The sequence below is a fragment of the Oncorhynchus kisutch genome, linkage group LG12, assembly GCF_002021735.2.
Source record: "Oncorhynchus kisutch isolate 150728-3 linkage group LG12, Okis_V2, whole genome shotgun sequence".
Lineage (NCBI taxonomy): Eukaryota > Metazoa > Chordata > Actinopteri > Salmoniformes > Salmonidae > Oncorhynchus > Oncorhynchus kisutch.
The window spans coordinates 42259413-42331501 of NC_034185.2; the positions used below are offsets into that span (position 1 = coordinate 42259413).

General features: G+C 42.7%; 2 protein-coding genes across 5 annotated transcripts; one reads left to right on the plus strand and one right to left on the minus strand.

The window, feature by feature from the left end:
• Positions 1–21188: 21188 nt before the first annotated feature.
• On the plus strand, positions 21189–27227 carry LOC109901007 (sestrin-1-like). 2 transcript variants are annotated; one of them, XM_020496970.2, is made up of 9 exons: positions 21189–21436; positions 22312–22377; positions 22529–22729; positions 22837–23019; positions 23331–23570; positions 23727–23978; positions 24165–24355; positions 24553–24697; positions 24833–27227. In XM_020496970.2, exons 1-9 carry the CDS (start codon positions 21335–21337, stop codon positions 24917–24919), a joined length of 1467 nt encoding a protein of 488 aa, XP_020352559.1. In that variant the 5' UTR covers positions 21189–21334; the 3' UTR covers positions 24920–27227. The 2 variants fall into 2 exon arrangements, with proteins under 2 accessions (XP_020352559.1, XP_020352560.1); XM_020496971.2 differs by having other exon boundaries at positions 21209–21436; positions 22640–22729.
• On the minus strand, positions 27109–55649 carry armc2 (armadillo repeat containing 2). Of its 3 annotated transcripts, XM_020496967.2 has the most exons (19): positions 55201–55484; positions 54331–54641; positions 54153–54225; positions 53795–53969; positions 53663–53713; positions 51400–51562; positions 48915–48988; positions 48051–48170; positions 45428–45612; positions 45136–45238; positions 43595–43818; positions 42679–42824; positions 42180–42279; positions 41079–41415; positions 39570–39692; positions 36562–36675; positions 36196–36328; positions 28636–28805; positions 27109–28473 (listed from the first exon to the last, which is right to left on the minus strand). In XM_020496967.2, exons 2-19 carry the CDS (start codon positions 54540–54542, stop codon positions 28346–28348), a joined length of 2631 nt encoding a protein of 876 aa, XP_020352556.1. In that variant the 5' UTR covers positions 54543–54641; positions 55201–55484; the 3' UTR covers positions 27109–28345. The 3 variants fall into 3 exon arrangements, with proteins under 3 accessions (XP_020352556.1, XP_020352557.1, XP_020352558.1); XM_020496968.2 differs by lacking the exon at positions 53663–53713 and having other exon boundaries at positions 55201–55483; XM_020496969.2 differs by lacking the exons at positions 27109–28473; positions 28636–28805 and having other exon boundaries at positions 36202–36328; positions 36590–36675; positions 55201–55649.
• Positions 55650–72089: the final 16440 nt, after the last annotated feature.

Here is a 72089-nt window from a genome sequence, read left to right on the forward strand (position 1 = left end):
ATGGACTGCATGTCTGACTGGCATCACTAGTGAAAGATCACTGCCATTGTTCTGAGTTCGTATTGAGTGACACAAATTGTTTGCATGGCTAATATTTTGTACTTCTGCTTGGCCATCTGTGCGTGTGTGTGTGTGTGTGTGTGTTTCCCTTCTCTTTTATTGCCTGTTGCTGATCTCTGTCAAGTGACTACATGGCCTTTTATTTCTGGTGTCTGGTTTCAATACCGCAACATAATAACATGTTTGGGACAGAGAGTGGAGGAGAGCATAAGAGTAGTGGAAGAGGGGGAGGGAGGTAAGGAAGTCTGGGATGTTTGGGGGGGGTTGAAACTTGAGATATATCTGCTTGAGCTGGGCTCTGCAGACATCAACAGGAACTGATGTGTCCCAAACAGAGTGCTAATTACAAGGGGCCAAGAGGGGTCTCAGACCCCCTGAATGAGACATGAGTCCCTCTAGATGCAACATGAGTCCCCCAAAGTCCAACTTTGGGGGGGGGTCTCTTAATAGTGGTTATTTAATCATTCTCCTATTTGTTAAAAATGTAATTTGTACTATGGTAAATATTAAAATAAAAGCTTTTTCCAAATAAAACTAACACCCCTAACTCTGTGTCATGGTTTAAACCATTTGTTTTCCATGTGGCTACACTTGTTATCCTGGGACAGTCCCATATCTCAGGCCCTTTTCCAGTGTCCCAACTTTTCTTTCTACAAAAAAGGTCAGCAATACGCGTCAATTAATTTCGGCAACAAGAGTATACCCAATGGCAATCGCTGTATGTCATGTAACAGATGTCTCTTTCCGTTCATCAAATAGCGTGGATGCTGGAATAATTTTGAAGTGGACGATCACATAAAGTGATTTGTTTGACAATAAGAGCAAAACATATTGACTGGTTTGGTTCATGCCAAAGTAAAAGTTAATAAAGAAAACAGTTAAATTGCTTGGCTTTACTATTATGCCCATAAAAAAAAAATTATGCACACATAAGAGGTCCTGTGGAAAAAAAATAGAGGCCCTCTGATGTCACTGCGTAATCTGCACTCTGGTCCTAACTACGATTGGTTGTGTGCATGCACATGTGGTGTGTGTGTATGTGTCTCAGGTGTGTGGGTGCAGATAAGTAGTGTTCAGTCATTGATTTTCAATTACTAAACAGGAAGGGGCTAGTTATTGATTCTCTGGGACGATGATGCCACTCCAGATGTACGGTACACAGTGTTTGCGTAACCATGAGGTTCTCTCTCCCTCTTTAACCTCCTCTTCTACCTCTCTTCTTCTTAGTCCCCTCCCTTCTGTCTCACGTCAATGTGGCGGAAAAACCCTTTTGTTCCTCCTGCTCTTCCATTCCTCTTCCTCCTCACTCTCCTCCTCTCTCCCTCCATCCTTGGCATGTTAGTCTAGTGAGCCATATGGAAGATTTTCCCTTGGTTGGTTGGTTTGTTCTCCTCTCCTGCTTTAATGGTCCTGTTATTGATTAACCACATGGCAAACATCTCATCCGCAGCCATCAGAGGACTGCTCAACTAGCCACTCACACACAGACACACACACACACACACACACACCAAGATGGGCATAGTCAGACCTGGGCCGTGAAATCCAGAGAGGGTGAGACATTTCACCAACCAGTCTGTTATTCTATAAATATAATGTCCTAAGAGTCCAGGTATAACTGTTGTTCTTGTGAATTGAGCTAGACCTAGAAGACTCATAGACTCTGTCATCTTTGAGACAACATGCCAGTTGTACTAAACCTTACAACATGTTTGAAGATGTCTGTTTTTGAATTTATGGAAGTAAATGCGCAGGAGACTGCATGTGTGTACATGCGCTGTTTGTTTGTGTGTGTTCTGTTACTTTTACAGACTTATTTGATATTCCGCTGGATGAAGTGAGTCAGAACGTTCAGTGTACACTCTTTATAAATAGCACTGCTTAGTAAAGTCAACCACAACAGGACATTAAAAGACTGATAGAGGGAGGGAGATGAAGCTAGTCATAGTGAGAGATAGAGAGCCAAAAGAGGGGAGGGAGTGAAGGATGAGGAGAGGAAAGAAGGCCTGAAAGATGGTATATAGATGGAGGTCCTCAGCTGTTACAGCCAGTACGACCAAATGGGCATTTCATAAACAATTAAATATTGACGGGGCTGTTCGGGTCGCAGTGTGGCATTCAAACGAGGCTCTGCCGGTGGTTTTGTTCGGCCGGACGGTACCTATTTATGAGGTAATGGGACCTGGGGAAAATGGTAGGGTCACAAGGATTAGGGCATATTGCATCCTCTCTGCTTTATAGTGGAGCTGGATCATCATGACAGCCATGAAACAATGCTCGAATGCACCGTAGAAAGATACAGTTATTGAGCAACAGTTATTGAGCAACAGAGAATACAATTCAAATCAAATTACATTTTATTGGTCACATACATGGTTAGCAGATGTTATTGTGAGTGTAGCGAAATGCTTCTAGTTCTGACAGTGCAGTAATATCTAACAAGTAATCTAACAATTCCACAACAACTACCTAATACACACAAATCTAAGTAAAGGAATGGAATATGAATATATACACATATGAATATATGGATGAGTGATGACCTAGCGGCATAGGCATGATGTGATGCTGAGGAACTTAAAACTTTTCACCTTCTCCACCCCACTATCTACATCCCGTCGATGTGGATGGGGGGGTGCTCCCTCTGCTGTTTCCTGAAGTCCACGATCATCTCCTTTGTTTTACTGACGTTGAGTGAGAGGTTGTTTTCCTGACACCACACTTCCAGAGCCCTCACCTCCTCCCTGTAGGCTGTTTCGTCATTGTTGGTAATCATGCCCACTACTATTGTCGTCTGCAAACTTGATGGTTGAGTTAGAGGCGTGCATGGCCACGCAGTCATGGGTGAACAGGGAGTACAGAAGGGTGCTGAGTACGCACACGTGTGGGGCCCTAGTGTTGAGGATCAGTGAAGTGGAGATGTTGTTTCCTACCTTCACCACCTGGGGGCGGCCCGTCAGGAAGTCCAGGACCCAATTGCACAGGACGGGGTTGAGACCCAGGGCCTTAAGCTTAATGATAAGCTTGGAGGGTACTATGGTGTTGAATGCTGAGCTGTAGTCAATGAACAGCATTCTTACATTGGTATTCCTCTTGTCCAAATGGGATAGGGCAGTGTGAGTGTGATGGCGATTACAACTTCAGTGGACCTATTGGGGCCGTATGCAAATTAGAGTGGGTCTATAGTGGCAGGTAAGGTGGAGCCAACAGCTCTGCCCCCCCCCCCCCCCCCCCCCCCCCGCAGCCCAAGCCTCTCCAGGTTCTCCTTTACCCAAATCCAGATAGCAGATGTTCTGAAAGAGCTGCAAAACCTGGACCCGTACAAATCTGGACCCTCTATTTCTGAAACTATCCGCCGCCATTGTCTCAACCCCTATTACCAGCCTGTTCAACCTCTCTTTCATATCGTCTGAGATCCCCAAGGATTGGAAAGCTGCCGCAGTCATCCCCCTCTTCAAAGGGGGAGACACCCTGGACCCAAACTGTTACAGACCTATATCCATCCTGCCCTGCCTATCTAAGGTCTTCGAAAGCCAAGTCAACAAACAGGTCACTGACCATCTCGAATCCCACCGTACCTTCTCCGCTGTGCAATCTGGTTTCCGAGCCGGTCACGGGTGCACCTCAGCCACGCTCATGGTACTAAACGATATCATAACCGCCATCGATAAAAGACAGTACTGTGCAGCCGTCTTCATCAACCTTGCCAAGGCTTTCGACTCTGTCAATCACCATATTCTTATCGGCAGACTCAGTAGCCTCGGTTTTTCGGATGACTGCCTTGCCTGGTTCACCAATTACTTTGCAGACAGAGTTCAGTGTGTCAAATCGGAGGGCATGCTGTCCGGTCCTCTGGCAGTCTCTATGGGGGTGCCACAGGGTTCAATCCTCGGGCCGACTCTTTTCTCTGTATATATCAATGATGTTGCTCTTGCTGCGGGCGATTCCCTGATCCACCTCTACGCAGACGACACCATTCTATATACTTACGGCCCGTCCTTGGACACTGTGCTATCTAACCTCCAAACGAGCTTCAATGCCATACAACACTCCTTCCGTGGCCTCCAACTGCTCTTAAACGCTAGTAAAACCAAATGCATGCTTTTCAACCGTTCGCTGCCTGCACCCGCACGCCTGACCAGCATCACCACCCTGGATGGTTCCGACCTTGAATATGTGGACATCTATAAGTACCTAGGTGTCTGGCTAGACTGTAAACTCTCCTTCCAGACTCATATCAAACATCTCCAATCAAAAATCAAATCAAGAGTCGGCTTTCTATTCCGCAACAAAGCCTCCTTCACTCACGCCGCCAAACGTACCCTAGTAAAACTGACTATTCTACCGATCCTCGACCTCGGCGATGTCATCTACAAAATTGCTTCCAACACTCTACTCAGCAAACTGGATGCAGTTTATCACAGTGCCATCCGTTTTGTCACTAAAGCACCTTATACCACCCACCACTGCGACTTGTATGCTCTAGTCGGCTGGCCCTCGCTACATATTCGTCGCCAGACCCACTGGCTCCAGGTCATCTACAAGTCCATGCTAGGTAAAGCTCCGCCTTATCTCAGTTCACTGGTCACGATGGCAACACCCATCCGTAGCACGCGCTCCAGCAGGTGTATCTCACTGATCATCCCTAAAGCCAACACCTCATTTGGCCGCCTTTCAGTTCTCTGCTGCCTGTGACTGGAACTAATTGCAAAAATCGCTGAAGTTGGAGACTTTTATCTCCCTCACCAACTTCAAACATCTGCTATCTGAGCAGTTAACCGATCGCTGCAGCTGTACATAGTCTATCGGTAAATAGCCCACCCATTTTTACCTACCTCATCCCCATACTGTTTTTATTTATTTACTTTTCTGCTCTGTTCTCAACTAGCCTAGCTGGTGAAATAAAGGTGAAATAAAAAAATAAGAAATTAAAATATGATCCTTGACAAGTCTCTCAAAGTACTTCATGATGACAGAAGTGAGTGCTACGGGCGATAGTCATTCAGTTCAGTTATCTTTGCCTTCTTGGGTACAGGAACAATGGTGGCCATCTTGAAGCATGTGGGGACAACAGACTGGGATAGGGAGAGATTGAATATGTCCGTAAACACACCAGCCAGCTGGTCTGCGCATGCTCTGAGGACGCAGCAAGGGATGCTGTCTGGGCCGGCAACCTTGCGAGGGTTAACACGTTTGAATGTTTTACTCACGTCGGCCACAGAGTAGTAGAAGGGGGCCCACAGTCCTAGGTAGCGGGTCACGTTGGTGGCACTGTATTATCCTTGTTATATCTCGGACGTTTGCCATTGTCTGCAATACGTTGCATCAGACTGTCTTCGGTTCTGTCTGTCTGTTTGTTCACTGCCCAGTGTGTCAGTCATTCAGAATCAATGGTCAGGATTTGACCTGGACGTACCTCTCATACCTGCACTCTTTTACACTTCCAAAAATGTGCTACAATAAAACCTGTCCAACAATCCAGCCTTGAGTTTTATCACCCCATGTCTGCTACTCTCCTAGTCCCGGTCTCTCATACAGAGTTCATTGACATTAATTTTTTTTTCTTTCCTTTAACCGTATGAGCAATCAGGTGAGACTGATAACACCCTAACTTTGTAATGTACCGGCTGGCTGAGCCGAGGTTCAGGTTCATGAGGTTTTATATTAGTTATGAGGTTTTATGACCTATGATTTAGTGACAACATGGTGAGCTGTTTTTACTTTGGTGTGGCATTCCTTGTTGTTTGTGGAGATGGAGAAGGTTAGGGGAGTGAATTATTGTCTCAGGTGAACGGTTGGATCTGTTATGAATGTTTATTATGGGTTATATTAAACTGATTAGGGATGTGTTGGACGGGGTCCTGGGAGTGAGCTGACTCATTTGTGCCCAATCAAGTCTGGTTCTCACCAACCAAAAAAAAACTGCTGGGACTTTCTGCCAAGGGAGCAGGGGTTTGGATAGTTAGGAGCTGCATGTTGCATCAAGGTTAGAGTTTTGAGATTGTTAACTGATCCCAGATCTTTGTTTATGATTTTTCTTTACAACGTGCACACTCTCCCTTTTTTAAACATCTTTACTCCCTGAACTTTACCCTTTGAACGCTTCCTTGCACCCCTTTGTAGCGAAACAGTGGTATCTTCCACAGAACCCTATGATACACCAAACTCCAGGAGATTATGGGGAATTAGAGCGGGGTTGGAGTTATGTTGGCATAAATCACACACAGGAGTGTTTTGGAGGGGTAACATTGTTGGAAGGGGGGGCTCTATTCATTAATTTATTGCCAGTCTGTTATATATGCTAAAGATAGCTGGGCCTGAGCAGGGTTTGTATTTTCTGTTATTCTACGTGATATTATTGTTTGGGGCCTGTATTGTAACAGCTGCGATCCCTCACTGTTAAAATAACATCCCTGGGAACACGGCCTTCCTAACGTGCACATAGGGTTGGCAGTGGAATACTGCTGGACTCTATACTGTGTATGTGTATAGTGGCTTGCGAAAGTATTCACCCCCTTGGCATTTTTCCTATTTCCTATTTTATTACCTTTACAACCTGAGTGAAGGAAAAGCAACCAATGAGTTCTCAGCATATGTGGGAACTCCTTCAAGACTTTTGGAAAAGCATTCCAGGTGACTACCTCATGAAGCTGGTTGAGAGAATGCCAAGAATGTGAAAAGCTGTCATCAAGGCAAAGGTTGGCTACTTTGAAGAATCTAAAATAGAAAATATATTTTGATTTGTTTAACACTTTTTTGGTTACTACATGATTATTTCATGGTTTTGATGTCTTCACTATTATTATAATAATAATTATTACTATTATATGTAGAAAATGGCAAAAATACAGAAAAATCCTTGAATGAGTAGGTGTGTCCACACGAGGATTGCACATTTTGGGGAATATTCAAAGGTGGAAACTTTCCGTGGGAATTAGGGTAGTATATGGGTATTAATGGAAATATATGCAAATTAATATTAATACAATTTAATTGTGCAGTGGCTTGCAAAAGTATTCACCCCCCTTGGCATGTTTCCTATTTTGTTGCCTTACAACGTGGAATTAAAATGGATTCTTGGGGTGTTTGTATCATTTGATTTACACAACATGCCTATCACTTTGAAAATACTTTTTTATTGTGAAACAAACAAGAAATAAGACAAAAAACTCAAACCTTGAGCGTGCGTAACTATTCAAACGTGTTTGTTATTTAAAAAAAAAAATCTGGCCACTCTTACATAAAGCCCAGCTCTGTGGAATGTACGGCTTAAAGTGGTCCTATGGACAGATACTCCAATCTCCGCTGTGGAGCTTTGCAGCTTCTTCAGGGTTGTCTTTGGTCTCTTTGTTGCCTCTCTGATTAATGCCCTCCTTGCCTGGTCCGATTGTTTTGGTGGGCGGCCCTCTCTTGGCAGGTTTGTTGTGGTTCCATATTCTTTCAATTTTTTATTAATCGATTTAATGGTGCTCCGTGGGATGTTCAAAGTTTCGGATATGTTTTTATAACCCAACCCCTTTATAACCCAACCATTGCTTAGCGGTGCCCCTTGCTTAGTGGTGTTGCAGACTCTGGGGCCTTTCAGAACAGAAGTATAGATAGTGAGATGATGTGACAGATCATGTGACACTTAGATTGCACACATGCAGACTTTATTTAACAAATTATGTGACTTTTGAAGGTAATTGGTTGCACCAGATCTTATTAAGGGGCTTCATAGCAAAGGGGGTGAGTACATATGCACACAGAACTTTTCCGTTATTTAAATTTTTAAATTTATTTAAATTTAAATGTAAATTAAATTTAAGTTCTTCTTTTTTTTCATTTCACTTCACCAATTTGGACTATTTTGTGTATGTCCATTACATGAAATCCAAATAAAAATCAATTTAAATTACAGGTTGTAATGCAACAAAATAGGAAAAACAATTCAAAGCCGATAAATAAACATTTTGCTGGAAAAAATGACGATGCGAAGGAAATCATTTTTTTCTTTGATGAAATACCAGTCAACGTAAATACCTTCATGCTTTTCGGTCTCTACATGAATCTACATAGTTTAGTGGAATTAACTTGGCCTGTGTGTATTTTCATTAGTCATCATGTAGGCATATCTTATTTAGACTATCTATCCAACACAGCTGTCACACGCACACAGCATACAGAGCTTATTTTGAGTGGGATTTCTCCTGCAGCTCCCAGCTGGTCTAAATGCAATTGCATGTTAAAATCGTGTTGGTGCACAATTGAAAAGAGCTACTATTTTTATTTCTCAACCGGTAATTGAAGCACACCTCCCATTCACCATTCAAGTGCAGGCAACAGGCTATCAGCGTGTCACCCACCACTTTACAATGTGAACTGGAGGAAGTGTGCATTTTGAAAACATACTTTATTTTTTTAACATGAATGTTTTACCTTGCTTCAAAGTAGCCTATAGCCAAAATCCGCCCATGGACGTGGAGTCAATTCTTTCATAAAGACTTCATTGGGGGGCGCGTGCGTTTCATGTTTGGGGACGCTTACGATTTATCCTATGATTTCTACCGGTCTGGGTGCAAGTTATGATTTCCCCCTGCGCATTTTAGTGGAACCATTTTATTTCAATAACGTTTTTGTTTCTCAAAATCATTGTCACGTGGTTAAATCATAAAAATGGGAATTCAAATGATCTTCTGAAAGATAAAAGTCAAGTAATGTGAGATCTCCAGCCTCTGCCATATGGACACATTGATACACCATGATCCATTGGCGGCTAAAGTAATAAACGTATGGAACTCATAGCCTGTCGGCCAAAGCAGCAGTAGGCATATGTCTTCCATTGCTCTTTCACACTGAGGATTGATGATTATCGAGGGGGAGGATGTTGTAAAGATTTTTCAAATAGCTTACTGTGAGGGACTACAGTTTCAATATACAGTACAATCATTCGCAATGGATGTAAAACAAAAAAAATATTGTACTATTCCACACACCAGGCCAGGTACTTATATGTGTGCTCAGGAACAAGAGCTCCCTCAACATTATCAGGACAGAGAAACTAGACACGTACTCTTTGCTCACATTGAGCACTCCAAACAAAAGACAATGAAAAATGTGTTTCTTGTTTCTTACAGGTTAGCAGGTTGTGAACTCTGCAAACAATGTTTCTACTCTGAGAATGACTGGGTGACTGTAATTAATACACGCATTAACAGACATTCATGTAACCAAATGACAGGGATGAACGGTACATTTACTACTGCAGACATATGTAATGGGGAATTGATTCAAAAATTAAATAATCAAAGGGCAAACAATTCACAAGAGTTGGTAGGAGACAGCTGAGCCGTTCTGGAGAGAGATTCATTTTCTTGTCTCAATATTTTAAATTGTGCTCAATACACGTTATCTTCACACATATTTTAGATGGTTTTTACTGACAGCCGCCACTCAATAACCAGCTAGGCTTATTTCCATGCACCCTGCCCAAATTATGGGCTTCCCAAATAGGCATAGACCTACAAGCTTGTGATTTGTAAAAATCCATGGCTAACTTTTTAAAGAATCTAATGATCCTTGATTCCTCTGTGGCTAAGTCATGCTTTCTGGTGAAGTATTTTGAATGATTTTATTTATTTCTGTACAGACAGGAGTAATTATATAATTTTGGCAAATGTATTTCCATTTACTTCCCAATTGGATCAAATCAAATCAAATCAAATTTATTTATATAGCCCTTCGTACATCAGCTGATATCTCAAAGTGCTGTACAAAAACCCAGCCTAAAACCCCAATCAGCAAGCAATGCAGGTGTAGAAGCACGGTGGCTAGGAAAAACTCCCTAGAAAGGCCAAAACCTAGGAAGAAACCTAGAGAGGAACCAGGCTATGTGGGGTGGCCAGTCCTCTTCTGGCTGTGCCGGGTGGAGATTATAACAGAACATGGCCAAGATGTTCAAATGTTCATAAATGACCAGCATGGTCGTATAATAATAAGGCAGAACAGTTGAAACTGGAGCAGCAGCACGGTCAGATGGACTGGGGACAGCACAAGGAGTCATCATGTCAGGTAGTCCTGGGGCATGGTCCTAGGGCTCAGGTCCTCCGAGAGAGAGAAAGAAAGAGAGAAGAAGAGAATTAGAGAACGCACACTTAGATTCACACAGGACACCGAATAGGACAGGAGAAGTACTCCAGATATAACAAACTGACCCTAGCCCCCCGACATAAACTACTGCAGCATAAATACTGGAGGCTGAGACAGGAGGGGACAGGAGACACTGTGGACCCATCCGAGGACACCCCCGGACAGGGCCAAACAGGATCCACTATGCCGTTTCTCTCCTGTTCTATTGGTTTTCATATCAACTTTATTTCGTTGTCCAGCAAATGTTTGTCCTTTTATTGGCTGCTTCATTACATGAGTTTCATGTTCTGTTAAGATGCATTACCATAATCTACATGTGATTTCTGTCATTCTGAGCACCGTGGGTGGACGCCCTAATGGGTTATGCACCCAATGCATATCGGTCCGGTAAATTTTTTAAATGGCCGGTAAATGTAGTTGTCCGGTGCCACATTTTCCTAATGGAAACCCTGGTGGGTGAGTGGATGGGTGTGTGTGTGTTTGGATGTGCGTGTGTATGTGTGGGAGATGCAGAAAGTGCAAGCCTGTATGTGTGCATCTGTGAGAGCTAGAGACTGTGTGTGTGTGTGTGGTGTGTGTGTGTGCGTGTTGTGTGTGGTGTGTGTGGTGTGTGTGTGTGTGTGTGTGTGTGTGTGTGTGTGTGTGTGTGTGTGTGTGTGTGTGTGTGTGTGTGTGTGTGTGTGTGTGTGTGTGTGAGTGTGCCTGCGTGTGTTGGAGACATATTCAACACATTGTCCAGAGTTGAAACATAGTACTCCCAACTCCTCCCTCCTCTCTACCCTCTCTGCAGCCTTTTACTTTTTTGTGCCCTTTGCTCCCTTGAGTTCCGCTCCATTTCATGGAATCCAGGGGACACGGTTTCCTCCTGGTGTCTGTGCGTGTTTGTCCCAGGCCAGGGCCCTTTGGTCTCAACCGTGCCTCTCCACTCAGGAAAGCTGGTGCTCTTATAGCATGCCAGAATACACACACATCAGAGAGGAGAGATAGAAAGGGAGTGGGGAGATTTACGAGACGGGAGTGGGAGTAGAGGGAGGAATTGGAGTAGAGTGTAACGGTTTTCGTCCTCCTCTTTTGAGGAGGAGTAGGAAAGATTGGACCAATACGCAGGGTGGTAAGTGTTCATCATATTTTTTATCAAAACTGAACACTACACAAACTGAAAACGAAACAGTTCTGTGTGGAAGACACAGAAAACAATCACCCACAACCAAAATGGTGAAAACAGGCTACCTAAGTATGATTCTCAATCAGAGGCAACGATCGACAGCTGCCTCTGATTGAGAACCATACCAGGCCAAACACAGAAATACAACATAGAAAAAATAACATAGACTACCCACCCCCTGACCAACCTAACACAAAGACATAAAAAGGGAACTAAGTTCAGAACGTGACATAAAGGATTCGGTGTTTCCTCTTGGATTCTTTTTAGCAGCAGTGGCAAATGTAAAGGGGGGAAATGATGTTGACACCATCTGAAATATAACTGATGCGTGCCACTGCATTGTAGGGAGATGATGAGGAGCAAAGGATTGCTGTACGCTCGTGGCTCTCAATTGCGTCACTGCTCGCTCTGTTTGCTACAAATATACAGTGCCTTGCGAATGTATTCGGCCCCCTTGAACTTTGCGACCTTTTGCCACATTTCAGGCTTCAAACATAAAGATATAAAACTGTATTTTTTTGTGAAGAATCAACAACAAGTGGGACACAATCATGAAGTGGAACGACATTTATTGGATATTTAAAACTTTTTTAACAAATCAAAAACTGAAAGATTGGGCATGCAAAATTATTCAGCCCCTTTACTTTCAGTGCAGCAAACTCTCTCCAGAAGTTCAGGGAGGATCTCTGAATGATCCAATGTTGACCTAAATGACTAATGATGATAAATACAATCCACCTGTGTGTAATCAAGTCTCAGTATAAATGCACCTGCACTGTGATAGTCTCAGAGGTCCATTAAAAGCTCAGAGAGCATCATGAAGAACAAGGAACACACCAGGCAGGTCTGAGATACTGTTGTGAAGAAGTTTAAAGCCGGATTTGGATACAAACAGATTTCCCAAGCTTTAAACATCCCAAGGAGCACTGTGCAAGCGATAATATTGAAATGGAAGGAGTATCAGACCACTGCAAATCTACCAAGACCTGGCCGTCCCTCTAAACTTTCAGCTCATACAAGGAGAAGACTGATCAGAGATGCAGCCAAGAGGCCCATGATCACTCTGGATGAACTGTAGAGATCTACAGCTGAGGTGGGAGACTCTGTCCATAGGACAACAATCAGTCGTATATTGCACAAATCTGGCCTTTATGGAAGAGTGGCAAGAAGAAAGCCATTTCTTAAAGATATCCATAAAAAGAGTTGTTTAAAGTTTGCCACAAGCCACCTGGGAGACACACCAAACATGTGGAAGAAGGTGCTCTGGTCAGATGAAACCAAAATGGAACTTTTTGGCAACAATGCAAAACGTTATGTTTGCCGTAAAAGCAACACTTCTCATCACCCTGAACACACCATCCCCACTGTCAAACATGGTGGTGGCAGCATCATGGTTTGGGCCTGCTTTTCTTCAGCAGGGACAGGGAAGATGGTTAAAATTGATGGGAAGATGGATGGAGCCAAATACAGGACCATTCTGGAAGAAAACCTGATGGAGTCTGCAAAAGACCTGAGACTGGGACAGAGATTTGTCTTCCAACAAGACAATGATCCAAAACATAAAGCAAAATCTACAATGGAATGGTTCAAAAATAAACATATCCAGGTGTTAGAATGGCCAAGTCAAAGTCCAGACCTGAATCCAATCGAGAATCTGTGGAAAGAACTGCAAACTGCTGTTCACAAATGCTCTCCATCCAACCTCACTGAGCTCGAGCTGTTTTGCAAGGAGGAATGGGAAAAATGTCAGTCTCTCGATGTGCAAAACTGATAGAGACATACCCCAAGTGACTTACAGCTGTAATCGCAGCAAAAGGTGGCGCTACAAAGTATTAACTTAAGGGGGCTGAATAATTTTGCACGCCCAATTTTTCAGTTTTTGATTTTGTTAAAAAAGTTTGAAATATCCAATAAATGTCATTCCACTTCATGATTGTGTCCCACTTGTTGTTAATTCTTCACAAAAAAATACAGTTTTATATCTTTATGTTTGAAGCCTGAAATGTGGCAAAAGGTCGCAAAGTTCAAGGGGGCCGAATACTTTCGCAAGGCACTGTACATGAAACATGTCACTGACTTTAAAGGAATAGTGTGAGATTTTGTCAATTAAGCCATTTTTCTACTACACAGAGTCAGATCAACTCATGGAGACAATTTGTATGTCTTTGCATGCAGTTTGAATTAAGTTAAAGGTAACTAGCGTTAGCGCAATGACTGGTCTTCTAGTCATTGTGCTTAAGCTAGTTAGCAACTTCCTTCAAACTGCATGCATAGAAATAAAAATGGTATCCATGAGTTGATCTGACTATGGGTATGTAGAAAATGTATTTATTGCCAAGAACTTGCACTATCCATTTAAATACTTGTCTCAGCAGAAATATATCAAAAATATAATAAACAAAATACATTTTGGGAAGTGGTGGAAATGATTTAGCAGAGGTGGGCCACCACTAGGGCTGTTACGGTGACCATATTACTTCCACACTCGTGGTCACGAGTCATGACCGCAGTCAAAATCCATGTGACCATTTAGTATTTAGTACACAGTATCTAGGCTTCTTCAAGCTCTGATGCCGCTGATGGCCATTAGTAGCCTACCAGACTTGCTAACTACCTGGTACTCAGCACTCTATTGTCCTTCTAATCACTCTGACATAATGCAAATGTTTTCAAAAATCAAATCAAACACTTCATGAGAGCCCATGAGCGGATGTTGCGCAACATTTCTATAGGCTATGCAATTGCATGAGAAAACAGAGTTTTGGTGTGTTTACATCCCTGTTAGTGAGCATTTCTCCTTTGCCAAGATAGTCCATCCACCTGACAGGTGTGGCATATCAAGAAGCTGCTAAAAATGGCTTTATTTCTATAGGCTATGCAATTGAATGAGAAAACAGAGTTTTGATTGCCTCTATTAGAAAGAGGATCCCATCAGTTTTCTATAGGCTAGGCCTAGCCTAGTTTTCTATAGGCTAGGCCTATTTATCAACTTTCCTAATATTAAGCACATGCTTTACAACAGAAATATAGCCTACCTGGCTGGCATGAAAATTAACCCCAGGGAAAAGCATCCTCCATTTGCTATTTATATGCCCCAGTTTCCAAGACCGGTGCATGATAATAGTCCCAGACATGTCTGTCTTCACTTGTAGCCTACTTCTTAGCTGAGATGCCTGTGAGAAGGAACCGATCACGTTACGGGCATTTGCTAATAAGAATTGAAATATCTGAGAGAGCCATGTGAGTGAGAGGTGTTTTGGAGCATGGCAGCTGGGAGAAGTGAATTATAATTATTTTCAGTCCATGGGCACAACGGCCACTTTGGCCGCAAAAGGCATGGATTTTTTAGGGGCCATTACGGCCATACAAGGGGGTATGCCACAGAGAATATTATGCCTGATGAGAATATTATCAAGTGCTTATCAAATTGTGAATGAGTCGCTTATGTAGTGTGTGGAGCCTGCACAAGAAACAAATCAGAGCTCATGCCTTTCAAGCTACTTTTTTCAAATCATCATTAGATTCGCATCATGCAGCCTTAGAATGTATTAAAAATCAAAACATATAGTCCAACGTTTGTATCACAACTAAAGTTGCATAAATAACTTTAAATTAAGCATATAGGAGGACCTGTTTCTTTGTTAACAGCTCAACACAGAATAGCCGCTTGTGCGCACTTCCTTAGAAATAATTTAGAGAAAATATCCTTTCTATTATTCAGCTTTGTTCAGTTGTATTCTTCATACTATACAATTTAAAAAAAATAATTCCACGGAATTCTAAGCAAATCTTGTCTGCTAAATGAGCTAGTGGAAACCACAACCAAATGACAGCCATGTCAGGGCCTAACATAAGGACAACTCAGAGTATGCCATTCTGTTCTTCTGAAATAGACTATATTTTCTACATATAATTTTTTTGTTTTTACCTGTCTAAAATAAATGATGGACTTATTGTGATGGTGTAGGTTATATTAAATGGATGTATTAGACTTTTTAAAATGTAGATTTTCCAAAGGTCTGCATCAGTGGCTTGTAGGCTATGTGTGGAAGCCAGGAGATACTAATTGTATTTATGTTAATTCATGGTCAATTACCGTGAGACCGGCAGTTATTTGCTTGACAACATTTGAAGCAAGGGGAAACCGGGATACCTAGTCAGTTGTACAACTGAATGCCTTCCGCTGAAATGTGTCATGACCGCTTCAGCCCTAGCCACCGCTGCAATTTAATATAGGGGAAACACTGGGATTTAAATTCTGACCTATACAATGTATGTGGTTCCCAGCTTAACTCAGCTGTTGCTTATTGATTTTATGACTTTTGGAAAAATGCATTCATTATTTACACTGATCAAAAATGTAAACGCAACATGTAAAGTGTTGGTCCCATGTTTCATGAGCTAAAATAAACTCTCCCAGAAATGTTCTATATGCACAAAAAGCTTATTCTTCACAAAAATTTGGTGACCAAATGTTAGTGAGCATTTCTCCTTTGACAAGATAATCCATCCACCTGACAGGTGTGGCATATCAAGAAGCTGATTAAACAGCATGATCATTAAACAGGTGCACCTTGTGCTGGGGACAATAAAAGGACACTAAAATGTGCAGTTTTGTCACACAACACAATCCTACAGATGTATCACAGTTTGAGTGATGGTGCAATTGGCATGCTGACTGCAGGAATGCCCACCAAAGCTGTTGCCAGATCATTTAATGTAAATGTTTCTATAAAAACTGTACCGAGCAGATGGCAAACGCTGTGTATGGCGTTGTGTGGGCGAGCGATTTGCTGATGTCAACGTTGGGAACAGAGTGCCCCATTGTGGCAGTTGGGTTATGGTATTGACAGGCAGAAGCTACGGACAACGAACACAATTGCATTTTATCGATGGCAATTTGAATGCACAGCGATACTGTGACGGGATCCTGAGACCCATTGTCGTGCGATTTATCCACCGCCGTCACCTCATGTTTCAGCATGATAATGCACGGCCCCATATCGCAAGCATCTGTACACAATTCCTGGAAGCTGAAAATGTCCCAGTTCTTCCATGACCTGCATATTCACCAGACATGTCACCCATTGAACATGTTTTGGGATGTTCTGGATCAACGTGTACGACAGCGTGTTCCAGTTCCTACCAATATTCAACAACTTTGCACAGCCATTGAAGAGGAGTTTGACAACATTCCACAGGCCACAATCAACAGCCTGATCAACTCTATGCAAAGGAGATGTGTTGCGCTTCATGAGGTAAATGGTGGCCACACCACATACTGACTGGTTTTCTGATCCACGCCCCTACCTTTTTATTAAAGTTATCTTTGACCAACAGAGGAATATCTGTATTCCCAGTCATGTGAAATCCATAGAATAGGGCCTAATGAATTGATTTCAATTCACTGATTTCCTTATAAGAACTGTAACTCAGTAACATCTTTGAAATTGTTGCATGTTGTGTTTATATTTTTGTTCTGTGTAATAGTTATTTCAGTTCTCACTGGTAAGGATTGTTGTTAGGCTACAAAGAGGACAACTGATCCACAGCAACATATAACTCAAGGCTCATCATCCTTAGGTATAGAATATAGCTAAGCATCTGCACAAACGCAATTACAATTTTGAACAATGTGAAAGTTTGACATTTTAACGAAGCATAAAGTCCAGCTGTCCTGCACTTCAAAGTGGACCTGGATGGGGACATAAGGGTAATGCCAAGTCATAGCCGTTATGCTAACTGCTTTGTGATCGAATGACTTGAACCTTGGCTGAAGAATGGGAGAGCGACAGATTGAGGGAGAGTCAGAAGAAAAGGGGGAGAATACCTACATACTTCGTCTACAGTTTTCACTCTTTGCACATGAACAAGAGTAAAAAAGTCAAAGTTCAACGTTTGTCTGAGTTGGATCAGAAGATGGCAACAATGCAAGGTTGGGGAGGAAAAAGGTTAGCGAGGAGCTTGAGCTAAAGCTGTATACTCTGCATGACAGAAATAGACACCTGGCTCAAATAGAAGCCTGTCTCTAAACGCCGGTTGTGTTCGGTGATTGAAGCAAATAAGCACTATTCATTTCAGTTTTACTTAGACGTTGTGTTCATTCATCTCCTTTCCATTAAGTTTAAACAGAGAGCCTCAATTCTAAACAACATGCAAAGACTGAGAGAAACAAAATCACATAAGGAATATGCATGCTGCATACAGTAAGGGGAAGAGATATAGGTTGTTTTTGTGAAACTGCTCTGGGTCAAGCTGCGGCATATGGTTTCGTGTTCACAGTGAGAATAGAAATCTACTTGTTACTCACCCACGCACACACACCAACACACATGAATTTACATACACACTTGCACTCAAAACAGCTCTTAAAAACTTGATGGCACAATTTGTTTGTAAAGTGAAAAGTTAGTCAAACTCTATTATATAGACCAGATATGCTTGTGCACACAACTTCATGCTTGAGCAAAACCTTTAATTCTCTTTTTCCCCCCAGAGAAACAAGAGAGGGAGAGGGAGAAAAAAAGATTGGACCCTGTAACTGTTGTTCTAGCCTGTGATTGGTGGTAGCCTGTTGCTAGGCTTATGTCATTGTGAGGGTGGGAGGTTTTTGCTTCCTCTCTCTGCAAAGCGATAGGTCAGGTTTGAACTGGTTTAGGAGGACTTCTACCGCTTGTTCAATATCCCCAAAGTTTTGTGGTTTTCTTTGGCTCCGTTCTCTTCTCTTCTAATTGCATGTGGAAAACACTGCAGCCACTTCTGGGGCACATACTTTATGTGCACAGCATTAACTTTGGCTTCCTCTCTCTTTGACTTTTATCCTCCTTTTTACTGGTAACAGCAGCTGAAATGTTTGCGCAGTAAAACAATAAGTACATTTCCTTAGCTTTAAATTTAAAAAAATAAAAATAAGTCTGGCCCACTCAAAAACTTTACTTTTATCCTGTCCATAAAAATACTAATCACAAACCAGTTGCATTGATGTGATAGAGATCTGTTAGTAAACTATTTACTAACATACTCCTCTCAAACCCAAATATCTCATTTGTATAAATAGTCTGTTGATATCCGGTCCATACCTACCATTGTTTCAGTATTGTCTGTAGAATGTATTCCCAGTCAGTTGTAACAATAGGATATCATTGTGTGTGGGTGGTTTGTGCATCATCAGTTAGACTGGTCATTCAGACTCAATAAAGAGAGGACCACTGAGAACCAGGGTTCTCTGGAGACCCAAGTAATTTAACAAGGCCTCTATTCCTAATACCGGACTAATGGCATGGCTCATATACCATGTCAATCCGGTTAGTTCAGAAGTCCAAAAGTCCTTCGAAAATAATGGCTAAATGAACGTGGTCAGTTCCAAACTGAGTCTGATCTGACGAAATTAAAGAAGAGTTAACTCCAACTCTACTGTCCAATCCCTCTATCCCTTCCTCTGATGCTCACCATCTGCACTGTGGGATCTGTCTTGAGAAGGATCCCTGCAGGATCTCCACTAGCCTCCCACTGCAGTGTAATTAATCATCATGATGTTATCATAACCCACTCTTACCCCTGCCCCACCCGCACTGGGCTTGGCTGGCATGTGTACAGCAAAGCCCCAAGAGTGTCTGATGGGTGGTGGTGATGTGTATGCCTGTGACAATAGTGTTTGGCCCTGTCCTCTGTCCGGGGTGCTGATCTAACCTAGCGCTTTTATGTGAAAAGATGGTGTCGGAAACCGAACGCTGACCAAAGTCTGCTCTGCAACTTTGCTGAGCTATGGGGCTCACATACACACAGTGCTCACTGTGCTGCTCCGACTATTGCGGCTGGGAAATGGCAGAGTGCTGACTCCAGACCCAGGGCATGTTCACCATGACTCCCACCCCTCTTTGGGGATAAAAGGGAGGGGGAGAGAGGGAGGGGGGCACTATCACACAATGAACCTGCTGAATGGTGTGCTATCTATCAGCCAGGGGACTGACTTGCAGCCAGCCAATGCCAAATCAACCAGGAAGCCAGGCCCTTAAACAGAGTATTGAATTGGAGCTTGGATCGGCTCGGTCTAGTGATAACCGATAACAATCTGGGCTCCCTTACACCACCACCTCCTTGTTACCTAATAAAACTTGTTTGTCAGGTTTTATTTGGTTCTTCCAGCAACACAGGTGGCTGGTGACATCATCCAGGCTGTATCTATATTGACAGGCTCTATGATAGATGCCTGTCGTATCTAGACTTCCTGTTAGGTTTGTTTGAGGTGCTATACCGCAAGTCTGATTGGTTTAGGCCTGGGCTGCTTTATCTGAGCTCTGATAGTCTAAAGGCCTCCGCATGCTTCCCACCCGAAACAATTCAGAAAAGTTTGTGCATATATTATGACTAGGTTTTTTGAAGTTTTTATTTGTTTTGGGCTTCGGCAAGGGTTTTTTCAACTGTTCATGCACACAAATGTTTTTCTTTTTGCAAGCTCAATTTTGGTAGCCGAAGTCTATGCACCTTCATCGGTCATTGGTCAAAAGTAGTGAACTCGTTTTCATGCACATTTTTTCACTTGAAATATACTCCACCAAACATCTTAGTTAGATGTAAAATTACGCAACTAAGATCTTGTTATCTTAGATTACACTTCCTCACAATAGCCTGATGCATAAAACTCTTTGTGTTCCGGCTGAAGTCATTCATTGCCAATGGAGCAGTCCACAACGCTACGTTGGGGGTGCCTCACTAAGCTGCGGTGCATTCTGTGTACTGTATGCATTGCTTACCGTGTGTCGGTACAAATGGAGTTACAGACACACAGACTCCAACTAGCTAGCTTTTAGCTAGTTGAAAAGCAAAGTACATGTGCGTTAAGTACGGAACATGTGGGCTAGACATCCAGCAAAACCAAACGCATATGCATCTGGTGGACACCAGGTATTAGAGCAGGTCCGCTGGAGCCATGGCCCAGTGAGACAGAGGCACCGGCCCGCATAGATGGAAACAAAAAAGTCTGAGCCTTTTGGGTAAAACACTGGGTTAAGTCTTCAGTTGAAATGCACCATAAGCAGGGATTCATTTCAGGTTGTTTGTACACCTGCTGTGTCCTGTCCTGTCTTGCAGGACCAGATATCCTACTGTGCCATAATAATATACGCCACCGCAGAGCGTCGGTAGGCCACCTTGTTCACAGTGGTGATGCTGGCCAAGGAGACATGACCAGATTGGACTCACAGAGAAAAGAACTTGCTGCTGCTTGCTGAATAATCTTGTATCGGTAGTTGTTTTCAATGCACATGACTGAGATGAGGACATAGATAGCTGGTGCATGCAAACATTAGTGTAGTGGGTCATTGTGGTGGGAAAGGGTGAAAAATAAAAACGTGCAAAAACGTGATCATTTAGCTATTTGATTTAGAATCAAATTTAGAATTTGGCCCTATTTCTAGGAGATGTAAGAAAGCTCAGGAATCCCTTATATTTGTTGGCACAAAACTACCTCCATACTTCCATTCGTTTGTATGGGTTACCTTCAAGTGTGGTGGATTGAGATGCAGACCATGCAATCTCTAGTATAAATTTACGGATTTTCATTTGTTTATTATGTTACTGCACACATTGTGCGCTGCAGAGTGATGGTGTCATTCAATATTCATTGCCATGATCACTGGCAGAAGCAAGGAACAAAATGAGATACTTGATTGATTATGTTTTCCTGGGGGCTGGCTCGCTCTGCGTTCACGTTTAGACCCTCTCTCCGCACCGTCCACTCCTATTTCTCCGTCCTCTTATACCTCATTGGATGAATGGAGGTTGTTTTCGCCTTTCGATTGGCTGAGGCGCACTTCACTCAACTAGGGCTCAGTTTATTTACAGTGTGTGCTGAGGTTGAACGGTATTCTGCTGTAGGGCTGCAACAACTGACAATTGAGCACTTTACCCTCATGATACAAAGCGAGAACGGAAACCTCAATTTAAATATACCTGAAACACAGGATCGCAGGAAGACACATTATGAGGAACGCAACTGCAGCAACAGAAACCATGGAAAATAATTCATTTACAGTAACAGACTTATATAAAATATGCGCTCATTGTGAACGGCTAAGCAAAAAGGTAAGAGAAAAGTAAAATAAATGTCAAATGTTTTTGACAGTGAATGCATGTTTTTAAAACTCCGTGCACCGTCGTTGTGGAATTTTAGAGTGTTCATTTGTGACAAGTTCATGTCCCTTTGGACACTTTGTTTTGTGGCTGCGAGCGAAGGAACTGCAGTGCAGTCTTTTCTTTTGTGTCCGACCTTGTTTACGCGTTTGAAGAGTTAGCGTTGCTTGTCAATGCTTTACATTTCTTCTCTTGCTTTGTCATCATATTGTCAACTCTTCTATTTCGTATATGCACTTAGCAAAAATGTTTGCTTGGTGTCTTTGAATGCAAGCCCGTGTTGTCGCTATCGAGCAATCTTTGGCCCCGAGTTCTTCTAAGACTAGGTCATTCATTCTACCACTTCATTGCTCTGCGCAGAGGGACAGGAGCTATCTATGGAGCCCCCAGGGAACATGTGATCAGCGTCTTAAGTTGGCTGTTTTTAATGAGATGTCAATCGTGTCTTGAATGTGTTCCTTTTAATAACATTTGACTATGCAAACCTTTCCGAATAATTTTGTCAAATAACGTATCAATTAGGGTATTAAATGTGTTTCAACCTCAAGTGGTTAAATAGCAGCCGCACGCATGATCCATTGTATCTATCAAGTGTTTGATTTGTGTGTTTTGACACTTGTCGCATTTCTAGAGACTACTGTTATGGCAGCTTGCTACAGCGAAATTGTGAACAAAATGAGTTGGATTTATCTTTTGCACAGGCTGTGCATGCAATTCTCCAACCTGACTCGCAGCCAAAATGGTACTAAAAACAGCATTTAGGGTTTTTGCATGATGTTGCATTTGGTTCTTGCAGAACAATGTGTTTCTGTACTCTTAACTTGCAGGACTTAGGAGTTCGGATCCCAAGACCACTGGGAAATGGACCAAGTAGATTTATCCCTGAAAAAGAGGTAAGGAGAACAACTTAATTTACCACACAGGATTTTCTATACTTGTGAAAATTATTACACCTTTTAACTTACCAATACAATAATGGCAGTGCCATATTATATCAATATGTGATTGAGAGTAAAAACGTATTCACTGGCTCTGTGGCACCAGATACTTCAAGTCAGTAAAGTAGATCCGAGGGCGCAATCGATATTTGAGGACTCATTTGCTGCACTGGGTCGTCTTGACAACATCTCCTTGGTGATGGGCTTCCACCCACAGTACCTGGAGAGTTTCCTGAGAACACAGCACTACCTGCTGCAGATGGATGGGCCCTTATCCCTGCACTACCGCCACTACATAGGCATCATGGTGAGGCCCCTTAAGCCCTACTCTAAACTCTGCAGTGGCTTTACCATGGTAGTGTAGAGACACTTGGACAGTCTCGTAACTCTCTCCTTCCCCCGCTTCCCTCCCAGGCTGCGGCCAGACACCAGTGCTCCTACCTGGTCAACCTCCACGTCAACGACTTCCTCCAGGTGGGAGGGGACCCCAAGTGGCTGAATGGCCTGGACGGAGCCCCACAGAAGCTGCAGGCTCTTGGGGAGCTCAACAAGATCCTGGCCCACCGGCCCTGGCTTCTTACCAAGGCACACATTGAGGTAGGCAGCTGTGGCTGGACCTGTGACACCACACACACACACACACACACACACACACACACACGTAGACTGGACAAAGGGACAGGTTAGGGTTATGTAACAGTCTCAGATCATGGGTGGCGGCACACCAGAGTTATGCGGCTGTTACTTGGCAGGGTTAGTTATATGAAAGCGGGAGGAATGGGCAGAGATGAAATGGAAGGTATGGGAAGATAACAAATGGAAGGGTAGAAATTGAGAGACAGGAAAATAAGATTCCATTCAAAGGAAACTACTGATTGGCTGACACTTCAACTCTCTATTCTCCCCAGCACCTGCTGAAGGCTGAAGAACACAGCTGGTCCCTGGCTGAGCTGATCCATGCTGTGGTGCTCCTCACACACTACCACTCCCTGGCATCCTTTACCTTTGGCTGTGGCATCACCCCTGAGATCCACAGTGATGGTGGGCACACCTTCAGACCTCTCTCCCTCAGCCAGTACTGTGTCTGTGACATTGCCAACGGCAATGGGCACGGCAACGACCTGGAGGAAAGGAGAAGCAGCCATCAGGTGTGAGGATGGTGTATTTGTGTGTGAGAGAAAGTGAAGCTGAGGGTTTGTTAGTTACTGGCTTTGACAAAGATGTGGTTGTGAGTTGAGTGGCTGTTGTGGTCACCCTATGTATGACCCATGCCCTGACCAGAATGTGTTTGTGTGCCTGTCTAGGTGTCTGGTGAGGTGGAGGTGCTGATGGAGAGAATGAAGCAGCTGCAGGAGTGTCGTGATGAAGAGGAAGCCAGTCAGGAGGAGATGGCCACACGCTTCGAGAGGGAGAAGACTGAGAGCATGCTGGTGGCCACGGCAGAGGACGAGGAGTGTGTGCAGTCAAGAGACGTGTCCAGGCACTTTGAAGACCCCAGCTACGGCTACAAGGACTTTTCCAGGAGAGGAGAACATGTACCCACCTTCAGAGTGCAGGTATATAATGCTCACACATACAACTTCACTTATGGAGAAACAGGGAGGGATGGAGAGAAAGTGAAGTGTTTTTTTCAATAGCTTCAAGTGCAACATTTTCTAAATGTAATCTATCTGCTTGACCAATTGATATCCAGACATTGTGATTAGCATCTTGCCTTCCTCTTTTCTCCTGTCTTCTGGTAGGACTACAGTTGGGAGGACCACGGCTACTCCCTGGTGAACCGTCTGTACCCTGATGTTGGTCAGCTGCTGGATGAGAAGTTCCAGATGGCCTACAACCTGACCTACAACACCATGGCCATGCACAAAGACGTGGACACCACCATGTTGCGCAGGGCTATCTGGAACTACATCCACTGCATGTTCGGCATCAGGTACGCCACTCACTGGCACAATACAAATACAAATAAATGTATTCCAAGAGGACATATGCTAGAGTCAATGAAAACATTACTATTAGCACGTTTTAATACATTGACAAAGTGCGTTCATTTTGGACAGTAATATACTTTAGTAAAGAAATAACTGTATTCATCAGTAGCTGTAACAGATCTCCCTCTGTGTGTCTCAGGTATGATGACTATGACTACGGGGAGATTAACCAGCTGTTGGACCGCAGCTTTAAGGTCTACATTAAGACCATGGTGTGCAGCCCGGAGAAAACCACCAAACGAATGTATGAGAGCTTCTGGAGGCAGTTCCAGCACTCTGAGAAGGTGAAGGAATAACTTATTTTACTTATTTGTCCGTGGGTTTGTTTCTATTGGTAGCATTTAAAGTTTCTAGGTTTCTCATAGCGCTTGATCTGAGTGACTGGACCAGTGTTGTAATGCTTCCTTTCCCTTTCCCAGGTCCACGTAAATCTGCTTCTTATGGAAGCGCGCATGCAGGCAGAACTGCTCTACGCTCTGAGAGCGATCACTTGCTACATGACTTGAAGTGCTTTTGGCGTTTATCGTTGTATTTTACTGTCGTGGTTGCTCTCGTTGGACACCTTTTAAAATACATTAAAAAACCAATGGGGGGGGGGGGGACAGAAAGGAGCTCCGCTCATCCTTGTGATGGGATGGAACAAAATAGAGAATGGTGGGGGAGAGCAAAAGAAATAACTGCAAAAAATAATAATCTGAACCCATTTGTGGAAAGATGAGCTTTGTTGGTCCTCTTTGCCTGCATTGCCAACTCACCATGAGGGGGCAGCCTAGAGCAGACTCCCTCTGGCAGGAGTGTGTGGCCAACCTTCCAGTATTCCAATACATATCAGTGGAGGATGTCACTGAAATCTCCTTAGTGTGAAAAACTACAGCAATTCTCCAGAAAGAAGAGCAGTGCACCAGTCTACACTCAATGTAATCATAGTTCTTTTTTTGTGGGAGGTTGTAGTAAGAGAAGTTATCATGGTGGTTGATGTTATTGCTGTAACTGGAGGTTATGAAATCATAATTTGGGCTGGGTGGTAGTGTGCCTGATTTGTAATATCAGTGTTCAGAGGTGCTGCCTGATACTGCTACTCATGTAAGCAAGGGGTCATATTGACCCCCACACCCTAACCATCCTAAACTGTTTGTGTAAGCTAACCCAAGGAGTGTGTGTGTGAGAACAGAAAGGTGTTGGAAAAGCAAAAAAAAAAAAAACACTGAGCCCTATTCAGTTTGACTGCAAGTATGAGAGGCTCTCTGTGACAAGTATTGTGTGTGTTTTATAAAAAAATGTTGGGATTTCAAGCGTAAAAAATAAAAAAAAGGGCAAGGCACTCTTTGTGTGGTGACTGTTAAATCGATCTGTTTTGTTTCAGGTAGAAGCTTTGTCCTGTAAGAAAAAAAGACAAGCTAAAAATAATATTCTTTAAAAACCAGGTCTTCTAGGGGATTGACTTCCGGTTGTATTAAACATTACGTCACCTGTCTGTCTTCCACATTCACCCTTTGACCCTGGCCTGGTCATCCTATCACCTTCAAAGCTTTGGATTGTTTTACCAGTACATACCTTTTCTGTTTTCTCTATCACATTAAGAAGTGCTCTTTGGCAAGCAGAATGACTCTTTATTTCTCTGGGTCGCTTGGCTTCCATTTGTAGGGAGCCCGGTTGGTCCTAACTGGACCGACTGGTCGACGCAGTCGGTCATAGCTGAGCTTGTTTCCTCTGTGGAAGCCTAACCAGTGCAAAAGCAGCTCTTTTTTTTAAAGACGATGGCAGACCCATCCACTGTTTTTATTTCTGTTGACTGAAAACAAGTAAAGTACTGCATTCTTCTGAGGGTTGGTTGAGACAGTTGATTGTTTGATAAGATGATTATGGAATGGTACATTATTTGGAGGTTGTGGTAGGAAGTCGAGGTTTCATACTTGACTGTCAGACACTTTTTATTAAAGAAATTAAATATAAACTTATTTTCTAGTTTTCTCCCTAAAACTGTTTTTGCTGCATCAAAATGTTCACTCACAGGTACATTTGGACTCATTCATGCAACAAACCCACCAAATTGTAGTCACAGCAAATTGCACATCTTCTCCCCCTTTCTCTTTTGTTTCTGCCTTTATGAGTTTGCCAAATGGGATGTTTGTTATAAGCTGTTGCACACTGTTACGAAAGATCTGAAAGCCTTTTTTTCCTTCAGCTTGCAGATAATGCATCTGCTCTCCCATCAATTAGTTTCCAATGATATAGGAAAACATTTGGCTATTAGATACATTTTGCACACTTTAATGCAATAGTGGCTCCCACACAATAGCGTAAGACTTAGGTGTATATGAGTCCAAATCCTAGCAGTGTTTCAGTTTCCTGTGTTGTGTCGGTCCTCCCATTCACACTACACTGAACTGTGGTTTGCTTGTGTTAATGTTACGACCCAAACAGAACCACAAATGGTCCTTCCTTGTCCATGTGTGGTCGAGACAGAGTTTGACGTTACTCCCACAACTGCTGTGCTAAAACATTTTAACTTGTCTGTAATATGCAATGAGATGAGGGGACATTCTTTGTTCTGCTCATTTCTGTCCTCACTGGAAAAACTCCCTGGCATGACTGGCTATAGACTGAAATCTTTGGGATTTTTTTCCATTAAGGACAGAGGGTGTATAGTAGGACAAGGAAGTGGGGAACTGAGGTTTGTTTTTACAGAAGTGCCTTTTTTTTTTATTATTTTTTTTTTTTTCCTTAATGTGATTTGAAAACGCTGTCACTTTGCAGCAGCACTGCCTGGTCCATATTTGTGTAACAATAAAAGCTTTGAGCATGTTTACAATACTTTTCTGTTTTGTTTGTGTACAGCGGTTCACAGATTTAGGGCTCTATTCGATCAGATCCACTTTAACTGACATCCTCATATGATTTTATTCAACTTAGAGCTGTTCATTTCAAAGTGCGGTAATGCAACATAAAAAAAAAATGGGAGACACGAGAGCATACAGGTTGTTTTGGCAGTGTCTGAGGTGAAACTGCGTTAGAGCTGTCAAATCCACAAGCGTCTCCTGGAATTATACCTGAAGTGGACTTTGCCATTAGCTACACGGAGTCGACTTAAGAGAAATCCCATGCAGCCTTGTAAATATAAAGTTCAAAAACTGGAATGTGGGATATAAATCCTAATTTAATTGAATCAATTTATGCGTCATTAGTTCTATATAGCCTATACTTTCTTGTTCTGAGCTTCTAACGGGTGTGGCTTCGCAACATTGATCAGGAGCAGCTGCTCACAGATTTGACAACTCTAACGCAGTTGCACCTCCGACACCGCAAAAACATCAGCTATGTGGGTGTCTGATATCGCCAGTTAACGCTTGATCTGATTAAATCTAGGCCTAACAATGTCTTAACCAGCCATAAGGAGAAACATTTACTTTTTATCACCAGAGACAAATTACAATTCTACTCGTATGTTAACAAAAGTAGCTTATGACAAAATCACAACCATTTACAGTATACATAAGACAACCTAAAAATGATAATTTCTGTTATTTAAAGTGTAAACAGTTTGTCATACATGTCAGGTAGACATTCAGTAGGCCATAGGTATGGGCCTGGAGTTTTTCATGATTATGTGACTTAACCAGGAAAAAATCTAGACCTATAGCCTATAACTAAATACTTATTCATAGAATTAGTGAGAGGGGTAGTAGCTGAAGAGTGGTAGTAGCATAGAGTGACTAGAGAGGTGTCAGTATAGCAAGGCACAACAAGGAGAAAGGAGAGGACATTGCAAAGAGGTCACACTAGGGAGTGAGACATGGTGCATCTCAAATGGCACCTTATTCGCTATATAGTGCACTACTTTAGACCAGAGTCTATGGACCCTGGTCAAAATCAGTGCACTATATAGGTAACATGGCGCCATTCGTGACAACCAGAGTAAGAAGATAGTCATGTTAGTCAGTCTGAGTCTGGATCCTGTCCCTCAGCCTCTTAGCCACAGGCAGGAACTCTAATTCCCAGCATAATCGGTGGAAGTCCCTCATGTCGTCACCAGAGGTCCACTGCAGCGCGTCCTCCTCGTCTGAGAGATAGAAAGAGCTTAATCAAAATGCTTCAACATAAAAAAATTAAAAAACTGAACAAAGCATCTGTTTACAGTAGTATACAGAAGCATAGAAACACTAAAGATGGTTATTCAAGACACTTTCGGTAAATCATTACAGTAGTAGTGTGGTATCCTTACTTAGGTATAGTGTTAGGACCTCTAGCAGTGCCTCTCTTTCCTGGTTGTTCATTGTGGATGGGGCGCCTGTCTCCGTCCCCCCCTCGTCAGTGAGGTTCCACAGAGTCTGACACACCAGGCCAGCCAGCTGCCAGTCCACTGGCCCAAAGTCCCTCAGACAGTCTGCCAGCCTGCACACAGGCGTGCACACACGCACATATACGTGACTGGGTGAGACTTAAGTCACATGATCCTTAAGTGCAGCTGGTCCTAAAGGTTGGCCCCTGCTACTGTAGTAAGGCTCTTCGGGTAAAGATGCCTGAGTCTTGAGCTTAGCACTCTACAACCGATATACAGTACCAGTCAAAAGTTTGGACACACCCACTCGTTTTTCTTTATTTTTACTATTCTCTACATTGTAGAATAATAGTGAAGACATCAAAACTATGAAATCATGTAGTAACCAAAAAAAAGTGTTAAACAAATCAAAATATATTTTATATTTGAGATTCTTCAAAGTAGACACCCTTTGCCTTGATGACAGCTTTGCACACTCTTGGCATTCTCAACCAGCTTCATGAGGTAGTCACTTGGAATGTATTTCAATTAACAGGTGTGTCTTAAAAGTTCATTTGTAGAATTTCTCTCCTTCTTGATGCATTTGAGCAAATTAGTTGTGTTGTGACAAGGTAGTATACAGAAGATAACCATATTTGGTAAAAGACCAAGTCCATATTATGGCAAGAACAGCTCAAATAAGCAAAGAGAAATGACAGTCCATTACTTTAAGACATGAAGGTCAGTCAATCAGGAACATTTCAAGAACTAAAGTTGAAGGTTTCCTCAAGCGCAGTCACAAAAACCATCAAGCGCTATGATGAAACTGACTCTCATGAGGACCGCCACAGGAAAGGAAAACCCAAAGTTACCTCTACTGCAGAGGATAAGTTCATTAGAGTTACCATCCTCAGAAATCGTCAATTAACTACATCTCAGATTGCAGTCCAAATAAATGCTTCACAGAGTTGAAGTAACAGACACATCTCAACATCAACTGTTCAGAGGAGACTGCGTGAATCAGGCCTTCATGGTCGAATTGCTGCAAAGAAACCACTACTAAAGGACACCAATAAGATAGAGTCTTGCTTGGGCCAAGAAACACAAGCAGTGGACTTTAGATCAGTGGAAATCTGTCCTTTGGTCTGAGTCCAAATTTGAGATTTTTGGTTCCAACCGAGTCTTTGTGAAATGCAGAGTAGGTGAACGGATGATCTCCCCATGTGTGGATCCCACCGTGAAGCAGGTGGTGTGATGGTGTGGGGATGCTTTGCTGGTGACACTGTCTTGTCATTTATTTAGAATTCAATGCACACTTAACCAGCATGGCTACCACAGCAATCTGCAGCGATGCGCCATCCCATCTAGTTTGCGTTTAGTGGGACTATCATTTGTTTTTCAACAGGACCCAAAACATACCTCCAGGCTGTATAAGGGCTATTTGACCAAGAAGGGGAGTGATGGAGTGCTGCATCAGATGACCTGGCCTCCACAATCACCTGACCACAACCCAATTGAGATGATTTGGGATGAGTTGGATCACATAGTGAAGGAAAAGCAGCCAACGAGTTCTCAGCATATGTGGGAACTCCTTCAAGACTGTTGGAAAAACATTCCAGGTGACTACCTCATGAAGTTGGTTGAGGGAATGCCAAGAATGTGAAAAGCTGTCATCAAGGCAAAGGTTGGCTACTTTGAAGAATCTCATGTATAAAATAGATTTTGATTTGTTTTAACACTTATTTGGATACTACATGATTATTTCATGGTTTTGCTGTCTTTCACTATTATTATACAATGTAGAAAATAGCAAAAATAAAGAAAAACCCTTGAATGAATAGGTGTGTCCACACTAGGGTTGCACATGTTGGGGAATATTCAGAGGTGGAAACTTTCCGTGGGAATTAACGGGAATATATGGTAATTAACAGAAATACAGTTGAAGTCGGAAGTTTACATGAATTAGTTTTAATGACTCCAAACTAAGTGTTTCAACCACTCCACAAATGTCTTGTTAACAAACTATAGTTTTGGCAAGTTGGTTAGGACATCTACTTTGTGCATGACACAAGTCATTTTCCCAACAATTGTTTACAGATTCCAGTGGGTCAGAAGTTTAGATACACTAAATTGACAGTGCCTTTAAACAGATTGGAAAATTCCAGAATATGATGTCATGGATTTAGAAGCTTCTGATAGATGATTTCAATTAGACTGAGGCAATTGGAGGTGTACCTGTGGATGTATTGCAAGGCCTACCTTCAAACTCAGTGCCTCTTTGCTTGACATCATGGGAAAATCAAAAGAAATCAGCAAAGACCTCAGGAAAAAAAATGTAGACCTCCACAAGTCTGGTTCATCCTTGGGAGCAATTTCCCGAACACCTGAAGGTACCACGTTCATCTGTACAAACAATAGCACACAAGTATAAACACCAAGGGGCCCACGCAGCCATCATACCGCTCAGGAAGGAGACCGTCTTTGGTGCGAAAAGTGTAATCAATCCCAGAACAACAGCAAAGGACCTTGTGAAGATGCTGGAGCAAACAGGTACAAAAGCATCTATACAGTATCCACAGTAAAACGAGTCCTATACCGACATAACCTGAAAGGCCGCTCAACAAGGAAGAAGCCACTGCTCCAAAACCGCCATAAGAAAGCCAGACTACGGTTTGCAACGCACATGGGGACAAAGATCGTACTTTTTGGAGAAATGTCCTCTGGTCTGGTGAAACAAAAATAGAACTGTTAGGCCATAATGACTTTCGTAGGCTTGCAAGCCAGAGAACACCATCCCTACCGTGAAGCACGGGGTGCCAGCATCATGTTGTGGGGGTGTTTTGCTGCAGGAGGGACTGGTGCACTTCACAAAATAGATGGCATCACGAAGAGGTAAAATTACATGGATATATTGAAGCAACAACTCAAGACATCAGTCAGGAAGTTAATCTGTCTGGTACAAGTGGGATGCTACCTCGACAACAGCCAGTGAAATTGCAGAGTGCCAAATTCAAAACAGAAATCCCATAATTAAAATTCCTCAAACATACAAGTATTATCCACCATTTTAAAGATAAACTTCTTGTTAATCCAACCACAGTGTCCGATTTCAAAAGGCTTTACTGCGAAAGCACACCATGCGATTATGTTAGGTCAGCACCTAAAAAAAAGCAGAAAGAGATAAAATGAATCACTAACCTTTGATGATTTTCATCAGATGGCACTCATAGGACTTCATGTTCCACAATACATGTATGTTTTGTTCGATAAAGTTCATATTTATATCCAAAAATCTGTTTACAATGGGGAGTTATGGTCAGAAATGCATTGGCTCAAACAAACATCCGGTGAAAGTGCAGAGAGCGACATCAAATTACAGAAATACTCATCATAAACATTGATAAATGATACAAGTGTTAAACATATGAATAAACATAAACTTCTCCTTAATGCAACCGCTGTGTACGATTTCAAAAAGACTTTACGGAGAAAGCACACTTTGCGATTATGTTAGGTCTGCACCTAGCCACAGAAACCCACACAGCCATTTTCCAGCCAAGGAGAGTGTCACAAAAGTCATAAATAGCATTACAATTAATCACTTACCTTTGATGATCTTCATCTGGTGGCACTCCCAGGTCTCCATGTTAGACAATAAATGTTTGTTATGTTCTATAATGTCCCTCTTTATGACCAAATACCTCCTTTTTGGTCGCGCATTTTGTCCAGTAATCCGAATGCTTAAGGCGCGTGCACTAAGTCCAGACAAAACGTTTTAAAAAAGTACAATGTTTAAAATCAATCCTACGGTTGTTTTTGTCATAAAGAATCAAATAATATTTTAACCGGACAAAAGCTTCGTCAATAGGAAAGGAGAAACAAGAAAGGCATGTTCCCGATCAGGCATATGGCTGATGAATGGAAATTTCCACTGGCCACTGATTGAAAGTGCTGTATCTCCCTCATTTTTCAGAGTAAACGCCTGAAACAATGCCTAAAGACTGGCCACATGTAGAGGAAGCCACAGAGCTTGTGAACTGGGTCCTAAGTCTTTGTATGGTGGATAGGCTTTCAATGGAAAAACAGCATTTCAAAATAATAGTACTTCCTGGTTGGATTTCCTGGCCATATCGGTTCTGTTATACTCAGACATTATTTTAACAGTTTTGGAAACTTTAGTGTGTTTTCTATCCAAATCGACTAATTACATGCATATCCTATCTTCTGGGCCTGAGTAGCAGGCAATTTGAGCATGCTTTTCATCCAAAATTCCGAATGCTGCCCCCTACCCTAGTGAAGTTAAAGCTTGGTCACAAATGGGTCTTCCAAATGGACAATGACCCCAAGCATACTTCCAAAGTTGTGGCAAAATGGCTTAAGGACAACAAAGGTCAGGTATTGGAGTGGCCATCACAAAGCCCTGACCTCAATCCCATAGAAAATGTCTGGGCAGAACTGAATAAAACGTGTGCGAGCAAGGAGGCCGACAAACCTGACTCAATTACACCAGCTCTGTCAGGAGGAATGGGCCAAAATTCACCCAACTTATTGTGGAAAGCTTGTGGAAGGCTACCCAAAACGTTTGACCCAAGTTAAACAATTTAAAGGCAATGCTACCAAATACTAATTGAGCGTATGTAAACTTCGTACCCACTGGGAAAGTGATGAAAGAAAAAAGCTGAAAGAAATAATTTTCTCTACTATTATTCTGACATTTCACATTCCTAAAATAAAGTGCTGATCTTAACTGATGTAAGAAAGGGAAGTTTTACTAGGATTAAAAGTCCGGAATTGTGAAAAACTGAGTTGAAATGTATTTGGCTAAGGTGTATGTACACTTCCGACTTCAACTGTATATGCAAATTAATATTAATACCATTTAAATGTACAGTGGCTTGCAAAAGTATTCACCCCTTTGGCATTTTTCCTATTTTGTTGCCTTACAACGTCGAATTAAAATGGATTTTTGGGGCGTTTGTATCATTTGATTTACACAACATGGTCGCAAATGGGTCTTCCAAATGGACAATGACCCCAAGCTTACTTCCAAAGTTGTGGCATCACAAAGCCCTGACATTTGATTTACGACTTTGAAGATGCAAAATATTTATTAATTGTGAAACAAAGAAGAAATAACACAAAAAAAAAACTGAAAACTTGAGAGTGCATAACTATTCATAACCCCCGCCCCAAAGTCAATACTCTGTAGAACCACCTTTTACAGCAATTACAGATGCAAGTCTCTTGGGGTGTGTCTCTATAAGCTTGGCACATCTAGCCACTGGGAGTTTTGCCCATTCTTCAAGGCAAAACTGCTCCAGCTCCTTCAAGTTGGATGGGTTCCACTGGTGTACAGCAATCTTTAAGTCATACCACTTATTTTTTTCTTTAAGCAATGGCTTTTTTCTGGCCACTCTTATGTAAAGCCCAGCTCTGTAGAGTGTATGGCTTAAAGTGGACCTATGGACAGATACTCCAATCTCCGCTGTGGAGATTTGCAGCTCCTTCAGGAGCTTTGGTCTCTTTGTTGCCTCTCTGATTAATGCCCCCCCCCCCTCCCCCCTTGCCTGGTCCGTGAGTTTTGGTGGGTGGCCCTCTCATGGCAGGTTTGTTGTGGTGCCATATTCTTTAAAAAATTTTATCATGGATTTAATGGTGCTCCATTGGATGTTCAAAGTTTCTGATATTTTTTTATATCCCAACCCTGATCTGTATTTCTCCACAACTTTGTCTCTGACCTGTTTGGAGAGCTCCTTGGTCTTCATGGTGCCACTTGCTTGCTGGTGCCCCTTGCTTAGCGGTGTTTCAGACTCTGGGGCCTTTCAGAACAGGACATGCGACAGATCTTGTGACACTTAGATTGCACACAGGGGGACTTTATTTAACTTCTGAAGGTAATTGGTTGCACCAGATCTTATTTAGGGGCTTCATAGCAAAGGGGGGAATACATATGCACGCACCACTTAATTTTTTTTTGTTGAATTTTTTAAAACAAGTTATTTTTTTGTTTCACTTCACCAATATGGACTATTTTGTGTATGTCCATTACATGAAATCTAAATCAAAATGTATTTAAATTACAGGTTGTAATGCAGCAAAATAGGGAATACACCAAGGGGATGAGTACTTTCGCAAGGCACCTTGGATGTTTTTTGCATTAGATATATTTACCATATCATATGGAGACAGAAACATAAACAGTTTACCTTATCATAAGTAGAGATAATCACAAATGATTAAATATTTCCAATAGAAATAACTATTTAGTTACAAATTGAACTTTAATTAAGTGAGTTGACTCATCACATGGGATGATTTCACTGAACAACAAAAGAAAGGGAATATTGAATGAGCCATCGCATCTCCCAAAAACATTTTCAACATACATCTGTAAAATGATTGTCTAGAAACTAAAGCTTTGGTTGTCTTCCTCTCAGGCTTCCATGTCTTCTCCCTGGACCTCCTCAATGTCCACCTCTTGAACAGACTGAGGCCTAATCTTCATTGTCACTTTCCAACCTTGTTTGGGATGGCTCGTTGTCATATAAAATATATTCACCCCACCCAGTATTGTAATCAAAACTTACCAGAAAGGATTTAGTCCTCAGACAGTGTAGTAGTGTGGGCTCAATAGCATCTCATTAGTGTGCAAGATCTTGAGAATCAGCTGTACATGTGATGGAAAGGTGCACTGAACATGTGATGGAAGAATGCACTGTGCATGCAGAGGGTCGTTGCAATTCCATTGAATTGTGTATAGTTTAACCAAAATATGCCACAAGACCTAGAATTGACTTACGTGTATCCCACAAAAAAAGGTTCACTGTCATAAGCTAACTTTTTTGATGAATTTTAGCAAAATTCCAGGGCTTAACTTCCCATGGAAAATTAACTTGAATGTTTCCGGCCCTTTGCAACCCTAGTCCACACTTTTGACTGGTACTATATTATTTATTTTTTCTCCCCAATTTTGTGATTATGATCTTATCTCGTCGCTGCAACTCCCCAACAGTGTTTCTGTCTCTCTCTCTCTCTCTAGCGAGAGAGCGAGAGGCGAAGGTCAACTGACGACCAAAGTCAGCCTGCAGGCGCCCAGCCCGCTGCAAGGAGTCGCTAGAGCGCAATGAGCCCCCCGGCCAAACCCTCCCCTAACCCAGACGACGCTGGGCCAATTGTACACAGCCCTATGGGACTCCCGATCACGGCCGGTAATGACCGAAACGAACCCCAGGCTGGAGTGAAGTCAAAACACCACGATGCAATGCCTGCGCCACTCGGGAGGCTCTACAACAGATATTCTATCAAATGTTTGCATGTATAATAATCTCAATAAGCTCAATTAACATAATTTTTAAAAAAGAGGTTAGTAGATCAAGTAAAGTAGCCTACGCTGTGAGTCTTAAAAGCACCAGGTCTTAATTAACATGTTTTAGCACCATAAAGGTGGTACTGGGGTTAAGACCTAGTAAAATGACCACATACAGTACTCTAATATCATTCCTAGTTCCTGTGTGTGCTCCTTACTTGGTGTGTGCTCCCTCCTGTGTGAGGGTAGTTCTGCTGGGGGGGTTCAGGGCCAGGTTAGTGAGGACCCCACAGGCTGAGAAACACACCTCTGGGCTCTTAGAGTCCAACAGAGTCACCATAAACTGGTGCACTGGGGGAGACAGGGAGAGAAGAGGTTAAGAGGGGTTGGGGTACAACACAGGTGAGGCTTTTGAGTCAGTGTTTATCTGGGAAAAAAAGTTTCTATTTCATGCGTGTGCGTGCTCTGCATGTGTATTCACAGAATACAATACCTAAAGCACAACCTTTATTTTGTCTAACAGGCGTCAATAGAGCATGACACATATCCCCATTTCACTCCACTGTGTGTACGCATATACACACCGTTGTTTTGTATGATGAAGTCACAAACCTCCCTGGACTGGGTCAGGTTGCCAAACACACGCGTGGCCTCCAGCATCCCATCAATACTGGAGCTGAGGAGCAGCTTCAACAACACTACAGAGAGAGAGAGGAATTGAGAAAGAGCGGGGGGGAGGAATGGAGAAAGAGCGGGGGGGAGGGAGAGAGCAAGGGAGTGAGACAGCAAATATAAAAGAGACACCACAGCCACACAAACACTTAGGCCTAGCATACACAAAAACAGCCTCACACACACACACACACACACACACACACACACACACACACACACACACACACACACACACACACACACACACACACACAATTTAATCAGCCACCAATTGTGCAAGTTCTCCCACTTAAAAAGATGAGAGAGGCCTGTAATTTTCATCATAGGTACACTTCAACTTTGCCGGATAAAATGAGAAGAAAAAAAATCCAGAAAATCACATTGTAGGATTTATTATGAATTTATTTGCAAATTATGGTGGAAAATAAGTATTTGGTCAATAACAAAAGTTTCTCAATACTTTGTCATTGCCAACAAAGGGTATATAACAGAGGTCAAATGTTTTTTGTAAGTCTTCACAAGATTTTCACACACTGTTGCTGGTATTTTGGCCCATTCCTCCATGCAGATCTCCTCTAGAGCAGTGATGTTTTGGGGCTGTTGCTGGGCAACATGGACTTTCAACTCCCTCCAAAGATTTTCTATGGGGTTGAGATCTGGAGACTGGCTAGGCCACTCCAGGACCTTGAAATGGTTCTTACGAAGCCACTAATTCATTGCCTGGGCGGTGTGTTTGGGATCATTGTCATACTGAAAGACCCAGCCACGTTTCATCTTCAATGCCCTTGCTGATGGAAGGAGGTTTTCACTCAAAATCTCACGATACATGGCCCCATTCATTCTTTCCTTTACACGGATCAGTCGTCCTGGTCCCTTTGCAGAAAAACAGCCCCAAAGCATGATGTTTCCACCCCCATGCTTCACAGTTTTTACCAAAAAGTTATATTTTGGTTTCATCTGACCATATGACATTCTCCCAATCTTCTTCTGGATCATCCAAATGCTCTCTAGCAAACTTCAGACGGGCCTGGACATGTACTGGCTTAAGCAGGGGGACACGTCTGGCACTGCAGGATTTGAGTCCCTGGCGGCGTAGTATGTTACTGATGGTAGGCTTTGTTACTTTGGTCCCAGCTCTCTGCAGGTCATTCACTAGGTCCCCCCGTGATTCAATGTGATTTTCTCATTTTGTCTGTCATAGTTGAAGTGTACCTATGATGAAAATTACAGGCCTCTCTCATCTTTTTAAGTGGAGAACTTGCACAATTGGTGGCTGACTAAATACTTTTTTGCCCCACTGTATATACAATTGAAGTCAGAAGTTTACATTCACTTAGGTCATTAAAATTCATTTGTTCAACCACTCAACACATTTCTTGTCAACAAACTATAATTTTGGCAAGTAGGTTAGGACATCTACTTTGTGCATGACACAAGTACTTTTTCCAACAACTGTTTACAGACAGATTATTTCACTGTATCCCAATTCCAACACTAAGTTGACTGTGCCTTTAAACAGCTTGGAAAATTTCAGAAAAGATGCCATGGCTTTAGAAGCTTCTGTTAGGCTAATTGACATCATTTGATTCAATTGGAGATGTACCTGTGGATGTATTTCAAGGTCTACCTTTAAAACTCAGTGCCTCTTTGCTTGACATCATGGGAAAATCAAAAGGAATAAGCTAAGTTCTCAGAAAATAAATGTAGACCTCCAGAAGTCTAGTTCATCCTTGGGAGCAATTTCCAAACGCCTGAAGGTACCATGTTCATCTGTACAAACAATAGTACACATGTATGAACACCAAGGGACCACGCAGCCATCATACCACTCAGGAAGGAGACTGTCTTTGGTGCGAAAAGTGCAATCAATCCCAGAACAACAGCAAAGGACCTTGTGAAGATGCTGGAGGAAACGTGTACAAAACATCTATATCCACAGTAAAACGAGTCCTATATCGACATAACCTGAAAGGCCGCTCAACAAGGAAGAAGCCACTGCTCCAAAACCGCCATAAAAAAAGCCAGACTACGGTTTGCAACTGCACATGGGGACAAAGATCGTACTTTTTGGAGAAATGTCCTCTGGTCTGGTGAAACAAAAATAGAACTGTTAGGCCATAATGACTTTCGTTATGTTTGGGGGAAAAAGGGGGAGGCTTGCAAGCCAAAGAATACCATCCCAACCATGAAGCACGGGGGGGCAGCATCATATTTGTGGGGGTGCTTTGCTGCAGAAAGGACTGGTGCACTTCACAAAATAGATGGCATCACGAGGAAGGGAAATTATGTGGATATATTGAAGCAACATCTCAAGACATCAGTCAGGAAGTTAAAGCTTGGTCGCTAATGGATCTTCCAAATGGACAACGACCCCAAGCATACTTCCAAAGTTGTGGCAAAACGGCTTAAGGACAACAAAGCTCAGGTATTGGAGTGGCCATCACAAAGCCCTGACCTCAATCCTATAGAACATTTGTGGGCAGAACTGGAAAAGCGTGTGCGAGCAAGGAGGCCTACAAACCTGACTCAGTTACACCAGCTCTGTCAGGAGGAATGGGCCAAAATTCAACTTATTGTGGGAAGCTTGTGGAAGGCTGCCCGAAACGTTTGACCCAAGTTAAACATTTTAAAGGCAATGCTACCAAAAACGAAATGAGTATATATAAACTTCTGACCCACTGGGAATGTGATGAAAGAAATAAAAGCTGAAATAAATAATTATCTCTACTACTATTCTGACATTTCACAGTCCTAAAACAAAGTGGTGATCCTAACTGACCTAAGAAAGGGAATTTTTACTAGAATTAAATGTCAGGAATTGTGAAAAACCGAGTTTAAATATATTTGCCTAAGGTGTATGTAAACTTCCAACTTCAACTGTACACGCACGCAAGCACGCACAAACACACTCTCTTACACTTGGCGACAGTGAGTCCTCTGTCTCTGACCACTGAGCTGTCTTCCTGGTAAAAGGACAGGTTGTTGATGGTGGCAGCCACGTTCACCAGAAGCTCCTCACTTTCCTGCAAGGACCTGAGCTCTGACACACACACACACACACACACACTTTACAGCAGGGAGAATTAAAACATTGGATGCATTTACTGTAGAAAAAATATCTCTGTTGAGGCTCTCTGCAGCACAGCAAGAACAGAATATATAGGTCAAATGAAGGCAGTTATAGTAAAAAGTGTGAAAATAGTAACTATGGAATATGAAAAATTAACTTAGCTACATGTTACCTGCAGGAAATGTACCCAATAAATGTGGGTATCATTTCCAACAAACTTTTTAAAAAGATGCAAGCGGTTAAAAACAGAATGTGCTCTGGATTTTGAAGCAGATGTTGCTTATTCGGTCATACTGTATATCACAGATATTGCGGTCGTACTGAGTGTCAACCGGTGCCTGCATCATAGTGTGTGTTTCGTTTCTGGGTCTGACTGGAAAGGCCCTTTAGTGTGGTGGAGAATTTCTCTAAATGTAAAGCAGCATGCATCATACACTGTGATCAAAACAGGATATTATTGAAATGCCTGATTTATGTCCACAGCCAGTGCGGATCAGAAAGGGAGAACTACATCTCTTCGGTCTGTCTGGCTCTCACAATCTACTTTCTGTTTTGCTATTTTTCCCATTCTTTCTTTACTTTGTTTCACACTCACCCTCTCTTTCTTCAAATGTCCATACCCTTGTCTTTACCACCATCTGCATATGGCCCTCTATTTCTCTCTGTCATTCTCTCTCCATCTCCCCATACCCAGTCACGTACAGTACAGTGTGTGGGAGGGAGGCGGAAGATAAGAGCTCACAGTTGAGAAACTAAGAATTTCACACCCACCTGAACATGGCCTATACCAGTCAGTCAGTCCTGAAACCATTCTAACCACCTAGGAGTTTCACAAGAACCAACCCCAGGCTCTCAAGAGAACAGAACATTCTGCTCTCTCTGGCTCTTTTCTGCAAAAGGACCCAAACTGAAAAAGGATGTGCACAAAAAAAAAATCGAAAGAAAGAAGGCGAGAAATGGAAAAATGAAATAGGTGTTCGATATTTGTCACTTTTTCCCAGCACACAGGAAGCTGTGGTACCAAACAAGGACTGACTGTACAGAGTTTTACATTATAAAGGATTTGTACATTTTTATTCATCTGGTGACGGAGCACCTCAGGGCTAAACAAATCAAGTACTACTGTCTTGAGTGCTAGCTAGCTAGTTAGCTAACTAACTGACCCTAGTGAATAGAAAGATTCAGTACAACCAGGGACAATATGGAGATGGGAACATGATGGGGATGTTATGGGAATGTTATGGGATCATTTATGGTAATGTTATGGAGACATTATGAGAACATTATGGGGATGTTATGAGAAGATTATGGGGTCATATTTCAGCCTTACATTACCCTCAAAGTGCTGAAACTCACCCATTGTGTTCAGCAGGTAGTGTATTAGGTCTGTGTTAGCTGCCAGGGTCGGTCCCACTGCAGGGTGGATGGACATATTAGCCAGTACCCTGACCAGCTTCACCAGCACGTCCTTGCTCTCCCACCATCCCAAGAAAGGGGTGCAGGGGTTACAGGTGTCCCTGGCTGGAGGTGTGCGGGGTGTGTGTGCGGGCGGTGGGTCCCACCTCCCGTGGTAGGTGTGGTAGAGCCCTAGGAGCACGGACATACATCCCTCAGCCGTGAAGAGGTTCTTTCTGGCCTCACTGCTCCGAGACGTTAGGTTACCCAGAGTGAAGAGCAGACGCACCACCAGGTCCTGTGTGGAGGGGAGACAGAGGGAGGGGGCTTGAATGTGTTTCAGTGTAGTGTGTGTGTGTGTGCGCGCGTGTGTTATCCACATAAACACATACCTTGGTTACAGAGAATAACACAGTCATTTCTCCCATCAGATATGGCATTACATTCATTTACAATTTCTCCCCTACCACAGTGACAAGGACCGACAAATTACCCCAAAAGCAGAAGAAAATGTATACCACCACCTTTGTTTCTCAATCGCACACCGCCCCTCCCCTAAAGTGGGTGTCACAAACATCCTTCCCATTGCCCTAGAGTTACCCTAGTCCTGGCTGGGCTGACTGGCAAGTGTGGCTGGGATGGACTGGGCTGTACGGTACTGTACAGGCTGTCCTGTCAAAGGGCTATTCAGGACACAATGTGATCAACCATGTGTCTATGTGTATTAATGGGGGATATCTACTGTGTCTAGCATGTGTGTGCCCACTGTGTGTGTGTGCGTGTGTGTGTGTTAGCTTCCCTGCTGTGTGTTGTTTATTCCCTGGGTGATTTAGATCCTCCCCACCCAGTCTCCCTGAGGAAGGGCAGGATGACTTCCTCAATTTCTCCTGGGACGCTGATTAAAGTCAAAGCACACACACACACACTGCTGTAAATGTACTGGGACTTGGAGTACATAAACAACTTGCTCAAGGTAAACAGGCTTAGTCGATGAACAGTATAAACACTGGGAGTGAATAGGCTAATCTGCTTCCTATACCACAGTACACACACAGGGCTCACCTGTTTCCACTGGTGTTTGCTCAACAGTTCTATAAATAGTGTGTAGCAGCCCGGGGTCTGGGCCAGAACCAGGCAGCACTCAGAGTAGGAGGACAGTTTACTGGAGGACAGACAGAGGGACAATAAATAACACTGACCAGATAGACTCTCACTGGACAGTTTTACTAGAGGGATTGGTTTTATTGGCATTAGATGTGGAAATAGGGAGTGCTACATGGTTTTATAATCATTCACTGAGATAGTGAACTGTTCATTCATTTATAAGATAGGATGAACTGTAAATGTGTTTTTTTTAATGAGGAATAACAGTTCAGAGTGGCTGATGAAGTTGGGAAAAGTCTTTGAGACATATTTAACCATCACTTCATGTTTACAGACTAAAAAGAAATGCACAACATGCCCCATGTCCAATGGCATGAGGACTGTACTGTCCCACCCACAATGAAACAGTTGAATGTAAGTTTTGAGAGGTTTTAGGTGTACAGTGTGTGTGTGTTACCTGAACACCCTGGCAATGTTGGTGCAGATGTCCTGGTCTCCGTGGTGATGGCGCAGCACCAGGCACAGTTCTGCCAGGGTGCCGTGGGAGACGAAAAGGGGGCGGGACTCGGGGAGGTCAGCCAGGTTCCTCAGGGTTGCTGTCAACTGCAAGGGTCAGAAGTGGAGAGAGAAAGAGCGAGAGAGCATGTGAGGCAATGGCGATGTGATGAGAGCGGAACCAAGAGAACTGATGATTTATTGTAGATGGTCTTTGCCAGTTGCACCTGATGTAACAATATCTCCAGTAATCTTCAACCTTTTTGACAGAAGGAGCGGAAGTTATTCAAAGACCCTATAAATCACTCTATCGTGAAGGAAACTGATTTCCAACACTACACAGAGCGTTGCCAGCAGTAGCGCTGAAATGACAACACTCTCAGTTCCCTCTGACTACCAACAGCATAACAAGCAGCCAGACAGGCCGCCGCGTATCATTTCATATCAAATCATCTGCTAAACTCTAACTCAGGATGTTATCTTAATCAGTTAATCAGATTGAAGACGTTAAGTGGTGATTTTCTATAGAATGAAACATACTGTACTGTGGAGCAGAGCTGTGTGTGTTATGGCCCGAACAAATCAGAATATTATGGAGCAGCAGACAGAAACAAAAGCATAATTCCTAATAGCAGGAATCGGACAATTAAAAAGTTACCCTCACCAGAAATGAGAAGTTCCTTAAAACTGAATATTTCACATTTAGTTCCTTTTAATGTTTTGCTTGTTAAATAAAAAAAAAACTGAAACTGAAAAGTTAACTGTCCAGCTGTTCTTCAAATGTCGAGGAACTGCCTTTGACTGATTTGGAGTCAGCTCTACCGGGCCTTTACCATAGTGTTTATGTAACTGGTTCGGGGTATCTTCTACAATCTCACCTGTACATGGATGTGTCCTCTGATGGTGAACTGAGTGTGGTCAGGTTGGGACAGTGGGTGGAGCTTCTGTATGAGCAAGGTGGCCACACCCACACAGTCCTTGGCCAATAGGAGCCTGAGGAGGGCAGAGTTCCCTGAGAGGAACTTCAGAGTGCCCACACAGTACAACACAGCCTCCCCAGACACACCCACATCCTCACAGCGCAGCACACACAGCAGCGAATCTGGACATAATACAAAGTCACACTCACTTGTTAACACACATCAGTCCAACCTCACAACACGAGCTGCTTTTAATACAACCTTACACAGGTAAAAACAACATTCAAACATACAGTACCAACCAAAAGTTTGGACATACCTACTCATTCCAGGGTTTTTCTTAATTTTTACTATTTTCTACATTGTAGAATAATAGTGAAGACATCAAAACTATGAAATAACACATTGAATCAGGCAGTAACCCCAAAAATTGTTAAACAAATCCAAATATATTTTATATTTGAGATTCTTCAAAGTAGCAACCCTTTACCTTGATCACAGCTTGGCATTCTCTCAATCAGTTTCATGAGGTATGCTGGAATGCATTTAAATGAACAAGTGTGCCTTTTTAAAAGTTACTTTGTGGAATTTCTTTCCTTCTTAATCCGTTTGAGCCAATCAGTTGTGTTGTGACAAGGTAGGGGTGGTATACAGAAGATGGTCTTTTACCAAACAGGGCTAAGTCCATATTATGGCAAGAACAGCTCCAATAAGCTTCAGTCAATCTGGAAAAGTTCGAGAACTTTGAACGTGCAGTCGCAAAAACCATCAAGCACTATGATGAAACTGGCTCTCATGAGGACTGCCACAGGAAAGGAAGACTTGAGTAGGTGAACGGATTATCTCTGCATGTGTGGTTCCCACAGTGAAGTATGGAGGAGGAGGTATGATGGTGCTTTGCTGGTGACACTGTCTGTGATTTATTTAGAATTAAAAAGGCACTTAACCAGCATGGCTACCACAGCATTTTTCAGCAATACGCCATACCATCTGGTTTGCGCTTAGTGGGACTATAATTTGTTTTTCAACAGGACAATGACCCAACACACCTCCAGGCTGTGTAAGGGCTATTTAACCAAGAAGGAGAGTGATGGAGTGCTGCATCAGATGACCTGGCCTCCACAAATCACCTGACCTCAACCCATTTGAGATGGTTTGGGATGAGTTGGACCGCAGAGTAAAGGAAAAGCAGCCAACAAGTGCTCAGCATATGTGGGAACTCCTTCAAGACTTGGAGAAGCATTCCAGGTGAAGCTGGTTGAGAGAATGCCAAGAGTGTGCAAAGCTGTAAAGGGTGGCTACTTTGAAGAATCTCATAAAATATAGTTTGATTTGTTTAACACTTTTTTGTTTACTACATGATATTTCACAGTTTTGATGTCTTCACTACTATTCTACAATGTAGAAAATAATTAAATTAGTAGGTGTCCAAACTTTTGACTGGCACTGTATATAATTAACATTATACACACATACTGTTAAGTGTGTCAATGTGTTACCTATGATGGAGTTGTTCTGGAAGAGGATATCGTTGCTCTCACTGCGGCTGATCTTGAAGATGAGTTTACAGATGTTCAGCAGGTTTTTTCCACTGACGTTCAGCTGAACAACAAGTTATTAGACAAAAATAATTCTAACACATCAGCCAGGAACTTTACGCTGTTGCTTTGTACTAAGGATATCACCCAACAAAGCTAACTAAGGGCAGGTCTGTTTAAACTACTGTTGTGTATTAGGGGAAGGAAGAGATGGGAGAAATAGAATCATCATGAGGACATTGATTGTACTCACCTCAAGGGTGAGTTTGGCGAGCTGCAGGTTGAGTTGGGCGGAATTGAGGTCGATGAGGCAGAACAGCGCCCTGAGAAGCCCCGCTCTCTTCCTGCAACGCCGGCCCAGCATGCCTTGCTCTGCCAGGGCGCCATGGAGACAGTCACACGCGTCACACAGCCGCTCCACGGCATCCTCGGATCCACCTGAGGAGAGGCACATGATTAAGAAAAATATGTAAACTTAGATATACAGTGGGGCAAAAAAAGTATTTAAGTCAGCCACCAATTGTGCAAGTTCTCCCACTTAAAAAGATGAGAGAGGCCTGTAATTTTCATCATAGGTACACTTCAACTCTGACAGACAAAATTAGAAAAAAAATCCAGAAAATCACATTGTAGGATTTTTAATTAATTTATTTGCAAATGATGGTGGAAAATAAGTATTTGGTCACCTACAAACAAGCAAGATTTCTGGCTCTCACAGACATGTAACTTCTTCTTTAAGAGGCTCCTCTGTCCTCCACTCGTTACCTGTATTAATGGCAACGGTTTGAACTTGCTATCAATATAAAAGACACCTGTCCACAACCTCAAACAGTCACACTCCAAACCCCACTATGGCCAAGACCAAAGAGCTGTCAAAGGACACCAGAAACAAAATTTTAGACCTGCACCAGGCTGGGAAGACTGAATCTGCAATAGGTAAGCAGCTTGGTTTGAAGAAATCAACTGTGGGAGCAAGTATAAGGACATGGAAGACATATAAGACCACTGATAATCTCCCTTGATCTGGGGCTCCACGCAAGATCTCACCCCGTGGGGTCAAAATGATCACAAGAACGGTGACCAAAAATCCCAGAACGACACGGGGGGTACCTAGTGAATGACCTGCAGAGAGCTGGGACCAAAGTAACAAAGCCTACCATCAGTAACACACTACGCCGCCAGTGACTCAAATCCTGCAGTGCCAGACGTGTCCCCCTGCTTAAGCCAGTACATGTCCAGGCCCATCTGAAGTTTGCTAGAGAGCATTTGGATGATCCAGAAGAAGATTGGGAGAATGTCATATGGTCAGATGAAACCAAAATAGAACCTTTTGGTAAAAACTCAACTCGTCGTGTTTGGAGGACAAAGAATGCTGAGTTGCATCCAAAGAACACCATACCTACTGTGAAGCATGGGGGTGGAAACATCATGCTTTGGGGCTGTTTTTCTGCAAAGCGACCAGGACGACTGATCCGTGTAAAGGAAAGAATGAATGGGGCCATGTATCGTGAGATTTTGAGTGAAAACCTCCTTCCATCAGTAAGGGCATTGAAGATGAAACGTGGCTGGGTCTTTCAGTATGACAATGATCCCAAACACACCGCCCAGGCAATGAATTAGTGGCTTCGTAAGAAGCATTTCAAGGTCCCGGAGTGGCCTAGCCAGTCTCCAGATCTCAACCCCATAGAACATCTTTGGAGGGAGTTGAAAGTCCATGTTGCCCAGCAACAGCCCCAAAACATCACTGCTCTAGAGGAGATCTGCATGGAGGAATGGGCCAAAATACCAAGCAACAGTGTGTGAAAACCTTGTGAAGACTTACAGAAAACATTAACCTCTGTCATTGCCAACAAAAGGTATATAACAAAGTATTGAGATAAACTTTTGTTATTGACCAAATACTTATTTCCACCATAATTTGCAAATAAATTCATAAAAAATCCTACAATGTGATTTCTGGATTTTTTTTTCTCATTTTGTCTGTCATAGTTGAAGTGTACCTATGATGAAAATTACAGGCCTCTCATCTTTTTTAAGTGGGAGAACATGCACAATTGGTGGCTGACTTATATACTTTTTTGCCCCACTGTATTTGTGCAAATATACCACTGACATGCATTATTTATTCACATGCACACAGAGTTATGAGTTATGCACACATATGAAGTGAATATGCATGATTAACATCCTGTACATTACTGAGAGGAAAAGAGAGGGTGGGGTGCTTTTCCAGGTAAAATATATATGTTTTCCTTCTGTCTAAAAAATATGGCCAATTTCCTCTTTCCAGAAAGGTTGGCCACACACTCGACTCAACATATTGCAATATCACAGGCAATCTGAAATGCATGAGCCAGGAGGTACTTGGTACAATAAATATTTCAAAAGTGTTAAAATATTTACAGACCTAGAATTCATTTTGCGGTAGTCAGACTGCAAAGTCAAACTAGGAGAATTCTGAAGGGATGCCAAACACAACACTAGTTTGTTTTGCTTTCTTCAACCGTTAAAATGGCTCCGTGTTAACTTTCTTCATGTGTGTGTTTTTCTACCAACACTGATCTATTTTTATTAACTTACATATTAGCATGAAAAGGAAATCAGCTGAATAGCACATGAGAAACTATATTCAAATCACAGGATAAACTTAATTTCAGTCCTGTTATCACAATATCTGCCCAGTTCGCAAAAAGTCTAAATTATTTGTGCATTTACGAAAGAGGTGCTTTTTGTACAGGACAACATAGATGCATTAGGGAAAGAATTGCAATCCAACACTGTCCAATCATCATTGTCCTATATTGAGAAGAATGTTATGTGACTAACATCTGTTTGTACTTTTGTTTGGGGTTCATTTATAGCAAACAGAACACTACCTGCAGCGATGGACTCCAGCTCTTGCAACAGAGGGAAAATCTTAACATTCCACACCACTGATTCGTCCTCAGCCTCCTGGCTGGCTGGTCTGTCTCCGTTGCCTAACTCTGTTCCTAACTCTGACACAGAAACAAGGAGACGGAAAGGGAAGAAAGAAAAACAGACAATTAATGCCTCAAAGCTCAACTTGGTGCAAGAGGGCTGAGTATAGTTCACAAGTTCAGCTTCTTAAAATAAATCGCTCTCCAGGAAGTTTAATGCCGGTAATGAAAGGTCACCATTCGGATCTATAGTTCCTCTGATTTGTGTGTGTACTTGCGTGCATGTGAATATTTGCATATCTGTATGCCTGGCTGCCTGGTGCAGTGGTGGTGCAGGAAGTGGTGGCTACAGACCAACAGCCATTAGTTGCTGCTTACAGAAAGTGTGTGAGTGAGGCCTTTCAGCAACAACACCCTGCATGATCAAAGTGTGACACATTGTTAAGCTCTCACAGTTGAGAGGAAAGAAAGGTGTTTATGCTGGAGATGAGATTAACATTAAATTCTTGGTTCTTTTCATTTAGCAGCTTAATATATCCTCAACCAGTATGTAGACATCAAACCAACTATGACTTTGATTTAAGCTCAAATAAAATAAAACATCCTTCAAAGTCAGGGTGACACACATCTACAGCCAACCAACCTGGATGGTAGATTTAACAATAGGTTTAACAATTGGCCTGGTGTAGGCTACCTTCGCAGGCTCTGTTGGTTCGCTGCTGGACATATAAGCCCTTAGTTGATCCTAACGTACAGTTAGAACTATATGGTTCAGTAAACTATTGAACTAAGCTAGTATTCACTTAGTGAATCAGGACTAACCTGTTCTGGCCCCGGCTCCTGCTCCTTTGCCTGGTCTAATAGATGAGTCAACACCACCATGGAACCTGAGTCCACTGCAATTTGACATAAACACACACAAGATGTCTTTACCAAAATGGTGGCTGAGAACCTATTAGGTCTTGGCTGATTAACTATTGTTAACTGAGATGTAAGACATTTTCAAAGATGGGTCACTCACAGTGCATAATACTGTAGTTTGGAAACGACTGGTTGTATTGCTAGATACATGGGGCGGTAGGGTAGCCTAGTTGTTAGAGCGTTGGACTAATAACCGGAAGGTTGCAAGTTCAAATCCCCGAGCTGTCATTCTGCCCCTGAACAGGCAGTTAACCCACTGTTCCTAGGCCGTCATTGAAAATAAGAATTTGTTCTTAACTGACTTGCCTAGTTAAATAAAGGTAAAATAAAATATGTGACCAGTTCCTTCAGCCACCACTTGGTGTCCCCATTGCAACAAGAACTCAGACCACAGCTTTGTGGTTAAAGCCATTCATGTGACTTTACTCACCAATCAGTTTCAGTTAGAGAACAGACAGTAACAACCATAACATGCTGTTTTAATCTGCACTGTTCCCGTTCACTGTCTGTTTGTTGTCATTGATGTTCAAATTGATTTTTACAATGCTATAATGTCCCTACTATAAGTAAAATTCTGCATGGAACTTAAAACTCCCTCAAGGGCATCTAAAGCATCTATTGGATGACTTACGGACAGTACTGAGGCTGGTTCACAGGGCATAGACTAGATCAGAAGACACAAAAGCCCCGGAGAGCAGAGGTGAATGTTATTCTACATTTCAGAGAGAGAGAGAAAAAGAGGGAGATGCACAAATACACATGGAGAGAGAGACAGAAAGAGTGAGGGAGCGAGAGAGAGTGGGAGAGAGGGGTCATGGGGTCTGTGTGATAGGATTAGGGCCTGATAATAGGGCCTCTGTGTGTGATAGTGCATTCTCAGAGACATGATCTCATCTGTGTCTTGGGCCTGGGCAGGGTCTAGCCAATGGACAGCAGACAGTCAGTCAGTCCCAGCAGAGACACTGCTATGCTGCTGCCAGCCATGCCCAGATGGGCACCCAAATCTAATAGACATCCATTTGGAGCTATAAAGCCCAGGCTTATTGGAGAAAAAGAAGCAGCCAATGTCTAATCTCTCACTCTTCATCTCTCACTCACTTTTTTTTTCTCCATTTCTTCAGCATGCACTACATACTCCAACTTTAAATCTTTCACTCTGTAGATCAATTTGTTATATCAATCTCCTTCGCTCTCACCCTTGGCTCAAACCCTCACTCTCCCTTTTCTGTTGCTTTCTATCCCCCTCTCTCTAAGATGGGTTGGTCTAAGTTCTGAAAAGGATTCCTGGCTTGGATTTTTGGTTCTCAGTAAACCTGTGGGGATCTTGGTTTCTAAGTAAAAGTGTTTAATGGTTGTTCGCCAGCAGCTATAGCTAATCGATGGAAAGGATGGGTTTTAATGACAGGCCCATCCTCAAGCCTGGAGTTATGCCTACGTAACTAACATTCTCCTGATGAGGTCAGTAGAAAGAAACAGTGTTCTAGCCTCTACTGACTGTGGAGGTATAAGGCTGACCAGTCAGTGATGGTGATAACAGATAGATAGACCTAGTTTATTAGGAAGGGCTTTGGCTGAGAAGGTAGTTTGGGTGGGGAAACTAGGATCCCTTTGCATCCAGGGATTCCCAAACTCGGTCCTGGGGCCTCCCATAGGTGCACGTTTTGGTTTTTGCCCTAGTACTACACAACTGATTCACAACTGATTCAAATCAACCCATCATCCAGCTAAGATTATTTGAATCAGCTGTCTAGTGCTTGGGCAAAAACCAAAATGTGCACCCATGGGAGGCCCCAAGTCAGAGTTTGGGAAATCCTGCTTAAAGACAGATACCTGACCTGAATAATGAGGTTGACTTATTAGGCCTAGATGGGGGTAGCTAAAAGGTTATATAATATTTTATAACACTTAGGAGAAATTCATGAAATACCTTGAATAAACATGAAGGCATTCTGAGAACCAAAATGAGTGAGAAAGCAGAGGAGGTGGGGGTGCGTAGTTAAAGTCCTTTGAATTGGACACACTGAAGGTGTGACAAAGAGTGTGGCGAAGGCCAAGGGCCGGGGATGTGAAATGTAAGAATAGGAGGTATAATTCACCACTATGCAGTACTGGTGACATGGAATCCATTGTGAGGCCAATAAATCTACACTTATTCGCTTACTTTCACCTAGGTCAAAAAAGAGGCAGAGTGAGGAATGGAGGGAGGGTGAGAGAGAAAGGAGGATAGAGAGAGAGGGAGGAGAGAGAAATAGGAGGAGTAAAACAGTAAGAAAAATTCAAGAAAAAAAAGATGGAAAAAAGAGAGACGAGGATAGAAAGAAACGAGGATATGGAGGAAAGAGAGAACAAGGAGTGAAATGTAGAGAAATGTACAGGCATACAGTACCTTACACTGTTGGTCCTGGGTGGGGCAGGTTTCGAGGGTCCTCCACTATCATTGTCTCTCCTCTCTCGATCAGTAGTCTCAACATAAAGGGCTCTCCTGCCTCTTCCCTTAGCTGACAGCTCTCTCTGCTCTGGGCTGGAGACTGAATTTACACTCTCCCTTACTACAAACACAGTACAATTAAGAGCTATTATAGTTACTGGATACTAGTGTTCATTCTGAACACCCCTTAACGTTTTCACCATCTTTTCAGATATTGTGTTTTGATTTGGTGAAAGATTAGAAAATTGATGTTTAGAAAATGTACAAATAACCCCATTTTACAGTCATTTTAGCTTTTCCCAAAAGCGTTATAATACAGTAAGTAAAGAATGACAGCAAGCAAATGTGCAAAAAAAGAAGACTAAACCCCAAGGCAACCAGCTACAGTGAATTATGCTTTCCACCTCAACCACCCCAGTGGTAATGTAAAGCAGGTATAATGTCCTCCTGTGAATAGCTCCATTCATTTCCCTTTGGGAGAAGCGCTGTTCCAGCCTTCTGCCTGTAAACATGGTTTAATAAAAAAATGACTAGCAGGCCACGCGCTGAGATATTTACTTACAATAATAGTGTTAATGGTTTGCTTATTGCAACCATCCCTCTATCTCCCCCTCGCTTTAAAAAACCCAAACATGCAACTCTCTCTATATATATACAGTTGAAGTGGGAAGTTTTACATACGCTAAGGTTGGAGTCATTAAAACATATTTTTTCAACCATTCCACAAATTTCTTGTCAACAAACTATAGTTTTGGCAAGTCAGTTAGGACATCTACTTTGTGCATGGAACAAGACATTTTTCCAACAATTGTTTGCAGATAGATTATTTCACTTATAATTCACTGTATCACAATTCCGGTGGGTCAGAAGTTTACATACACTAAGTTGACTGGGCCTTTAAACAGCTTGGAAAATTCCAGGAAATTATGTCATGGCTTTAGAAGTTTCTGATATGTTAATTGACATAATTTGAGTCAATTGGAGGTGTACCTGTGGATGTATTTCAAGGTCTACCTTCAAACTCAGTGCCTCTTTGTTTGACATCATGGGAAAATCAAAATAAATCAGCCAAGAAATTGTAGACCTCCACAAGTCTGGGTCATCCTTGGGAGCAATTTCCAAACGCCTGAAGGTACCACATCTGTACAAACAATAGTACGCAGGTATAAACACCATGGGACCACACAGCCGTCATGCCGCTCAGGAAGGGGACGCGTTCTGTCTCCTAGAGATGAACGTACTTTGGTGCGAAAAGTGAAAATCAATCCCAGAACAACAGCAAAGGACCTTGTGAAGATGCTGGAGGAAACAGGTACAAAAGCATCTATATCCACAGTCAAACGAGTCCTATATCGACATAACCTGAAAAGGTAGCTCAGCAAGGAAGAAGCCACTGCTCCAAATCCGCCATAAAAAAGCCAGACTACGGATTGCAACTGCACATGGGGACAAAGATCATACTTTTTGGAGAAATAATGAAACAAACATAGAACTTTTTGGCCATAAAGACCATCGTTATGTTTGGAGGAAAAAGGGGGAGGCTTGCAAGCCGAACAACAACATCCCAACCGTGAAGCATGGGGGTGGCAGCATCATGTTGTGGGGGTGCTTTGCTACAGGAGGGACTGGTGCACTTCACAAAATAGATGGCATCACGAGGAAGGAGAATTTGGTGGATATATTGAAGCAACATCACAAGACATCACAAGACAAGCTTGGTCGCAAAATGGGTCTTCCAAATGGACAATGAGTTGTGGCAAAATGGCTTAAATACAGCAAAGTCAAGGTATTGGAGTGGCCATGACAAAGCCCTGACCTCAAGCCTACAGAACATTTGTGGGAAGAACTGAAAAAGCATGTGAAAGGAAGAAGGTATACAAACACGACTCAGTTACAGCAGCTCTGTCAGGAGGAATGTGCCAAAATTTACCCAATTTATTGTGGGAAGCTTGTGGAAGACTTCCCAAAACGTTTGGCAATGCCTGACCTGCTGGGAATGTGATGAAAGAAATAAAAGCTGAAATAAATCATTCTTTCCACTATATTCTGACATTTCACATTCTTAATAAAGTAGTGATCCTAACTGACCTAAGACAGGGAATTTCTACTTGGATTAAATGTCAGGAATTGTAAAAAACAAACAGAGTTTAAACGTATTTGGATAAGGTGTAGGTAAACTTCCGACTTCAACTATATGTGTGTGTGTGTGTGTGTATATCACCTCCAATCTCTCCATCGCTTTTGCAATTTTGTCTCTCCCTTCTTAGACTTCCTAATAAAATACAAAAAACTACATCTCAGCCCTCTTTTTCCTCGCTCTTCATCTCTTTCCTTTCTCTCCATCTCTCCTTACCTTCTGTTGGACGTGCCACAGGTGGGAGTGTTGTCAGAAAGCCAGCTCTAAAAAGGCGTGCCCTTGCCCCCACCGCCCCCCTCTTCAGCTCCAGGGGGTCAGAGGGGGGTTTGGGGAGGGCCATGGGGCTGACGGGATCTGGGTCCTCATCCTGGGCCACTGGCAACCTGGGCTTCTGGTAGGCCATAAACATTACTTCATCATTAAAGGGACCAAACACTGATTTAGTGTGTGTTGTCTTCAGCTGATCAGAACGATACACTAAGGCTTTCCAAGACCCCCAAGTTCACAAGGATACACACAGATTAATGTACTGTACAAGAGTGAGGATATGAAATGTACAGTGAGGAGAACCCACATGTTCCAGAGGAGACAGGCGAGTTCCAGAACCCGGTCTGGAGTCTGGCGCTTCAAAGTTCAGAGCGTAGAGGCTGAAAGAAAAAAAAAGACCATGTTCATTCAGTACACTGTATGGATGTGACACTAGACTACTGCTAGGGGGGTTATAATATAGGGTGTTTAACCAGATCCTTAACCTGAATGTAGAGGGAGGTCGACTGTCTTGGGTTCGAGAGGTCTCTCCAAACAGCTGTCTGTGGTTGTCTCGAGGGGTAAAAGGTCGCTGGGTGCGCAGGGTCCTCAGAGAGTGCCTAGCCTCGGTGACGATCTCTGCGCTGGTCTTCCTCCGAGGGTCAGGGTTCAGGGTGAAAGGGCTGTGTTTCTCATGCTTCCTCTCCAAAGAAGACATTTTGTGATGGTTGTTGCCAGCAGGATCAGGGATGAGGTCAGGAGAATTACTTTATGAGAATGATTTCATCACTGAAGTGGGTTTTGCCTGGGTGTATTACTGAAGAGGAAGAGGCGGTGAAATGATGAGGAAACCTATTCATCATTCACAAAAGCTATTTACTATATTATATATATATATATATGGGTGAATAATAAACACAGTATTTTAAGCCATTGCAGAAACAGGCACCAAAAATGCATCTGAGTAAAGCAAGCAAAACGGCATAAAAAACTGTAGACTGATATGAAGAGTTATACAGAGGCTTGTTGTAAATGAGAAAGTGTGCGCGTCCTCGCTAAGTAACCATGGTAACCGAGAACAGCGGAGGTAGCAAGCGTTTGACTTAGTGACAACAAACCGGAGTGGCTAAAAGTAACAGAAATTGTGTACAGAAACGAACAAATGAAATGTTAATCTATGATACACTCTGAATTTTTCAACCGATAACACTACCAGGAATACTCACCGTGAATTGGTATCATAAACTAAATACCTCGGGAGAGGTGTCAAAAACAAAGCATGCTAGCCAGTTCAAATGCTTTGGATAACGTTAGCATCAGCTGGCAGATTTAGGAAATTTAAATCAATTGAATTCTTATTACTAAAATAAACTTACCGTCTACTGGTGATCACCTTTAAAATGAATGGCCGATTTTGCGATGACACTTCTAGCTACAGCAAAACAGGGAAATGCATTGCTTTTCAAGTTTGATGCAAGTGAGTTTGTAGAGGTTGCAGGCAAACGACTGCCTGACGTCATCGAGTCTCGGGCACGAGCCTTACCGTCAGTTTGTGTCCAGCATTAGTCCAGGTGAGTCCCTCAACATCTCCACCGTTTTTTCGGTACAACATTTGCATTTTTGACATTTTAACAAGTCAGTTGCATCACACCATCACATAGGCTATCATGTCATACATCACTGAATAATCATTTTTACCTGTAACCAGGGATGATAACCAATTGTGTGTGTTGAATTTTGCCGAAATGTCAGTTTTCCTCATCTGTCATTAAATGAAACGGTGCTCTGTATTTAAGCGATCTTTAAAATGGACATTGTGTTGTTTGTCACATTGTTATCTTTTTTTATATGTCCTTCCCATTGCTTTAAATTATTTAAACCCAGACGTAAACTGCTTAAACCAATAGCCAACTACATTTTCCACATCCCACCGACATTACATTCTGGTTAGTATTCAGAATGAGGAATTGATTTATAACAATAACCATCCATTGAGTTGTTGTTAAGAGAATGAGCAGGCTTTCAACTGAACAGGCTGCCCTGATTCCTAATTAAACTGCCTTAATTTTGCTGGACCCCAGGAAGAGTAGGTGCTGCTTTGGCAGGGATCCATAAATTATACAAATACACCCTCTGGCTAAATTAAAAAATCAGTATTAATGTGTCGGCCGCTATGAATCAACCATCTCCTCTTTCTCACTGGCACATTAAACCGCTGCTGACGCTTATGCGCATAATTAAGTATAGAAAACTGGTAAAGCTTGACTTAGAGTACAGATACAGTATTTAAAGACTTAGACTGTCTCAGTCTGCCACAGACATTTAAGTTTGGCCATTATGTAAACTTGTATTAACTCTTTTTGACATTTATACCTTTTATTTCCAGTCAAGGTTTATAGAATTGCTGGAGGGAAGAACCTTGCTTTCTCATGACTATAGTAGTGGGCTATCTGTTGTTGTTCCATTGTTTGTTGTCATGGTTAGGGTAAGGCGGCATGGGCCATTGCTATACAGTACTTTCACCTCTCCCTTAAGTTTCCACTCACTTTAATGAAAAACCAGGCAGTTAATGTTTTATTTAATAACATAAAACCTTAACTTTTTAAACATAAGCTGTAAAATGGTAACAATGTAGACACAGATATGAAAAGATAAGTAAACATCATTTATTTGTATTACAGAAATTGTGATAGAGTTGAGACTGAGATTTTTATGTACATGGGTCATACATTTATGCAGTCTACTTTATAATTAACATAAGGCTGTAGAAATCCATTTAAATTGCAAAAAATATGTGGATAAAATCTGATTTAAAGGTGTTTCCATGGTCCATATAAAAATGTTGGTCACCATTACGGCATATGTTGCAGGTGATATTGTTGGATTCAATTCAATGAAAACAAATCTCGAAATGATCGTAAATGGCTGACCTAGCAGGAGAACATTTGGACGCCATTTTGTGGTGCGTGAAAATGTGATGTTAAAATAAAATAAAAAGCGTACTCAAAATGGCCACGGATTACGTCTACTTTTTCATCCGGTGCTTTGCTTTCGAACGCTGCTCCTCTGCGAGATGTAAAGTATTTTTCGTACAACATTCCTGTGGCATGAACAACCAATACCCAGTGCTCCCCTGAGACTGGAGAAGAGACCTCCAGCTTTAGTTCATTCTGTCCACCCAATTTCACCGTTCAGTCTCTGTTCACTGCCACAGCTTCATTTAGGGCAAAGCAGGCATGAGTGCAAGTGAGGGATAGAGTTCTATCAATATTCATAAACAAACTTAGGGTAGAGGGATAGAAGAGTAAAACATGCATTAGTACGCTGCTTTCATTCATTCAACTCACGCTTCACCCTGGATCAGTTTAACCCCGAAGATGGATCGATCACTTTGCAGCAATCAGGTCTGTCTGGATTTGCAACGTTCGTCCACTCGCAAACCTTTCCCCCCTGCTTTTTCCCAAAGTAGAAATGTACATCTGAGCAATTTTGTGTCTCTCTTGTTGGATTTAAATAGCCCTACATGCTTCATTCTCATGGATACAGTGAGCCTGATTGGATGAGAGTGCATTGGTCCAATCAGAGGGCATCACCATGGCGCTTCCCAGCCAATGGGAGGTGGAGGATGGTCTCTGTAATTTTATTGTCACTAAGGGAGGGGGAAACATACTAATAGGAAAGTTGGCACTAACATGGTGAGCAGTGGAGGAGGCCGTTACAGTCAGTGGTTTTTTTCATTTTTATTTTCATTTTTTTCACCTTTATTTAACCAGGTAGGCTAGTTGAGAACAAGTTCTCATTTGCAACTGCGACCTGGCCAAGATAAAGCATAGCAGTGTGAACAGACAACACAGAGTTACACATGGAGTAAACAATTAACAAGTCAATAACACAGTAGAAAAAAAAGGGGAGTCTATATACATTGTGTGCAAAAGGCATGAGGAGGTAGGCGAATAATTACAATTTTGCAGATTAATAACACTGGAGTGATAAATGATCAGATGGTCATGTACAGGTAGAGATATTGGTGTGCAAAAGAGCAGAAAAGTAAATAAATAAAAACAGTATGGGGATGAGGTAGGTAAAAATGGGTGGGCTATTTACCGATAGACTATGTACAGCTGCAGCGATTGGTTAGCAGCTCAGATAGCAGATGTTTGAAGTTGGTGAGGGAGATAAAAGTCTCCAACGAATTTTTGCAATTCGTTCCAGTCACAGGCAGCAGAGAACTGGAACGAAAGGCGGCCAAATGAGGTGTTGGCTTCAGGGATGATCAGTGAGATACACCTGCTGGAGCGCGTGCTACGGATGGGTGTTGCCATCGTGACCAGTGAACTGAGATAAGGCGGAGCTTTACCTAGCATGGACTTGTAGATGACCTGGAGCCAGTGGGTCTGGCGACGAATATGTAGCGAGGGCCAGCCGACTAGAGCATACAAGTCGCAGTGGTGGGTGGTATAAGGTGCTTTAGTGACAAAACGGATGGCACTGTGATAAACTGCATCCAGTTTGCTGAGTAGAGTGTTGGAAGCAATTTTGTAGATGACATCGCCGAGGTCGAGGATCGGTAGAATAGTCAGTTTTACTAGGGTATGTTTGGCGGCGTGAGTGAAGGAGGCTTTGTTGCGGAATAGAAAGCCGACTCTTGATTTGATTTTTGATTGGAGATGTTTGATATGAGTCTGGAAGGAGAGTTTACAGTCTAGCCAGACACCTAGGTACTTATAGATGTCCACATATTCAAGGTCGGAACCATCCAGGGTGGTGATGCTGGTCAGGCGTGCGGGTGCAGGCAGCGAACGGTTGAAAAGCATGCATTTGGTTTTACTAGTGTTTAAGAGCAGTTGGAGGCCACGGAAGGAGTGTTGTATGGCATTGAAGCTCGTTTGGAGGTTAGATAGCACAGTGTCCAAGGACGGGCCGTAAGTATATAGAATGGTGTCGTCTGCGTAGAGGTGGATCAGGGAATCGCCCGCAGCAAGAGCAACATCATTGATATATACAGAGAAAAGAGTCGGCCCGAGGATTGAACCCTGTGGCACCCCCATAGAGACTGCCAGAGGACCGGACAGCATGCCCTCCGATTTGACACACTGAACTCTGTCTGCAAAGTAATTGGTGAACCAGGCAAGGCAGTCATCCGAAAAACTGAGGCTACTGAGTCTGCCGATAAGAATATGGTGATTGACAGAGTCGAAAACCTTGGCAAGGTCGATATCACTGATATGGCCTGGGAGCAGTAACAGTAATCATTAAGAGAAAGAAGAGAACAGCTCGAAAAGTCAGTAAACACACACTCCCACCACAGACACATCACAGTTTTAACCTGTCCACGTCACAGTGAGGAAGAAATGGCTTGATTTGCGAGTACTTTCGTCCTCCTTGAAGGTGGTGCATCTCCTTGGCAACCGGCTCAGGGCCAGGAGCTCAGTATAATAAAGGAAACACACAGCTGACATGGAGGTTAGATGAGAGGAGCTTCTCTCTCTCCTCAATCACTATTCAGTCCAGGACCCCAATGTAAGTTCTCGCTCTCTCGTGCTCTCCCATTACTCTCCTTCCTTTCTCTGTTCTGATATGTTTGTCTCTCCCCTAATTTTTCTTACCCCATCCCCAATGCCTTCTTCTTTCTCACTCTCTCATTGTCTTGCTCTCTCTCACTCTAATGTACTCTCATAGCAAAACCTGTTTTACAGAATTGCCAAAATGGTACTGACAGTGCAACCTGCAGGCATCATGTGATGAATACAATAGAAAACTGCTGATATCTTGTCTGTCTGAACTATAGGGGCCTCCCCATCCCGCCGATGTGCAGCTGCAGCAGTCTTTTTTTATCAAGGGGTTTTTATTTGGCATTTTAAAGACTCCACCCCAACCTTCCATACTCCATTGGAGCCCCTCCCCAATACCAGACTTTAAATGAACAGGCATGACATAAAATTACAGTAATATAAACACAGTTTTGAAACACACAGATATACAGTGCATTCGGAAAGTATTCACATTAGACTTATTCTAAAATGGATTCAATAAAACATTTCCTATCAATCTACACACAATACCCCATAATGACAAAATGAAAACCAAAGCATTCTTATAAAAAAATACCTTATTTACATAAGTATTCAAACCCTTTGCTATGACATTCGAAATTGAGCTCAGTTGCATCCTGTTTCCATTGATCATCCTTGAGATGTTTCTATAACTTGATTTGAGTCTACCTGTGGTAGATTCAACTGATTGGACATGATTTGGAAAGGCACACTCTTGTCTATATAAAGTCCCACAGTTGACAGTGCATGTCAGTACAAAAAAAACAAGCCATGAGGTCGAAATGAATTGTCCATAGAGGTCAGAGACATTGTGTTGAGGCACAGATCTGAAGAAGGGTACCAACACATTTCTGCAGCATTGAAGGTCCCCAAGAACACAGTGGCCTCCATCATTCATAAATTGAGAACCTTTCAGAAGGACAATAATCTCTGCAGCACTCCACGAATCAAGCCTTTATGGTAGAGTGGCCAGACGGAAGCCAAATCCTCAGTAAAAGGCACTTGACAGCCCGCTTGCCAAAAAGCACCTAAAGGACACTCAGACCACGAGAAACAAGATTCTCTGGTCTGATGAAACCAAGTTTGAACTCTTTGGCCTGAATGCCAAGCGTCTGGAGGAAACCAGGCACCGCTCATCACCTGATCAATACCATCCCTACAGTGAAGCATGGTAGTGGCAGCATCATGCTGTGGGGATGTTTTTCAGTAGCAAGAATTGGGAAACAAGTAAGGATCGAGGGAAAGATGAACGGAGCAAAATACAGAGAGATCCTTGTTGAAAAGCTCTTCAGGACTTCAGACTGGGGCGAAGGTTCACCTTCCAACAGGACAACGACCTTAAGCACACAGCCAAGACAACGCAGGAGTGGCTTCGGGACAAGTCTCTGAATGTACTTGAGTGGCCCACCAGGGCCCGGACTTGAACTTGATCGAACATCTCTGGAGAGACCAGAAAGTGCTGTGCAGCGATGGTCCCTATCCAACCTGACAGAGCTTGAGAGAATCTGCAGAGAAGAATGGGAGAAACTCCCCAAATATAGGTGTTCCAAGCTTGTAGCCTCATACCCAAGAAGTATCGAGGCTGTAATCGCTGCCAACGGTGCTTCAACAAAGTACTGAGTAAAGGGTCTGAATACTTATGTAAATGTGTTATTTTTATATATTTTTTATATTTGCCAAAATTTGAAAAAACCTCTTTTTTCTTTGTCATTATGGGATATTGTGTGTAGATTGAGGTAAAAAAATATATTTGATCAGTTTTAGAATAAGGATGAGTGTAACAAAATGTGGAAAAAGTCAAGGGGTTTGAATACTTTCCTAATGCACTGTAAACAAACAAAAATGGAAAGGAATTTTAAAAATAGTGATACACATTCATATTTGGGTTACTTTATGGAGTTATGAAATTAGCTACAAAAGATAAGAAATAGATATGATACCATTTTATTGCTGATCCTCTAACTGAATTAGCCCATGTTCTCTAGTTTGTGATGCTGGAAGACTTCCTTTATCCATAGCTAAAAGTAGGAGGAAATGTATCTTTCCACGTCTAGCAATAAGAGTAATAAATGCTAGCATATTGCCCATATAACTGTTCAGAATGGTATCCAGGGTCCCACTCCGAATAATGCAACAAAGGCATAAGGTTCTATAGGCCTCTCCAGTACCTTGGAAAATGTTTTAAAAAATAAAAATGGGCTTCCAGAAATCAATCAATTTCAGGCATGTCCAGAACAAAAAATAAATAAAAGTTTAAATGTGCAATAAAGTAGCCTGTCTACATCGGTCACAAGTGGAATATATTTCTGGTCTAATTTTGCATTTGATCAATGTAGCCAATGGACTATTTTAAAATGTGTTACAGCATGTTTTAGAATGTATTCTCTGAAGCGTACTCTTCACCTAAATCCTCTTAATTGGTTCTTAAGAGAATCCAGTGATTCCAGATTGTGCGAGTTTTTAATAACATACACTGAATGTACAAAACATTAGGAACACCTGCTGTTTCCATGACATAGACTATCCAGGTGAAAGCTATGATCCCTTATGGATGTCAATTGTTAAATCCATTTCAATCAATGTAGATGAAGGGGAGAAGACAGGTCAAAGAAGGATTTTTAAGCCTTGAGAGAATTGAGACATGGATTGTGTATGTGTGCCATTCAGAGGGTGAATTGGCAAGACAAAATATTTAAGTGCCTTTGAATGGGTTTTGGTAGTAGGTGCCAGGCGCACCGGTTTGAGTGTGTCAAGAACTGCAGCGCTGCTGAGGTTTTCACGGTCAATGTTTCCTGTGTGTATTAAGAATGGTCACCCAAAGGACATCCAGACAACTTAATTCTTGCGACTCTCAAAACCGGATCCGGGAGCGTAATCATCGCCTCAAACTAATTAGCATAACGCAGCAGACATAAATATCCCTAGAAAATCTTCCTATTCATGAAAATCACAAATTAAATATATTGAGACACAGCTTTTGTTAATCACACTGTCATCTCAGAATTTCAAAATATGCTTTACAGCCAACGCTAGACAAGCATTTGTGTAAGTTTATCATAGCCTAGCATGGCATTATGCCCTGCTAGCAGCAGGCAACATTTTCACGAAAATAAGAAAAGCAATAAAATTAAATAATGTACCTTTGAAGAACTTCTGATGTTTTCGCTCAGGAGACTCCCAGTTAGATAGCAAATGTTCCTTTTTTCCAAAAAGATTATTTTTGTAGGCGAAATAGCTCCCGTTTGTTCTTCACGTTTGGCTGAGAAAATGCGGTCACTACAACGCCAAACTTTTTTCCAAATTAGCTCCATAATATCGACAGAAACTTGGCAAATGTTGTTTAGAATCAATCCTCAAGGTGGTTTTCACATATCTATTCGATAATATATCCGTCGGGACAATTGGTTCCGACTTCCGGCGCCGACAGAGATGGCCGCCTCGCTTCGCGTTCCTAGGAAACTATGCAGTTTTTTGTTTTTTTTACGTGTTTTTTCTTACATTGGTACCCCAGGTCATCTTATGTTTCATTACATACAGTCGAGAAGAACTACTAAACATAAGAGCAGCGTCAACTCACCATCAGTACGACCAAGAATATGACTTTCGCGAAGCGGATCCTGTGTTCTGCCTTTCACCCAGGACAACGGAATGGATCCCAGCCGGCGACCCAAAAAAACGACTTCGTAAAAGGGGGAAACGAAGCGGTCTTCTGGTCAGACTCCGGAGACGGGCACATCGTGCACCACTCCCTAGCATTCTTCTCGCCAATGTCCAGTCTCTTGACAACAAGGTTGATGAAATCCGAGCAAGGGTAGCATTCCAGAGGGACATCAGAGTTCTTTGCTTCACGGAAACATGGCTCACTGGAGAGACGCTATCAGAGTCGGTGCAGCCAGCTGGTTTCTCCACGCATCTTGCCGACAGAAACAAACATCTTTCTGGTAAGAAGAGCGGCGGGGGCATATGCTTCATGGTTAACGTGATGTGGTGTTATCATAACAACATACAGGAACTCAAGTCCTTCTGTTCACCTGATTTAGAATTCCTCACAATCAAATTATCTACCGCATTATCTACCAAGGGAATTCTCTTCGATTATAATCACAGCCATATATATTCCCCCCCAAGCAGACACATCGATGGCTCTGAACGAACTTTATTTGACTCTTTGCAAACTGGAATCCATATATCCGGAGGCTGCATTCATTGTAGCTGGGGATTTTAACAAGGCTAATCTGAAAACAAGACTCCCTAAATTTTATCAGCATATCGATTGCGCAACCAGGGCTGGAAAAACCTTGGATCATTGCTATTCCAACATCCGCGACGCATATAAGGCCCTGCCCCGCTCTCCTTTCGGAAAAGCTGACCACGACTCCATTTGGTTGATCCCTGCCTACAGACAGAAACTAAAACAAGAAGCTCCCGCGCTGAGGTCTGTTTCGTATTGCATCAGACAACAACATTGACAAATACGCTGATTCGGTGAGCGAGTTCATTAGAACGTGCGTTGAAGATGTCGTTCCCATAGCAACGATTAAAACATTCCCAAACCAGAAACCGTGGATTGATGGCAGCATTCGCGTGAAACTGAAAGCGCGAACCACTGCTTTTAATCAGGGCAAGGTGACCGGAAACATGACCGAATACAAACAGTGTAACTATTTGCAAGGCAAGGCAATCAAGCTAAGCGTCAGTATAGAGACAAAGTAGAATCTCAATTCAACGGCTCAGACACAAGAGGTATGTGGCAGGGTCTACAGTCAATCACGGATTACAAAAAGAAAACCAGCCCCGTCACGGACCAGGATGTCTTGCTCCCAGGCAGACTAAATAACTTTTTTGCCCGCTTTGAGGACAATACAGTGCCACTGACACGGCCCGCAACTAAAACATGCGGACTCTCCTTCACTGCAGCCGACGTGAGGAAAACATTTAAACGTGTCAACCCTCGCAAGGCTGCAGGCCCAGACGGCATCCCCAGCCGCGCCCTCAGAGCATGCGCAGACCAGCTGGCTGGTGTGTTTACGGACATATTCAATCAATCCCTATCCCAGTCTGTTGTTCCCACATGCTTCAAGAGGGCCACCATTGTTCCTGTTCCCAAGAAAGCTAAGGTAACTGACTTCCGTCATCATGAAGTGCTTTGAGAGACTAGTCAAGGACCATATCACCTCCACCCTACCTGACACCCTAGACCCACTCCAATTTGCTTACCGCCCAAATATGTCCACAGACGATGCAATCTCAACCACACTGCACACTGCCCTAACCCATCTGGACAAGAGGAATACCTATGTGAGAATGCTGTTCATCGACTACAGCTCGGCATTTAACACCATAGTGCCCTCCAAGCTCGTCATCAAGCTCGAGACCCTGGGTCTCGACCCCGCCCTGTGCAACTGGGTACTGGACTTCCTGACGGGCCGCCCCCAGGTGGTGAGGGTAGGCATCAACATCTCCACCCTGCTGATCCTCAACACTGGGGCCCCACAAGGGTGCATTCTGAGCCCTCTCCTGTACTCTCTGTTCACCCACGACTGCGTGGCCACGCACGCCTCCAACTCAATCATCAAGTTTGCGGACGACACAACAGTGGTAGGCTTGATTACCAACAACAACGAGACGGCCTACAGGGAGGAGGTGAGGGCCCTCGGAGTGTGGTGTCAGGAAAATAACCTCACACTCAACGTCAACAAAACTAAGGAGATGATTGTGGACTTCAGGAAACAGCAGAGGGAACACCCCCCTATCCACATCGATGGAACAGTAGTGGAGAGGGTAGTAAGTTTTAAGTTCCTCGGCATACACATCACAGACAAACTGAATTGGTCCACCCACACAGACAGCATCGTGAAGAAGGCGCAGCAGCGCCTCTTCAACCTCAGGAGGCTGAAGAAATTCGGCTTCTCACCAAAAGCACTCACAAACTTCTACAGATGCACAATCGAGAGCATCCTGTCGGGCTGTATCACCGCCTGGTACGGCAACTGCTCCGCCCCCAACCGTAAGGCTCTCCAGAGGGTAGTGAGGTCTGCACAACGCATCACCGGGGGAAAACTACCTGCCCTCCAGGACACCTACACCACCCGATGTCACAGGAAGGCCATAAAGATCATCAAGGACAACAACCACCCGAGCCACTGCCTGTTCACCCCGGTAATCATCCAGAAGGCGAGGTCAGTACAGGTGCATCAAAGCTGGGACCGAGAGACTGAAAAACAGCTTCTATCTCAAGGCCATCAGACTGTTAAACAGCCACCACTAACATTGAGTGGCTGCTGCCAACACACTGACTCCACTCCAGCCACTTTAATAATGGGAATTGATGGGAAATGATGTCAAATATATCACTAGCCACTTTAAACAATGCTACCTAATATAATGTTTACATACCCTACATTATCCATCTCATATGTATACGTATATACTGTACTCTATATCATCTACTGCATCTTTATGTAATACATGTATCACTAGCCACTTTAACTATGCCACTTTGTTTACATACTCATCTCATATGTATATACTGCACTCAATACCATCTACTGTATCTTGCCTATGCCGCTCTGTACCATCACTCATTCATATATCTTTATGTACATATTCTTTATCCCCTTACACTTGTGTCTATAAGGTAGTAGTTTTGGAATTGTTAGCTAGATTACTTGTTGGTTATTACTGCATTGTCAGAACTAGAAGCACAAGCATTTCGCTACACTCGCATTAACATCTGCTAACCATGTGTATGTGACAAATAAAATTTGATTTGATTTGGTTTCTCATTTGAAGCGATTGGAAAAATGGCTACTTCTGTACTTTACGCAAGATTTTCTGCGGGAGCCATCATGTGACCATTTGCTCAATGTGGTCCCTTACGGCTATTCTTCAACATAAATGCGTAAAAAGACGTCACAATGCTGTAGACACCTTGGGAATTACGTAGAAAGCGAAAGCTCATTCGTAGCCCATTCACAGCCATATAAGGAGTCATTGGCATGCAGCGCTTTCAAAAAATGGGGCACTTCCTGATTGGATCTTTATCTTTATCTTTTTATCTGCCTGTAACATCAGTTCTGTTGCACTCACAGACAATATCTTTGCAGTTTTGGAAACGTCAGAGTGTTTTCTATCCAAAGCTGTCAATTATATGCATAGTCGAGCATCTTGTCGTGACAAAATATCCCGTTTAAAACGGGAACGTTTTTTATCCAAAAATGAAAATAGTCACAAAAGGGTATTAACACAACTGTGGGAAGCATTGGAGTCAACATGGGCCAAAAGTTCTGAGGGCAAAAGGAGGTGCGACTCAACATTAGGAAGATGTTCCTAATGTTTTGTGCACTCAGTGTATAGACCAAGCCTATGCCCCCTGTGACATAAGGATTAACTTTACAAACAGAGACTAGAGGGGAGGTACGTGGGTGTGATGAGAAGTGATTAGAGTTTGAAGATACAAAACTACAAAGTTATAGATACCTAAGGAAATGTTGATCTATGAATATTTAACTTTTGTACAAACTGTTCGTAAGATACAAAATAATGTATCAATGTACATGGTAACACATTCATTTTAATTATGTTAATTATTCTGCCCAAATTCCACCAGTTTGAATGGAGGAAAATTGGCCTTATATATAGAGATATTTCAATTCTTGTGCAACCCAGACTCCCAAGTATTAACATTCCTTTTCTTTCTCTTTACTATTGTTTCTTTTATTCTGTCTCTCTTACTCTTTCTTTTTTCTATATACAACTTCCTCAGGAGGGCTGTCACCATCAGACCGATAAGAATGCTCTGAGTAAGGTGAAGGTTGTCGTGTGTCAGCGTGCCATGGCCATGTTGTGACGCGAGAGAGATTTGCATTGAGGGTGTTTCTGTGTTATGGCAGAAAACCACAACTGGCTATTGAAGGATGTATCTAGGCCTCCACTCCTGTTCAACACAAGCTGTGTGATCTCCCTCTAACACACTGCCACAGGCTTGCTTGAGTTTGCAGTTTTATCAGGGATTTCAAGTTCAAATGTGCCTTCAGGAGAATTTCCTCATACAGGTACGACCGAACACAACAGTGTGTACGCTGCATATTTCTGATGATAAAAAAGAAGCCAACATTGCTTACTCCAGACTGTGTTTGACAGCAGAAGCACTTAAAAAAAAATCTTTGTCAACCTTGGCTCTCTCAACTTTTTAGAGAGAGAGAGAGAGAGAGAATAACAATAGGACTCATAAACCAACTCTAATGCTTGATTTGTTGGCAGGTTAGAGTTTTTCATTATGTATCTTGCACAGCCACAAAGTCATAAAATCTCATTTTAAACCTTACCCTAACCTTAACCACACTGCTTACTCTAATGCCTAACCCTAACCTTAAATGAAGATCAAAAAGGAAAAATGTTTTACTTTGCAGCTGGCCTATCTAAGGGGAAATCGCTCAGTTCTGCCTCCAAGACAAGACAATAAATGTCAACTTGCGACTTGTTGAGGCCTTTAACCACCAACAATATGTTGTGAGTCACACAAGCAGATATAAAACTTGCACACACACTGTCTGCAGCCCGTCTGTAGGGGTGAATAGCAGCCACTGACACGGTCTGCCATTCAAATAGAGCAGACACACTCGACAGACAGTCACCCTCTTATCTCTGTCTGTCTGCACGGAAAATATGGAGAGGCATCCCTCTGTTTTATATTCTTTTGACCCCTATCATCCACAGACTCCAACAAAGGGAGTTTAATATTTAAAATTATAATCAAAAGGAGAGAGCTTTTATCTAATCTTGATGGAACTGATTAATGTTTCCATAAATAGCTCCATGGGTGTTGGTGATGCTGTGGTCTGTCTGTCTGCCTCTTTCTTTGTCTCCACAGTCCCTGCCTGTCTGCCTGTCTGTCTGTCTGTCTAACAGTCAGTCTGTGCACTGTGTTCCTGCTCTATGACAGTCTGTATGGGCTTCTCACGTCAAGGGCCAATGACGACAGACACTCTCTGACTCACTCCTCCACAATGTAGCCTGAATGCACTCCCAACCTGTTACCCTGGCTTGAATAAACAGGCATGCACAGATACACACTCATACAGTACATAAACTCTCTGACACACACAGACAGACACTAGTGGGAATGTCATTTTGGTTCCACATTTTGTACGCTTGAGCACATGTCCTAGACCTAGAGACTACTGAAAAATAAATATAAAAAAACTGGTGTAAATCCTAGGTCTGTTCATAATGCTGCTATTTCAATAGAAAATGCTTGTTCTATAGGGAATTGTAATGCACCTGTATACAATGACTGGTTTGAAATGACAGGGCTATAAACTGTTGAATGAACTGCCCTCTCCTGACCGCTGCTTGATGACGTCACAATAGGTTCTGTCGGTCAAGTACACACATGGACCAATGCCTTGGTATGGTTGAGTGATATGAACGCAGTGTGTTTGGAACACAACAAGATTCACATTTAGGGGACAAATCCCCTTCATCTCTTCCTTTTTTAATTTGTGTGTGTCACAAAGTCTATAGTAGGTCTCTGTGTTCAAGTGTGTACTATCGTGTATAGATGTTTGAGAGTGACTAACCCCTCCACCCTTCTCATTTTTGCACATCACTAACTGTTGTGCAACCAATGGTGAGACTACAAGAACATTCACAATATAGTTTACTGTTCTCTCCCTCATCCTCTCTGTAGTTTTCTATTGTAAGAAAATAAATAAGAAATAGTACACCCTTTGTGTGGTTTCAGATACTCCCTCCCTACCTCCCCCATCTCTGTAAACAAACACTTCAAGTCGACTCAATGGGAGATATGGTTTTATGACACATTTGGATTTTCTTTCTATTATGTAAGAAAAATAAGCAATCAAGGTGAAAAGTATCCTTGTTAGTCCCTCTCTGCGCACCAGCGCAAAGGAAGGCTCTAGCCTTGGAGCTGGACGCCGTGCCTGGACTGGGCACCGGCACAGAGGAGGACTCCTGCCATGGAGTGGGACTGGACGCCATGCCCGGATTGGGCACCGGTGCAGAGGAAGGCTCCGGCCATGGAGCAGGACTGGATGCCGTGCCCGGACTGGACACCGGCGCAGAGGAAGGCACAGGCCATGGAGTGGGACTGGACTGGGCACCGGCGCAGAGTAAGGCTCCGGCCATGGAGCGAGACTGGACACCGTGCCTGGACTGGGCACCGGCGCAGGAAGCTCCGGGCCGTGGACCGACACTGGAAGCTCCGGACCGTTGACTGTCACTTGAAGCTCCGGACTGTTGACCATCACTGGAAGCTCCGGACTGTGAACCGTCGCTGGAGGTTCCGGGCCGTAGACCGTCACTGGAGTCTCCGGACCGTGGACCGTCGCTCGAGGCTCTGGACCGTGAACCGTCGCTGGAAGCTCTAGACCGTGAACCGTCGCTGGAAGCTCTGGACCGTGAACCGTCGCTGGAAGCTCTGGACCGTGAACCATCAATGGAAGTTCTGGACCGTGACATTATGAAAATATTCTCCAGTTCCAGTCCCCAGAGGGGAAAACTAAGGACAGAGAGATAATAGCAACATAATATTCAGTGCTGTCTTATTTTAGTATAATGAATCTTGTTTCTTTGTGATGTTTTCTGTTCTCAGATATGGAAAGCTGTGAAAGCCTGTTTGCAGACGAAAAGAGAGGTCCCAATATTTGTCCCAAGAGACTAGGGGTATTTCCTATATGCCATGGGTTATTCTGCATGTGTAGGCCTAGCTATGTTAGCAAATTTTGTATACAAAAATACAGTTAAACATCACACACAATGTATAAAGTCACGCCCTGATCTGTTTCATCTGTCTTTGTGCTTGTCTCCACCCCCCTCCAGGTGTCGCCCATCTTCCCCATTATCCCCTGTGTACTTAGACCTGTGTTTTCTGTTTGTCTGTTGCCAGTTTGTCTTGTTTATCAAGCTTACCAGTGTTTGTCCTGTCAGCTCCTGTCTTTTCCTAGCCTCTCTTTTTCTCGCCCTCCTGGTTTTTGACCCCTGACTGTCCTGACCCTGAACTCGCCCGCCTATCCACTCCGCCTGACTCTGAGCTTGCCTGCTGTCCTGTACCTTTGCCTCTGTTGCTGTAATAAACATTGTTACTTCGACACGGTCTGCATCTGGGTCTTAGCTTATCCTGATGTATAAACCTATTACAGTTGGAGAAGGCCAACCCTGCTGGAGGTCTGCTGGGTGTGCAGGGTTCTATTTCAGCCCAGCAATACTTGTTGAATCTAATGATTTGATAATCTAGTATACTATTGATTGGCTGGAATAGAAGTCAGACTTGCAGCCACCGCTGGTATGGAGTTTTTTTTTGTTAACCTGAAATGATGCTTTAGAGATAATGGTCTACTTGTTACTACTCAATAATCGATTGTTGTTTAGACTAAGATGCTTAATCTTTACGAGTTAGCTTATTTGTACATTTTTAAGTAATTAAGTGTTGATTATTTGAAGTGAAGTGTTTAAACTTGTTTTAATTCTTAAACTGTTATTCAAAATGAACTAGTATGAATGTTGATTAATCACATATCACAACCCTGCAATAAAGAGGGGAAGGGGTTTGTTCTCTGTGTTGTATTCCCAAATGAACATGTCCTTTTTGTCTAATCTTAAAATCTCCAATCTGTTTAATTTTATTGTCACTCTCTCAGTATCAGCTATGTGAATCCATTTTGCAGCATATCATATAGCATGTGTCACTGGTGTAAAGAGGAGTAGGCAGAAGGCAGTCTCAGGTTTAGAACTACTGAGTTTTTTGAAGCACCGTAGATCAAAGCGGGACAAAACCCACATGCTGTTTTGCTCAAAATGTATCTTCATGAACAAAAAGGCACAGGACGAACCCAAAGTGCAAAATATAAAGTACTCAGGAAATAGTAGGAGAGATTCCTCTCAGGAAAACAAGTAGCATTTGCAATGACCGACAAAGACAAATGCCAGAGGGAGTATATATACAGTGATAGAGTGGGGATTGGAACCAGGTGTGTGTAATGATGACGAGACAAGTCCGGGGTTGATTCAAGATTTGGCAGCAGCTAGAAGGCTGGCGACACCGAACGCCTGAGCTGGATAGGAGGGGGAGCCAAAGCGAAGGCTGGTGTGTAGGCCATAGGCCTACAGTGTGATGGCATTACTGGCCTTATGGGCATCTGTCATCCGAAGCAGAGAATAGCCAAACTCACACATTGTTTACATGTTGAGCTATAGGTTCTCAATTTAAAATGACACCAGAAGACAATATATATGAGGCAAACCATATACTACATGTCTTTTAAGTGCTGCATTACAGATAACATTTTATAAGGTTAATTTAATTTATTTTAGCAATGTTGCTTGCACAATGATTGCAGTTGGTTCCATAGATAGACAGTACATGGTTGCTCTATGTATCCCTGACCCTAGATAAGCTAAAGACTGGGCTAACACAGCTAACCCTTTAGGTCAATAATATAATGTTTTTATCAACATTTTGTATCGTGTGAGAAATGTTACTAGCTAGTAACTAGCTAGTGAGTTATAACCTAGGTAGTTTACAATGTTAGCTGACTTTTCTCAAATCAAATGTCATTGAGGCTAGCTACTTTTTTGACCCTCCTTTTACTAGCCTTTACAGCCAAATATCACTTCAGAAACGTTAAAATAAAAATATACTGATATGGTCAGCATTATAGGCCATTTCTCCCCTCTTGCTGCAGCTTTAGCTC

Coding starts and splice junctions, on each gene's coding strand:
- LOC109901007 (XM_020496970.2), top strand. CDS start 21,335: ATGAGGAACGCAACTGCAGCAACAGAAACCATGGAAAATAATTCATTT. Junction 22,378..22,528: donor GATTTATCCCTGAAAAAGAG/GTAAGGAGAACA, acceptor CTGTGGCACCAG/ATACTTCAAGTCAGTAAAGT. Junction 23,571..23,726: donor AAAGGAGAAGCAGCCATCAG/GTGTGAGGATGG, acceptor GTGCCTGTCTAG/GTGTCTGGTGAGGTGGAGGT.
- armc2 (XM_020496967.2), bottom strand. CDS start 54,542: ATGTCTTCTTTGGAGAGGAAGCATGAGAAACACAGCCCTTTCACCCTG. Junction 42,825..43,594: donor GAGGACACATCCATGTACAG/GTGAGATTGTAG, acceptor TGACCCTTGCAG/TTGACAGCAACCCTGAGGAA. Junction 41,416..42,179: donor GCAAACACCAGTGGAAACAG/GTGAGCCCTGTG, acceptor CCCTCCACACAG/GACCTGGTGGTGCGTCTGCT.